A 69,920-nucleotide genomic window follows, 5' to 3' on the forward strand; every position below is an offset into this window, starting at 1 on the left:
ATAAATTGTCTCATAAACAGCACACTGTGGCTAGCCATTAACCCACAAGGCTTGAATCTGATTCCCAGAATCTTAATTCCCAGCTGTAGGTGATTGGAGATGTCCTCTTTCCTATATATAGCAGGTGTGGGCAGTGCAAATGCTCTTCTCTATTTCACTGTCTCATTGCTGGATTTACTGACGGAAGTGTTTAGAATAGCAGTGATTCTCCTGATGAAACTCCAGTCCTGTTTCTTTGGACAGAACACTAACATAACACCACCTACAATCCAGTAAGAGCTTTCAATGGACAGCAAGAAACAACATGGCCGTCCAATATGTAAGTCACTTACAGTAAACCAATATGTGTGTGTGTGTGTATGGTTATTTAATGTATGTCAAGATGTAATTAACAGGCAGAGGTCTCTGCAATCTTGAAAACTAACCTATTGTTTCATCTGTTGTTGTTGTTGTAGCACTGCACCATATTTAACCCAAAGTAATTTCAGACATTTTTTAACATTTGCATAAATACTCATTCTTCTTATATAGCATCGCCCCTAATGGCAGCAAGGCATGTGCATTTCATATTTTGGCACCAATTTATTTTTTATCTGCCTTTTTATGTTTCCACATCTCTATCATTACACAATGTATAAATCTGAAATATTGTATAATCCTTTTGTAGATGTTTAAAATTGTAAAATGTAATAATGTGGTATTGTCAAGCAAGTTATGAACTATTTAACATTTTACAATGTAATATATAGTTTTTAATAACAACAATCATATGATATTGGAAATCGTTGCATCTCTCTGTTTGTATGCATCATTAGGGTGCAGTGCACTCTTAAAACACACAGATCAAATGATTGCCTTGAGCCATCATACTTTTACTAATTAACACCTAAAGGCAGAGATGCAGTTAATTGAGTATTAACTGCCTTTTAAATCTTCTGTGATAGACTACAGTATGCACTGTAAAATTTTCTGATTGGCTGCCAGCAACCTCCTGATCTTATCTCATATTTCTAAGCATTTATTTACCAGGATGTGGCATGGCCCTATAAAGGCACTCTCTTTTTCAGGGTCTGTATACCCCTTCCCTTCTGTCTCTCTCTCCACACATCTTTAATGCCTCTAAAGCTAGTAAAGCAAGAAGATTGCTTTCGGACGTTACATTTTCCGTCCTTCTTTTGAGGTGCTGCGGTATTTGGAATATTGAACAACTATCTTATTCTACCTTTTCTTCACTTGGAATTTTGCATTTAGTAATGAAAACAAATAAACTTGACAACCAAGAAAGAAATGAAATTGAATTACTTAAATGACTTAATTTCTGGTAAGTGAAAAGAAATGGTTCCAATAAACAGTGTCCTACTGTAAGTATAAGCATGTGAATGATGCAGTTCAGAACTGAATGATATATACCTGCATATTCTCTGCACTGGAGGAATGAAGCCTTTTTAAAGCAGACTACACCTTCAAGAATCAAAACATAGGAAGCTTCTCACAGAACAAACTGAACATTACCCAGTGAGGTTATCCGTGGTCTAGATGCTGCCATCATGAGACCGGATGACATTAACCCCCGGACTGGAATGGTGGTGGCTTTTTGCAGCATCTTCTTGGTTTTTGGGTTTATGTTTACAGTCTCCGGAATGAAGGGTGAGATGTTGGGAGATATTCCCTTATTCGCCATTGGGTTAGCGCTATTCTTGCCCGGAACTGGCGCAATCATTTTGGCTAGAAAGACTGACGGTTGTACAAATTGCCTGTGTTGCTCGCAGTGTTGTCGCGGGAAAAAGGAAAAGAATAAGGAAGGTTTGGAGTTGCTGGAAGTCCCTTGGGGCCTGGAGTCTGGGAAAGGGGGTTATGATGACTTAGACAAAGATAGGCATCTGAGATCAGGGGAGGATTCTGTGTCCACAACAACCACTGTTGGGGAATCCCGGAGTCTGATCCGAAGGGTAGACCAAGAAGAGGTGATACGTTACCTTGAGGCTTGCTATTCTTCCAGTGTCTTCACCAGGGTCCAGGATGTCACCTCTTACAATGTCCTAGATCGCATGTGGGCCCCCAGAGACAGCATTGCCTACACTGCAGCTCATAACAGTGTGGTATATCTGCCTAGAGACAGCATTGTGGGCTACACACACAGGGACAGCACTCCCTATGGAGGGTACTGCTGCTACATCAACCCAGGGGATTTCAGCTGGAGCCATGAAACTGTTGTCTGACTGCATTTTGAGGGATTATGGTCCTCTCTATGGTTTGAATTGCATGAAACTCTTTGATACAAGTTTAAACAATGGGAAGTAATTGATGCTTGGTGTTGATGAGTAAGAATGGTTTATGTCTGTTTCATAATGCAGTTATGTGTTATTAGTTGCAGCTTCATTTAAGAAAACATGTTTTAGTGTCACTGAGCTGAAGTACAAACAACATCCTCTGTTAAACTGTGTCTGTGAAACCTCCTCTGGGATTTTTTTTTTTTTTTTCTATTTAGTTGTGAACAGGCAAATCATGATAATATTGAAAACCTAGATACTTCTTACTGTATAAAAAGTAGGGGTGTGCTGATTCTCATACTCATAATTGCATTTAAGAAGTATTTATCAACAGACATTAAATACATCCATTCATTAATGTGTTGATTTCAAAACAGCTACAAAAGGTTTAACAGTAAAACAGTAGATGCAATACATTCTGATGCTTTCATAATGGCAATCTTAGAAGCATTAGCTATTGAAATCTATCACTGACTGAGGCATTTAAATAAAGACAGCTAAACTTTCTGGTACTTTGATTTTTTCATTCCATCATTTTAGGGTAGCACCTTTTCATTCTTACCTAAAGTTGTTTTTAATATAGATGCATATTTGAGCATATACCTCAGACTAACAGGGCATTTACTACCTGGGCTTATTAAGAGAAAGTCACTTTATGATTTCTAAGCAGGTACCTGCACAGTAACACAAATCTCACTCCTCCTGATACTAAAGTGCAACCATGACAGAATGAATAAGAAGTTGATATGGTTACTTGTCTTCAAAATAAAGATTGTTTCTTTTCTGAAAAAAAATCATGCAAATGATAAGTAAAAAGCTGTATTATTTACTGTATCAAAAGAAAATAAGTGAACACGTGTCGATTTTCTAACCCATGCGTAAGAGGAATCGATTCTTAAAGGCAATCTGGACAGGGACTCCAGAATCGACCCTCCTAGTTGCTGCTGAGAGACCTACATTTACAAAACACACCTGATCTTGAACCAAGACTATATTACAGCCTATACATTAAATGTATGGGTTGCAGTTTTCTTTGTTTGCGTTTACTGGGTCACATACAGTGAAAACGTACATATAAAAAGAAAGCTAGTAATACGATTAGACCAATCTTTCCCAGAGAAGAGACACTGACAAAGACTTCTTGGAAAAACATTTGTCTTGGCAGGCAATTGTGTAAGTCTTGCTGAGGCTCCTTTACAAGAAAAACAATCAACGCTTTCAACTTGTTCAACATAGTTCTCTAGTGACTGTGATCATCAATATCAATCCAAGTACTGCACACTGTGGCACTGTTTGTGCACTTAGATTGGGTTTGCATTCAGAGTCTTATCACACACCTGCTGTGATATTGTTAGGTTCAAGCCTAATGCTACATATTTTACTGAACTAACACATACACACAAGTAAAACCAATGAACTGAACTAACACACACTTGTAAAACAACTACATTTAATTAATAAGGGTCAGATAAAAAAAAAAAAAACACACACACATTTGATGTTAAAAATATTGCTTTTCTTCTTTTATTTCTATAATTTTTCACAATCAAATAAAACTCAATTTTACATAAATATTAAACAAGGCTAAAAAGAAACCCAAATCTACATACAGACTAATTAAAATAAACTTCCACAAGAGATATTTATAATGTAGTTAAACTTGCCATTTCCTGTGTTATATTTAGTAAAAATGTAGTGATGATGTAAAATCAAGTACCTAAAGGTATTTATTTATTTATTTTTTAAATTTCATTTTTTTTTAAGTCTGTTGCCCTTTTTTTTTTTTTACAGTACAGAAATTTAAAAAAAGCTGCTGACAGGTCATACTATGTAAACACATAAACTTAATGTGTATGCCTTAATCCGAGTCTGTATTGTGGTTATAGCATTACCATATCTGTTTCCTTTCTAAACTGCAGCTCACCCACACATCAGATATAATGACATTCTGACTCAATAACTCATGGTAAACGGTATTAAAACGCTAAAGGGTGCTAAAAGTACATACAGAGGCCTCCACTGTCCCCAACAGAACATACTAATTTAACAAAACCCTTGTTTCAAATGTAATGGGATGCATTGTAATGAAGCGTAAAAATAAATTACAATATTCATCAAAGCTTCACAGATTTCAAATAAAAAAATACAATTATACTAAACTGCCATTGGGGTCTATTTTAATGATCGAAACAATGGGGAACTAAACACCTCCACCCTAAAATTTCGAAACCAAATTTTTTGCAGCTCTTATATCATTGTATATTTATTGTATGTTGTAAAGCTGTTAAGTGTGTTAATAAATCACCCCTGGCAGAAAACACCATCAGGGTTAGTAGAGATTAATACCATCCACCACTGTTTAGATAATTAAAATAGACCACATTGCCTTTTTACAGAAAATACATACAACAAGTATACTTTATTGCAGGAGCAACATCATATGTAGTGCTTCTGATTTTCAGTGTTTTACCCTGACTTTTCTACTCTCCTTTAAGAATTAAATTGATACTTGTTAAACCATTTGTGCACCTCAAGCACAACTGTGAAACGAGTTCATAGTAAGATTGATTTTTTTTTTCTTTCTGTGAAACAAATAAATTGGCTTTTAAATTAGCCAAGCCTTTATTTTTGATTAGCAAGCAGAACACATAAACGAGATCGCAACATGTTAATAAGCGACTAATCATTATTAAAGCTATAATGAAAAATAAAGCATTTGACTGTATTTACATTAATAAATTAATCGATAATAAAATGATTTAAAAGCCTATTTAGTTGTTTCATAAAAAATAACCCTTAAATTAAATACATTTTACTATTAGCATGTTTCTTAGTTGTGACTGAGATACACAAAAGGCTTAACAGGTATCAACTGGATTTTTAAAGGAAAGTAGAAAAGTTGTCGGCAAACACTGAAAATCAGAAGCCTTAATTATAAGTTACTTACTACATGTTGGGAACACAATGAACCATACACCAGATATATGTTGCACTCACTTGTATACATGTATATAAACCAGTTATTATTTTCTTTTTAAATAGACAGCATGAAAAAAAGGACCTTATAAATAACGTTTGATGCTGGGGTGCCAGTTAAAACAAGATGTAAATCTGAATGTGCTTAATGTACCTACATTTTTAAATAAATAAAATAAATAGGCCTGTGCATTTCTGGGTCACTCATTATTAAATAAAAACAATACTTACAGGTACAGGAATGACTTATTTCTGCATATATAAAGTTGCGTTTGTACCATTACTGTATTGAACAGTAATGATACATATTCTAACGTCTAACATTAGACATATGCAAGCCTTGTGGGAAACAGTTTTCAGCATGTCACTTTTCTCTCACAAATGCTTCAAAGTAAAGGCTGGTGTCTAGAGACAAAAAAATATGATCTAATGTAATATTGTATTGCAATGTGCACTGTAGACCATTATAGCAGTACATGTTTTCTTGATTTGTATCTTGATTGCCAAGTTTCTATTGTGATTTTTTTTTTTAAAGCATAGCAAAGGTTAGATAATCCTTGTTTTCCTCCATGTAAATGGTAAAAGTAGGCATCCATCTAAGCCACTAACACAGATACATTGGGTTTGAGGTAACCTTAAGCTGGGTTCCTTTGAAGGTCGTCATTGAGAACCCCTGGAATTGCAGTGTAATTGCCCTCCTCACTTTCTAGGACAGCTGAAGTTTGGTGTGGAATTTCCTTATTTACAGGCACTGGTTGCTTCCCCTCCAGCCAGTAGGTAATCATGTCCCCCTTTCCCTACAGAGGAAGAACCACACGCGAGCCAATGACTTTTAAGAAGATGTGTAACTATACATGAAGGGTGCAATTCTGGTGACACCTATCCATTTAAACTTCTGCACATTTTATTAAATATTATATATTTAATTTATTAAAGAGTTAATTTTTTGTGGGAATAATAGTGAATTCACCTAGAGCTCCCAGTTGTCCATTGTTTGTAATAGTAGATGACTAGCAAGGTTTAAAAAGTATTCGAAATTTGACACTTTTCAGAGTTTGACATTTGCTTTTTCATAATTTTCTGCATGTTCTATCTACTGTAAATGGTATTAATGTATGAAGAAAAAAAAACATTAGGGACCATATTTACTGAGCATTACAGCATGTTAAATGATTATGGTCACTGATGTCCCCCTTATCACACTTACACATGCTTTGATCAAGGTAACAGTGTTCTACGTTTAGAGCAACTGGCTTTTATTTTTAACAATATTTAGTTGAAACGTTGCAGACCAGGTGGACATATCTTACAGATTTTCTATCAATATATTATTTTTTATTTTTTTTATTGTGGCAAAACAATAGCATTATCAGGCATATTTTTGCAATAGGAAGCATTTTCTTTACATCCAACACAAAGCATAATCTGCAAGCCCAACACAAAGCATGATCTGCAAGCGCACTGTCAAGGTATATGTGAATTTGGCAGTGTGAGGTGATAAGAGAAATCATCAGTATGCTAAGGTAAGGTTAGGGTCAGTGTTCTCTCCCACTCACTGTGATGGAGAAAGTTACCAATTAGCACCAGTGTGTAGAAGCAGGATGTTAAACCTTAAACTGCAGAAAAAAAACACGTTGACTCTCAAATATTTATACTGTGAGGGAGATATTTAACACAGATAAAATAATTTCTAAAATCAGATTTATATAAAATCATCATACATGTGGAAATCTTTTAACTTTAATTAACATGTGGTTGCAGAGCAATTGTGGAGTGCGGATAGAGCCCATGGCTGTCACAGGTATATTCTGGAACAAGATGAGATGAGATTCACAGATGGGTTTACCGTGCTGATGGAAATGTGGCCTACATTTTTTCTACATTTTAGTCCTGGAGGCTTCTTTATTTGCAGCTTTACTTACAGTTACCTATAACTGTTATCTTTGCAATGCACTGCTCAGATTTTCAGTGTTTGAAAGTATACCTCACTTTTTGTGCACAATATTTGAAATTAAATATTTTCCTTACCTTTACTTGCAGTGTTCCTCGACAAGTTAACACATATCCTTTAATCTCCTCCAGGAGATAGTAAGAACCTGAACTGCATTGAATTTTCAGGGCTATGAAACATTAAAATGACATTTGTTTATCAGACGGTTAGACCAAAAAGTACTTTGATGATTCAGCTTGTTTCAGAGAAGTTTATTTTTAGTAATACACTGGCAAAAGATTCCACTAGAAGTCATTCTCAATGTATTCTGTTTTCACCAGTGCAGATTTCAAAGACATTTCACAAGACGTATGTAAAGACATGCAGCCCAGAATAAACAAGCTTGCCACATCTCTCTAAAAGGAATCCTATGTTGTATTTAATGGAAGTGCTCAGACTTTATGCTAAATCTTACTAGTGTATAATGTTTTCAGAAGAGAGAATTGAGACCATGTTGTCGGGTGCATCTTGAATGGATGACCGCACACATTAACTGTTATACTTTCTTGTACCTTCCATCTGCTAGTTGAACAATATTCTAGCTTTTGGAGAGAGTAACCACTTAAAATGAAACATCATTATATACAAAAATAATCTACAGATTCTACAGTTTATAGGTTGCTTTTGAAATGGACATGGATTTTGGTATTGTTATGTAACACTATTGTTATGTAATTTTTAAATATACATCTGTTTGTCCAATTCCTTAAAATAATGAGTTGTTATTATGTTATTAGATTTATGATTTTATATTTATATATATATATATATATATATATATATATATATATATATATATATATATATATATATATATAGGGCTGTTACCTTCACTTGTCGATTCCATTCTTGAGGCTGTGTTTACTGTATCCCCAAACAAACAGTATCGGGGCATTTTTGTCCCAACCACCCCTGCTACAACTGAACCTGCAAAATATCATTATTGTTTATAAAATGACTGAAAGATAAAGACCGTTTTCTAGAGAATGGTCCCACTTAAAGTTACCTACAATTCCAATATGCTGTTTTGTTTTTGTTTTTTTCTTCAAATAGGTTGCCTATAATTGTTGTTTGCTTTTTCAGACACAGTTTAGGGGAACATTACTGTAAATTGGTACCTAACAGTTCATTCTGTTGTGATACTAAATTCTTAAACATTGTACAGTGCTAGTGGAAATATTTATTTCAAGAAGAAAATCAGATGGTTTTCAGAGATTACCTGAATGAATACCTGCTCGAATCTGCAGCTGGTTGCTTGGTTTGTGAGGAATTCTGAAAGTCCTACAGACAGCTACAAGATCCAGAGCCATGCTGGCTATTTCACTGGCATGGAGGATGCCATTTTCCTTAGGCACTCCCGATACCACCATATCTGAAATACAAGGTTTCTTTTTAAAAAGAAAGCCGCTTCAAATGTCACTTCAGTGTAAGGATTTCCCTTACAATGTATGAAGTTTGCAATCATTCTGAGTGTTTCTGTTGTTCCAGTACTGAGTTATTAATGATTTTCATCTGTCTTTACCTGGTTCTCAGCCTGATTTTAGCTTAACCAGAGAATCCTGACTGTTTGGCACTGACGTTGTGAACTTTCAACTCTTATTTCCCACCTACAGTATTCTACATATTTGTGTAGAAAGTGGGGACAGGACAGCAGAGTTGAAAGGTTACATTGTCACATGACTGTAATGAGGAAGCCTTTTAAAAAAGAAGTGCTGTAAATTCTAGAACAGTCTCAAAACTTCACTCATCAAAATAGACTTTAAAGTAACAAAATAAGAATAATAGGCCACAAACATTGAGCATTTATCATTCACTCCCTGATTCCAACTGAAACAACTTGTTTGTGAGTTATACAACATTGACTTGTTGCCACAAAAAAAACTTTCAAAAGAGAATTCCTCGTTTGAAAGTGGGAAAATTCAATCAACCTATCAAATTATGAGTTAAGGATGGGTGCGGTCACAAACTTCAATTTTTGATCCCGCTTGTTTGTTTTTACATTCTGTTTTTTTTTCTTCTACAATTGAGGGATGTAACATGCTTTTGTATTTTTAAAAATATTTATTTTACCCTGCATTTGTTTGCTAATTAAATAGTCAGGCTAACTTGAATCTTATTAATGTAACTTAATTAACATTTGAATAAAACTAACTGTGACTTTCTTATTTACTATACTCATTCACACTGTTTCTCATTAAAAAGTAATTGCTGCAGAATTGGACAAGTTCTTGCAGAAAATGTATTCAACTGTTGTTGAGAAATTGACTTGAAAAATAAAGTGTGTGCTCCACTTATTCCCCAAAGACCATCAAAATCACCTCTTTTACTGCTGCAAAAAGCATGCACATGTGCTAGCAGTGGATAAACCTTGACGACAGTGCCGAGAAACGCATTGCAATCGAACACTGGGACCTGTGGACTGTTCCATCTTCAGATGTGGAGTCGGTATATTGGTATCATAGGAACTGCTACTCACAATTTACCAACAATTGAGGGCTGCAAAACATTGTGCTGAACCTGAACAATCATGTAAGACTCTGAGTACGACAGGCACACCTGAGGAGGCATCTGACAGCCCACCCCATGTCAAGTGGCTTTTGTGATCCGCCAGCTCTGCATTGATAACTCATAGTGCTGCACCAGCCAAAGTGAAACATGTCCTCCCAGCCACATGCATCATATGCAAGAACCCTGACATTGATAATGCCATTTATACATATCTTTCTGCAGAAATTAATTTTTGCTTTGAAATGATGGCCTACTGTGCCTGTTGTCCCAATTGTAATCATTTCCTTGTTTTGTAGAAAGCCAATGAAAGTATCCTCATTCAAATACGAGGACAGGACTGTGTGGCTGTTGATGTGAAATATCATAAGACCTGCTATAGAAACTATACCAGATTCATGCATCGTAAAAAAGATTAGGAACCATAAGTATTTTTGCTTATCTTATCTATGCCACATGTATTACAAGCCTCCATGAACTTCACTGGTAAAATACATTAACAAATTACATCTTTCCATGAAAGCTATTAAATTGTAGGCTAGTTGCTATTACCATGTTTTGTTTCTTGCACCTCTGCAGCAACTATAACTGGCTTTGAAAAAAACTTAACATATTCTGTAAGAGTGGAGTTGAATCAAAGATCATCAAGGAGCATCAGGTGTTCTGTTTGACCAAGCCACAGGATATGTTTCTTCATCTGGCAAACACACATGCAAGAAGCGATACATCAACATATAGGTGAACTTGCATAATTCATCAATCAATATGAAGTTGACTGTTTGTCCACTTGTAACGCCTTCTCAAATTGATGTAAAAATATATATAGTTTTAAAAAGGTATAAAAATGATATCTATTATCTTTTTTTTTCCGGGACATAAAAACTAAACGACTTCAAATCAAAATACCCCCAACTGTGGCTTCATCGCCCTGGAAATGAGCAGTCAGTAAATTTAACTCCTGGTCCTTTGATGGAGAAAATCAGTTTTTCAAATTCAGAAACTGAAACAGAAAGTGAATACACAGAGAGTGAGATCATGGGCACAACTGTGAAAGCTATTCCAGGAACATCTCTCCATGCACTCTGCACTGCATCTATGATGTTGCGGAAGGAACTATCTTTGAATGTTGACATTCACAGATCTTGGCCACCAACTGCATCAGATTTGGATATCAAAGCTGCAGAGTCTGTTGTGCCTTTTGCTCTGTACAATATGTTGGCTTGAACTGTTGGTGTATCGGATGAGTCTACTCTGGAGAGCTATGTGGAAGTCCCTGAGAAAGTTAATCTCAAACTTCTGTCTCTGCTACAGGATGTAGTGTGCTCGGGGTCGAAAGAGGTCAAGGCAACACCAAAGGCTCTGTGTCTCAGTCTGACAGTTAGACATTTAACCGGTTTGTAACAGGGAGAGATCTGTGCTGACTCTGCTGTCGTGTTCACGGGCTGCAGGAAGAGGGCGGCAGTCGTCCAACAACCGCCTGTGAGTCATGGCAGTGACACGGGCAGGTGGGAAAGTGGGTGTGTGGACTTTCCCCCTCTCTGAATGGCTGAGAGGCGTGTCTTGGGAGATTGTTTGCCCTATAAATTAACGCTCTGTTGTTTCCTCAGATCTGCCCTTTTAAACGTGTAGAGTGCGCAGAAACGCTGGTCCACGACCGAACGGAATGGAACGGAGGTTCAGAGCGAGACAATGAGGGAGGGGAACCCTTGGGCAGATCCCTGAATAAGGATAGCTGAGCAGGCTAGGTAGCCGGCAACGTAGGACGGTGATCCGGGTCGCACGGGCAGCGACGACCGGGATATTGCTGCAAGTGCAGCACCTTTTCTTTGTAGTTTTATTTTTCCTGTTTCTTTGTGCCTTCGATTTTTGTAGTATTGTTTTGAAGCACCTGCAAGCGCACCTGAACTGTTTACCCTTGCTTGGTATTCCCATGGTTCTGTTTACCATAGCTGGTAAGCAGACCACGGACCAACAGCGCCCTCTGCGGGCTAAAGAAACCCAACGCGCCCCTGAAATAAAACTGGGCACCTGTGTGGTGTTTTCAATTACACCTGTCTGTCTCCTGGTCAGTGAATTACCCACACCCCTTCCACACAGTTCAACTCGTGTACTTGGATTGCTCAATAGACTTTGCCACTGTGCATCCCATTCAACCATACTTGCCTTTGAAACAGCTTTGGCACAGCTATAAATTAATCAAGCACAGGTCTATATTCCAGGTGGGTTCCAGCAGAGAAAGCACACCATCCTTGTGTGAGATAATACTGAATTCAATGAGAAGAGACTTGGGGTCGATGCTTTCCCTTCTACTCTATTCAAAGACATGTGCCATGACAGTGACTTGGCAGAGATCATCACAGAATATGAACAGTATGTTTGTCAATTGTGCGCTGTGAGCAAAACGTTTGCTTTCTGGAGCTCATATACAGACATGGTGGCATTGCTACTTTGTTTCATCCGTGCAACATGGGAGTCAAACTGGAATTTATCCATCCGGTCCATCCGGTCAATGTTGCCCTGGTATTTTGCATACGATAGAATGCATTATGTACGGTACTTGCCAGCATACTGGGTGGAAATGGCGCATTTGGGAGATACACATGCTGCTGCTTACAATCACGTTTTGAGCTCAGGGGAATGGAACGGCTGTTCCATTTTGACACACCCCTTAACTCTTCATACATTGGGACCAGAAGGCTGCCATATATAGCCTGTCAAACATGGACCAGATCACGATATTGCAGCCTAATTAACCCATGTTCGTTAGTTAAAACTCTGTAATTAGTTGACTGTTATTCCTAAAAAATCATGATTACAAACCAGGTTCAAAGTTCTATTCGACTGACAAGTTTTCCGTATGAGCTGAGAATGTGAAAACCGGCCTACATGCTAAAAACATGCTATTTTTGAACCATCACCTATGTTCTAAGCGCACTGGGGAAAAAATGTGCACAATTCACATGTGGCAACAAGTCGTTTTGGAATCAGTAACTGTTTAGCTATAAATTATCACATTTTCAGGTAGTACCTCGATGAGGGTCAAGAAAATCTTTTTCTGACATCTTATCCCAAGTGGCACTATGGCCTATAAGAACTGAATGGCATTTGCTGGTAGCTTCTACTATGCAACACTAAACTGTAGTACTAGGCTGCAATAGCATACACTTGGAACATTATCTTAGGAACTGAAACAGCACATATATGAAACCAGACCATACCTGCTATAACAATGGCCTATATATCAATGTTCTAAAAACACCATATATATATAATATATATATATACTATATATATATATATCTATATATTATTATGATATATATATATGCATCCAAGGCACAAAAACGTATTCAACCAATATGTCACATATAAGAAAAAGTATACTTACATGCATCTCCAATGGTCTCAACTTTGTAGACATCATAGTTGTCTATAATGTCATCAAAGGTTGTGTACAGCTTATTTAGGAATTCTACAACTTGATATGGTGTGCTAGTGCTTGACAACTGTGTGAAACCAACAATATCACTGTCAAAGGGGGGGAAAAAAATGTTAAAACTTCAGAAAAAATAAAATATATTCATTATTGTAAAACGATACTGAAAAATAATGACACTACGCTATATTAATGCTTGATTAATAATCCAAAAGCATTTTCATAAGATGGAGGAGTGGTGGTCCAGGTTTCAATACATTCTCAAAGCTTAACTGAATTATTAAAATAATGTTAAAATATAACATTTTGATTGGAGCATTTAAATGCATTTAACCTGACTAGTCTGTTCTTCAATATGTAGACTTGAAAATTTCAAAATTCAATTCACATTTACCAATGCAAGATATCATTTTTAAATAATCAGTGACAGCCTAGCAATAGTATAGAGCACCATAGTATAAGCATCACATCGACTGCAGGCTTTTCTCTCAACTGTTTTCTCCAGTTCAACGTACCTGAAAAATACCGTTGCACTTACATAGCTTTGGGCTTGCGATGGTTTCCCTTGTCTTAGATCATCAGCTACCTGTTTGGGGAGCATACCTGTCGACACACAATTGTGTGTCAAATTCTTTTGCAACTAAAGAAACCTTCTTTGGTTTTGAACGCTGCTTCTACAGTTCCAGTTCAGCAGCTACAAGATGAGTTTATGTTTATGGTTTATGGCAGTAGTTTCTTAAAAGACAATCCTCTTTTGGAGATGGTTGAAGACAACTAAAAACAGAATATACTACATGTTCCACCGTATAATTAGTTTTTGTTAAATAAATACATACATAAAACTTGTTTCGTATTTGCAGATTCATTGTGCCAAGTTAATGGTTGCTCATATTGAAATATAACCCTTACGTGAGCTCTAGAACTCAAGTGCTGGGTCTAAATATCATGACTGGTGTTCTTTGGAAACTTCTTGTCTTTCTGAAAGGAGAATCCACCCATCAAACTTATACATTACCAGTTTGACCAGTTAAATACGTCTCTCTGCCCACAAACCCCTGCCACTTCTTTGATTGGTCCTCCTTATCTCTGCCTCCACCCTGCAGCATGCCTTGTCGAGGGGGAAGGTGGCCTCAAATGCCACTTGTCCTGCCCGCTGGCCGAGCCATTCTTAATCACTGTATCGCATTCATCTCAGCTCGGCCAGCATAGGAGCAGCTATTGAGCACCAATGGATAAGGCCGTGGGCGAACTTGTAATGTGAATGTATTATGTATCTGTCGGTTATCATGTTCATGTCGGGCATAACTGTTTGCCAATTGTTCATGTGCCATCAGGCATATCTTTCACAACCAAAAAACTGTTATTTTTACTACTAAGTGGATGTCTTCTTTCTGAATATTTTGGTCTATTGGCACAAACAACATATAACACCTACAATATGACAGTAATTTAGCAACTCACTGTATAACAGACGATCAGTTTTCTGTTTCTCATGCATCAAGTCCTGTGTTCTTTCAGCTACCAGCACCTCCAGGTGTTTACTGTATTTTTCCATCTACAAAAAAAAACCATTAAAATAACAACCGGATGTAGACAGAAAGGCCTAGCGAATGTGTGTTTCTGGGGGGTGCAGGGCTGAAAGCAGTAATCTATAATGAGATGCGTTTGGGTTCGATGCTGGCACACATGCTTATTTTCTCTTCTTATTCAAGGAAATGCTTTATCATCGTGTAGCATTTGGAAAAGTACAGCAAAACCCCAGCAGACCCATTTTGATCCAGTTATAACTTAATAAGAAAAAGATAAAATTAAGATAAAATTAAGATATGTTATTTTAAACAATTAGTACTACAGTCATTTATCCATATCTATTACGGTAATTATGGTCTTTGAACTCCCTGTAATGTTTATAAGTAACATATTAGTTTATCTAAGCTCCTTCCTGTGTTGTATATATATATATTTCAAAACAATCATATTGACATGCACATAATAGGTATATTATGGGCCAACTTAAAGCATTCATCAACTTTCACTCAGTAGCATTTACCAGAGTGATTAGTCTTATGAGCATCATGGTTTATTATACTCCTTCCTGCAACTACGCAGATGCTCTGATTGACATTATTGGCTATTGTGGGAATCAAAACCAGGCAGGGTTGTTACAGGAGGGAGCATGGTCTGGATACACAGTGAGGATCATGTGATTTATTACCCAGGATGTGTGAACAGTAAAAACAATTGTGTAGAAAAATATATTTACAGCACAGGATGCAGTAATGGTAAAGTAATGTGTTTCTTGTAAACACTATTCTGTGACCCTTTAACCCATGACCTACCAAGTTCATCATCATGTCCACAGGGCTGACTTTGCTTGGGTTGATTTTGTACAAGAACTTCTTTATTTGATCAAAGGTAGGCCGGTGGGCTTGGTTATGTGCGCGACACCTCCTGATTAGCTGGTGAAGCAAGCAGAAGAAAACACATGTATATATTTTTTACTATTTTAAACTACATGCTATGCAAGAAGGAGAACATGTTCAGGCTTTTGAGATTAAGCTTATTCAATTTGAACTAAAACAAAAAAAAAAAATCAATTACTCTATTCATTGCATCAGATTCTATAACACATGCACTGTGGTGAAGATAGCTTTTGTAGTATAATATCTGCAACAGCCTAAAAGCATATTGAACGGTAATGACAGCCCCACCTCCCATGTTTTCTGTGAGTTTTATAAAGTGCACTGTATACATGCCTTACTAATAAAACATTAATAGTGATGTTTTTTTGTTTTTTTCAATACAAACTTTCATACACTTTTCAATATACTGATATACTGATGTTTCAGTATATGGCATATCATAACAGTGACACAGGATCTTACCTCCACATACTCTGAGGGGCAGGGGCAGGTGTTCTCTGCCTTGCCGGTAATTAATTCAGGCAAAGGTGGGCACCAAGCACATTCCAGTGAATTGTCCTCTGCCTGAAATATACCAAAGCAAGCTGTTTAGTCAAGTGGCCACATTTATTTAAAGTTATAACACCTTTAAAAAACTAACAAACAAACTAGTGCTTACCGGAACTGGGTCACTTCTAGTTGCTATTTCCAGCAATATTATTGAATAGCTACAATAAAACACATGTCATTATTAATTTAATAATGTAGATGAGGATTAAACAAAAACATTATTATTACTTGAAAATGAATCAACCTTATCTGGTTAAACAGTAAAACAATATTAAGCAAAACAATAGTACTGCCTGGATTGTTGTAATGAAGAGGGAGGGCTAACTCGTAATTAGAAAAGGCAGTATTTACAAAATAAACATTTATAGTGGTTTGCAGTTCCTATTTCGGCCTGTAAAACTAAACAGAATATTCTGAGCCATTATGCGCATAGAAACACTGCATATAAGGGCCTTGTGTATTTACCTGAACACATCAGCCACGAGCGTGGGCTCAAATTCTGGAGACTGGGCTTCAGGTGGCATGTAAACCTGCAGCAGCCTCAGTTGGTATGTGCTAATGACTTCATTTGAGTCTTCTTTTCGGTATGTTGGCAGGCTGTAATCTGGCGTGTGAGAAATGAAAGGGTTTGTTATTTGTGTTCATGTACAAAACAAAATATGTCACTTGTGCCACCTCAGTGAAATCCTTTATATACCCTGCCCAAATACTGAGAGACCAAAAAAACCTAAAATAACATATACTGCATTTGAGGAAAGAGCCATGGGTGTAAATTTTGGATCACTGCCAGCTTTCAAGACTGGACAAGAATGTTTTCCTGTAAATGCTTTAACATCATACTGGAGTAATAATCAAATTGCTCATGTAATACATTTACATGGTGGGGACAATTTGCCTGCAAAGGAGAAATATAGACCAAGGTGTTTCCATATTTGGAACAATACATAATTTGTAATCTATTTAATTTGGCAGCTTTTTAGCTACCAAAATGAAAGCTTAAGAAGAACATTAAGTAATATGACCAATATATACATGCCTGAGAGTTTGCAGACCCAACGGTCATCAATAACACAGTTCATTGACTTTAATCGTCCATGACAAATCTTCTGTTGATGAAGGTAAGCCATTCCTCTTGCAATGTCAGTAGCAAAAGAAAATCTGAAATAGAATATAGTCATTTTATGAAGTGTAAAAAATAAACCAGAGAGGTAAATGTTGATGAGATTAGGTCTAGGGCCATTAATGTTTGCAAAATTGGGACAGATAACAGCACTGGAAATATAGTATACTAGTACTGTTAATGTTTCTCAATAGATGATGGTTTTTAGCTCTTGTTTCTTTACCTATGCATGGATGGAAAGAAAGACACAGAGAAGAGATGCAATGATCTCCTACCTGAAGCCCCAGTTGAGAGGAATTTCTTCATTTAGTAGAACATCATTAAGGCTCCCCTTCGGGCAGTACTCAGTTACTATGGCTACATTTGGCACCTCTATGCAGCCACCGAAAAACTTGCACAGGTTTGGATGATCAAGAATCCTTTTAAATATAGAATGGCGTAAATTAACATACGGTACTATCAGAAAATAACCCTGGATAATATTTAAACAGAGGCTATTCTGCATATTTGTCACAATTTCAAAGGGAAAATATATACCAGGGGCATCCAAAGGTTGTTGCTTTATTGCAGCTAACATGACATGATTTATTTGTATAGGAATTTATTCACGTTCTGTAGAAAAGCAGTTTAAAAAGTGACTATACATGCCCTTGAAGACGCAGATGTTCCTGGAGCACCTCCCACCAGATGAATCAGCAACCAGCGAGAAATCTAGACTGTGACACTGTAACTGCTCAACCTTTCAGCTCTCATCCAGTATTATAATATGACTCTTTATCATAAATGTAATAATCATTTTTATATAGCACCTTTCAAAGTGGACCACCACCACAAAGCAGTTTACAAGATACAAGACTACGGTGTGTGAACTATGCATCAGCTGCGGAGTCACTTACAACAATGTCTCACCCGAAAGACAGAGCATAAGGAGGTTAAATGACTTGCTCAGGGTCATAGTGAGACAGTGGCCGAGCTAGGATTTGAACCGGGGACCTCCTGGTTATAAGCCCAGGTCTTTAACCACTGGAACACACACCCTCCTCTAATACTGCCTTCACATAAAGGTTATATATTACAAAACAAGCAAATAAAAATAACAATTCTAACAATTATATCAATTATAATATATCATTTCTGTTTTAAAAATTCCCCACATACCTAACTTGCTTTACTTCCTGCCGGATGGTTTTTGTAAGAGAAAAAGTTTTCTTCTTTATTTTCTTAATAGCTACTGTGCGTGCATCACTGTAATAGACAATTATTCTCTGGTTAAGATACCGGCATGTAAAAATGAGCAGTTACTGTACACCTTTAAGAGCTACAATAATGCTGGATCATCCCACACAGGGTCAGCAGTAACATATCAAATAATTAATCTCAGTTGTGCAGAGGTTTGCATCCTCACAATTCTGTGAACCCTTGTTACCTAACCACAGTAACATGCGGTGCTAACAATTATTATAATCAGCAGGGACCACCTGTTCTTTTGTACATGGTTAAATAGCATTTGTTCTATGAGGCAGTGTAAACAATGTATGCTGTAAAACCATTTCATACAGTGTATCACTCCTGCCCAAGCAAACCACCATGTTTGCATTTTTCGGAATAAATAATTTTCAGATCATAAAATATCATGGTGAAGTCTTTTTTGACCAAAAATAATAACAAACTACCCCCACCTGAACAAAACCAAAAATAAAAACCAACAATTTTCAAGCCCTAATTATTAGATACTGAGTTCTATTGAATCATATTTGGAATACATGAAACTGGATCCTTCGTGCAGGTTTTAAATTTGTTTTATTGCTCTCAACTATGACTACTACTAATACTACTACTTCCATGACTACTACTACTCCTACTACTCCTAATAATAATAATAATAATAATAATAATAATAATAATATATTTTACTGGTCAAACAGCTTACACAAACAGGGAGAATGCACTACATTTTTTAGACAAAATAAAAAGATGATCACATACTATATCCCGGTTTGGGTGAAGTGCTGTTTTCGGGATGTGTTCAGAGCTCCTGTGCAGGAGCTGAGAGCTGTAACACAGCTGGCATTGGAGTCGCTGTTTCCGACTGGGACACTTATGATGCTTCCCATGGTGTTCCGAGCAATGTGAGCTGTCAGAATGTTAAAATTGTTTTATTTTTACACTGACTGATATTGATTTTGAAACTCTTGTACTAATGTAAATAAATCACTATTGCACAACATGAAGTAATGAAATTTAGGATTGGTAGGTGGACAGACCACAACACTTTCCCAATTAATAAGTACTCCGTTAATATAAAGTAGTTGCCTGCCTTTTCGTGTAAATTGACATTCTGAACCTACCTCCTCCCTGTCTTCCCAGTATTTGTTACATATCTTCATGTTCTGTGTGCTACTGCAGGTACTCTTGTACCTGCAGATCTTGTACTTCTGTGGTCTCATGCTGCATGCAACATTTATTTGCAGTGCAGTAGAAACCAGGAAAACTGAATAAGAAAACCAGCACAGAGATTTTTCTTTCTTTCCTAAAACCTATGACAAAATCAACTTCTCTGGTGTCAAGTCCCAAATCAGTATTTTACTACAACTATGTGAGGATCCAATGCTTTAGAATGGGCCATGATAGACAACAGGGAGAGCTGTGAAAATCTCCAGGCTGTACTACAATGTAATTTTCCTGTAGGATTCTGGGAGAAGAAGCTGCGGCTCTTACTCGTGCCAGTGAACTAGCCCTTAAATGTATTATTGTCCATTTTTGGTAGATGCTTTAATTACAATTAAACTGCTTGAAGATAACATTTTAATAAGCATCCACAATAAACAGGATTACATTTGTCATAACTGGCACCTACACCTAAACACCCCAGGTACAAAATAGGTTTTGTACAGCACACAGTATTTCTATTGCCTTGTAAATGGGTGCCTCAAGCCTTTCATTAGACATCTTGAATATCCTGATAAACTTAATTTACACAGCACAATCATAATTATACCTTTCCTAAAAATATATAACATACTTATAAAAATACGTATCAATATGCAGTGTTACAGATCTATATATAAAAAATACAAATTCCAGAAACATTATTGAACATTAAGAATTAAAATACTTACAGACCTTGTTTTATCTGACTGAAGTCAATTATCCAGCTCTCATCCCAAAACATCTTTTGTTTTTGATATTGAAACCACTGGAAAACACAAAGCAAATGGAAGGATGTAAGCTTAGTCAATGTTATTATCATTTTGTCTCAGAGTTTTTTATATACAGTTCTGACTTTATTACCAACATACATTTTAACTTTTGGGTTTTAATAATACATTGATTGTTGCAAAATATGTTAAACATGTCACAATATGGTAACTATTTTGTTTTATAAATCAGCAGTCAATTGGTCAACGTGTTCTAACCATGTAATTAACAAAAGACTGCCAAATTAATTAACATATAAGAATCCCAGAAATAAAAAGGGAAATTTTATGAGATGTTTTACCAGTCAAAAGTTTTCTTGGCAGTGGAGAAAAGGGGAACTAGTATTTTTTTTTTATTTTCTTCCCTGTTAAAAAAAACAAAACAAATAAAACAAAAAAAAGCAACCTACCACTACTGTAAGGACAAAGCCAGCGAAGACAAAGCTAATTGGGAGGCATATTGCAACCTTGATTGCTGCAGTCATTGGACATTCACCACAATCAGCAGGGCATGTAGAACACATCTCCTCTGCATCACAAACTCCGTCTCCACACACTGATGGTGAAGGAAGAACAAGTTATTATAGGAATTCTGTAAAATGTGCATTTACAATACACATAATACGAAAAGCCAGGTTCAAAATTAGCTCACTGTAGGTTGCTTGTTTTTCCTAGTCAACATAATAGCGTTTAATTTAAATACAATATTAAAAATAAGACCCCATTGTGTACCTTGTCAATTTCTGAAATATGCAACGAGTTTTGTAATCCAATCCAGATGATTGTTAAAAGGGTCAGTAATAAGGTGCAGTGCTCCCTCGTTATAATGTGGTAGTTTGGAGCAATAATTAAGAGGCGGTACTATGTGCATTGTAATAAGAATTCAAGTGAAATTGCTTTATGTGCAAAATGAGAGCCATGACAACAGCACCTTAGAACCAGTTTCACGCGATCAAGGGTTGGCAGGGCTGCGTCGCTGGCAAGGCTGTTACTACCAAGAAGCGAGAGCCAGAGACACAACTTGCAAATTTGAAGCGATTTTGCACACTTTAATAATAAAATGATAAACAAAACAAAACAAATAGGCACAATGGCCAAAACAAACAGTTTAAACACAGATAATATATACTTTTAAAATACAGCGGTTTTAGACCTAGCCAACGCTTTCACACAATAAACACGGGTTCACTAACTCCCCTAAACCCCAACAATATTTCTTTATATATATATATATATATATATATATATATATATATATATATATATATATATATATATATATATATCACTATTCACCAACATTACATTAACTGTGTAATTACAGTGGAGACTGTCACCTATGATTTCATACTAACACCGGTGTAAAGGCCACAAAACCACGTATTTTTGCAGGGAGGAAATTTACCTCCTCCCTACCACCCAATAACACACACACACACACACACACACACACACACACAGACACACAGACACACACACACACACACACACACACACACACACACACACACACATACACCAGTGCACCAGCAGGGCCTTCACCCTGCCACACTCCCACAGAGAGCACTGTTATGGTAAAATATGTAAATATTCATCAAATAAATTCAATTAAATTATTGTCTCGATAAAATGTATATTCTTTACAAAAGACTGAATTTGATTGTATTGATCAAATAAACATTTGTATCAAATGAACTAGCTGGGAATGCTTGTGCAACTGATGACTGATTGAAGATTATTTGTGGCAAGAAAAAAATGTGAAATGCAAAAAAATTGCAAAAAAGTGAACGTTATGCCCACTCGTCTGAAAGAAAACTGAAAGAATTCTCTCCTCCCTCCTATACATCTAATTTACAATGGACTGGCTTAAAATATTTTTGACTTCTTGGTTCAAGTTATGTTGAACAGGTTTTATAAGCATGTGTTTGTGATTAATGCAGAGTATTTAGATTAAAAAGAGCCTTTACCTATAGCAGGTAAGACTGTGGTCTTGACCTCAAGAGCAACCTGCATCTTCCCTACCCTGATATGAGCAATCAGGGAAGTCACCCCCACGTGAACCAGGACCACCTGGCAAGACAGGAAAAAGGAACTTGGTGAGATAGCAGCCGCTAATACAGTTTTGATAACTTACGCCAGTTGTTGGCAAAGCTACCCAAAAGATCGCTTCTGATAGCTGTTATGTACATGTACTTATAAAACTGTTTTTAGTTATTTTGTTTAATGTTTATAATAGGTATACTACAATAAAACAATGGTGTAAATACTACCCAAATATTACCTATTAGATTATGGAAGTACTCCACATATATTTTAAGCCTTAATGCTTTCTCTTTTGACTTTTTTTTTTTAGTACAAACTGATAATCAAATGTAACTCAACCTTTAATTTATGTATTTATTTGTTTATTTATTTATTAGTTTTTTGTAAAATGACTGTTTATAAGTAGTTTCTACAAATAATAATTTGGAAACTTGATTTATTGACAATGGTGAAGTTTACATGCACAAGTCCTGATAATTTTCCTCACAACCTGTTTGCCGTACTTTTCAGGAAATGTGTTGCTATGCAGTTTTGATTTAGAAAAAAAAATCGGCCGTGCCAATGCAGATTACTCAATTCATAGTCATAGGGGAGGGGATATTTAAATGTCCCTGTCTGCTTACTAAGTAGGAAATGAACGACTCTAAATATCGTGAAGAGAGCTTCGTGTGTTGCCATGAAGATAAAAAAGCTTTAACATGGGCTCCCAAGTGGCGCATCCAGTAAAAGCACATCACCCTATAGCCTGGAGATCACAAGTTCAAATCCAGGCTATATCACTGCAAACCATGACCTGAAATTCCCTAGGTGTGGCACTCAATTGGGCAGGGTGTCCTCAGCTCACCATGCACCAGTGTCCCTTGTGGTCTGGTCAGGCACCTGTAAGCTGCCCAGGGCTGTATATCCTCCAATGTTGCACCTCTGAGGTGGCTGCATGGCTAGTCTGCAGTGTGTACAGAAGCAGTCAGCTGATGGCACACACTTCAGAGGACAACATGTGTTCATCTTTGCCACTCCCAAGTCAGGGCAGGAATGGTAGCAGTGAGCTGAGCCTAAAAATAATTGAACACGACTAAATTGGGGAGAAAATAATAATTGGTGACAACTAAATTTATAAAAGAGAAATTAATTAATGTGTTATCACACACATTCTGAAATACACCCCTCATTAGCTACTTGTTTGTCTGGTTACCTTTCCAACACACACACACTATTTAGAATTTATATTTGTGTGTATGTGTTTGTGGAACATCTAAAAGTTACATTTCATTAACACTAGAACCTCCTTTTACAATAAATGTTTTTATTTTGAATATAACCTACAATATTCAGTTTTTTTATAAATATACAAGCCTGTTGATACCTCTACTAGACCTGGCAGCTTTCAAATTCCTTTGTTTTGTACAAGGTAGGAGAGCTTTCATCTTGAAGCTAGCCACGGTGCTTCAGCAGAAACATTTCGATCACTAAACTACAAAGCTGCAGCCAGGCTGCAGCAGCTCAACCTGGATTTTGTGCTGCGAGTGACACACATGCAAGATAAATCATGTTACTTTTGTTTTAGATAAAAAACTACTTTCGTTTTTACAGCTTTGTATGTGCATATACCTGTTTACACACTACTTTCTTTTGAAATGTTGTTTAAAATGTACTGGCAGTTGTAGGTATGAGTATATCTGAGGCGGTTCTAGTTTTGAAGTAGTCCATAAATGTACAGTGTGTGTGTGTGTGTGTGTGTGTGTGTGTGTGTGTGTGTGTGTGTGTGTGTGTGTGTGTGTGTGTGTGTGTGTGTGTGTGTGTTTTGTGGGGGGGTGTTTATGTTTTGTACAGCCTTTCTGCTAGAGATTATGTGATATTAATTCAGAAAAACAGGATGACACTGCTGAAACCTTGCCAGCCACAAGCACAATTCCTGTTCCAGTTTCGATGGGTTTTTACAGCTATTTTTATCCTGAGAAAGCGATTGAACCTACCCTTAAAGTTGCACTGCCAAAAGGACGTCCTTTTCCTGTTTAACGATGTACTTACGTGACAACATGACACAGTCATGACTGTAGAGTTGATTTTCAATGCATGTAAACCAAGCCAATGATAACATATATGCACCGAACCCAAAGTTCAAGTCCACATGCCCTTTATACACTGGTGTTATTATAGACCCTATCATATAAATCTCTCTTTATAAAATCTGTGGGCTTAGTGGCCACTGCATATGTATTATCAATATGTGAGGTTGATTTGATCAACCTATACCCCATCAGGATAAATCACAGCTGTATTTCTAGATCATTTTAAAACGCTGGAGAATCACCCTGTATTGCATCAAATCACCTGTCCCGGTGGATTGCCTGTTGCTGTAAAATGGTAAAATCAACCTTTGAATGGCATCATAGCAGTATCTCCTTGAAATAAATGTATGTCCTAGACACACAAAAGCAGCATGGGAAAGATTATGTTTCCAATCCAGACTTTTCAGCTTGGAAACAAGCAAAATTAGAATCTAACAAGTGATAGCAACCTAGCGACCACACAGTCATGCACACACATTTGTGTTTTAAAGAAAAACAGCCTGATCCAATCGATCTATTTTGCTTGCCAAAATATTTTTGGAAAGAAGTCAAAGTTAAATCACTGAGGTAAAACGTTATTTACCATAGACGTCCGGACGAACTGTCCTTCCTTCATCAATACATGAATAACAACAGAATGGGAAAAAAAAACACAATAGATATGATATACAAAGTCAGAACTCTAAAAATCAGTTGATTTCAGGAACAATAGACATGAGAGCCAATCAATTTCAATATTAGAAGAATTTAGACTTTTATCCAACAATGTTATCAATATAGAAAGCTCAAAAATATACAAAAAATATTAATATAAAAAATGTCTGATAGCACAAGTTATAAGTACAGCAAACTGGTCAATGTTGAGGGCTCTGAAACGATTAATCTAGTTGAGGAATATATCAACCTCTGTTGTTCAATGCATTAAGAGATATTGTTTTGTAACGGTCTCCAACTTTAAGAGCTTTGGTGTTTGTACACTAATCTTTTGGAAATTGATCAAATATTTTTAGAAATGTAATTTGGCCCTTAATTTAGCTACATTTTTCTTTTCAATATGCAACTTTTGTTTTTGTTCTTTTATAATAACACCTATTTTTTCACCATCGTGTTGTTATCCACGTGATGTTGTTAATAAATATATAGACAGCTCATATATACAGCTATAAATAAAATACAAAGTGTTTTAAATGATTTTACTGTCATTAGTAATAATACCATTGCATAATATATTGAAGTACTAATGTCATTTATTAGATAATAAGAGAATATGTGAAAAATATTGTATATAAAATCCCAGGGTGGGTATTAACTATTTGGACGTGCCTACATATGGGTAAAACACACGCACTGTTTGTGTGCTTGTACAGCGGTTGAGAACCTCCACTGACAAGTGATGAATCTAAATCACTGTAGTAAATACAGTGCTATCTACAAGACCCTTAAAAAGATTCTCAAGTAGAATCTTTTTTGGGACGCTCATTCCGTCCTTTTCTTTCCCCCCAGAGCACCTATTGACAGAATCATAGAATACAACTGTGTTCCACCATCAAATGTTCTTATGTCAATCATGTGGTCAGTATCATTATGGCTTGAGGTTACAGCCATGTGTCTGTGAAAGGGTAAATTTTTAAAAAAATAACACTGGAAACAGAACTTAAGTAAGAAAATCTAAGCTACAGCTGTGTACCAAATATTAAGACAGTCCCATAAAGAAAATTAATATACAATAAATATATTTTAGAAATATATGTTAAAACACATATTGAAATATAAAAAATGGCCGCAAAAATAAATTGAAATACATTGTAAAAATTCATAATTCTATATATTTAAATATATTGTAGACATACATTTACATATATTTTAAAATATATGCCTACATATAGTATGAAATATAATGGAACATATTTAAAAGTATTCTACAATATATTTTGAAATATGTTGTAAATACGATAAAACAACAAGAGATATGCCATAAACATTGTCAAAATATATTTGGAGTTCTGCCATCTACAAAATCCTGTATTCTTGTAGGAACGTACACCAATATATTTGGAATGTTTTCAGAAATGTATGAGAATATATTTAAAAAGATATTGTACTATACAGCATATATCTAGGAATGAGATGACAATATATTATATGTATTGCTTTGACATATACTGCAATATATTATACAGCATATATATATATATATATATATATATATATATATATATATATATATATATATATATATATACACACACACACACACACACACACACACACACACACACACACACATATATATATATATATTATAGATAATATATACATATATATAATAATATATATATATATATTATACCATATGTTTTCCATATGGGGTAGCTCAAAATGTACTGTCTATATGAATCTGTCATATAGCAGACATATTAGGTCAGAAGTCAATGTCATGGTGAACAACACACTAAGCATGTAGTGTTCCTACAACCTTAAAAATGTTGAAGTTACTATCTCAAATCAGTAGTTTCTATAACACTGAAAAAGTTAAGTTGCCAGCTTATACGGCAAGCACTTTATACAGAGATGCTTAATTAAACATGTTAAATAAGTACAAAATGAGAGTGAATTCTACTAGTGTACCTTTGCAGTCCAATTCCTTTGAGTCATTTTTCCAGCTGTAGAGAGGGTGTGGGTAAATATCCGACCATCATCTGGGATCCAGGGCCCACATATTCCACCTTTATTCTTCATAGAAACAACAAAGAAGTTGACAATTAGAATTACACATTCACTCTTAAACTGAGTACCACAAAAAAATGTAGTCAATGATTTCGAAGTTCATAGCTAATATTTTTTCATACCATTAGGCCTTCCGACAAAACTTTTGTTGTCCATCAGTCATCCCTCAGATGGGCACATTTATTCCATTAATACAATGTGGAGTCAATGCTAATATATTGTTTTACTTATTTATGACATGGTGAAAGAAAAACTTAACATTAAAATTATTACATTGGATTGGATGGAAAAAAATACTAAATCCACAACATACAGAGGTTAACTCGCCTAGAGAGAAACATGTTTCAGTTATCACTAATATATTCTTCTTGTTGCTTTAGATCGCTTTGCATAACATTTTCTGTATCTAAAACCAAATGCCTCTTACCATGAACCCCAGTGGACAGGAATGTATGTTTGCATGGTGAACGCAGCAGTTCTGTTCATTTGCGTCTTTCCAATTTGGAGGACAATCTTGCTCTTCACAGAACTTTTTTGCAGCGGCTGCATTACTGGCAACAAAAAGATAGACTCAACCTTTCAATCAGACTCAGTCATTTCTTACCAAATTCATAACTCAAAGAAGGTTGTGTTTTTGTGAAAATAAACAAAGCATCCTGTGTGTTATGCAACCCCCCCCCCCCCCCCCCCCCCCACACACACACACACACACACACACACACACACATCTTCACGGCCATTCAGTACCTGTGGGAGAAGATACCATTTCCTACCGCCCACTGATAGAACTCATCAGATGCGGTTATTGCATAGGTGACGTTGAATTCCTCTCCACTCACAATTTTCTCTGGTGGTCTGTTTACCCAAGCCATCTCCAGACCTCAAACAGAAAACATCACTGTTCCTTAGAATACACCATTAATTATATCATGACATATAGATAGCTGCTGGCAAACAGCTTCAACAGCCACTGAATTATTACTTATAGTCTAATTGGTCACCTATTCATCCTACAAGTGCACCGTTATGCCCAATTAGATTAAACTATCATGGCACATTCTTGCAGTTGATAGTGAGGTATAATTTCCATTACCAGGTTTGTGAGTAGGACAAAGTTCCCTGTGAAACAGCATTGGGCTCATAAGTGCATTGTCATCTAAAGTATATGCCAGTGTGATGGCTTTCATTATTTAAAATGATAACAACATTGGAAGCATTGGTTATATTGGAATGAAAATGCTTTATTTGTAACTTCTCCAAAGGAAACTACCTAAACAAATTCAGACTGGTGCTAAGAAAGCAGACAGTTAAAACATGTACAGCCAGACACCTTTTTCTATAACTTCAAAGCAAAAACTGAAAATAAGCATAGCTGATTGTATTAGGAGTTTGCCAATAACCTAGCAAAATAAGCATTAAATAACAGAGGAGGTATTGATACAAGCAATGTGCCTGTTTTGTACTGGAACCCAAAGAAAGTATTAGGTATTGATGTTCAAAATTAATACAAGCAAATTAAAAATCAACCAGTACAGTACTGTACTATACAGTACATAGTAACAATAAAACGATAAGAATGCATGAAAGCACATATTGCAGTGTTCTATAGGAAGGCTGTTTTCAGAGCAATTTCATACAAATTATACATTTATTACACTGAACAATTTCTCACAATATAAATCGACCGAGAAACTCGACATTATATATATATTATATATCATATATATATATAATATTATATATAAATATATAGATATATATATTATATATATATCTATAATATATATAATATATATATCCTTATATCTTATATAATAAATATATAATATAATATAATATATTATATATATATAATATTGGTAACACCAGAATATAAAATTGGTCATTTATATTTGTTCTTGATTTTATTTTGTACAATAAAATTATACTTTGTTGTTTATAACAGAATACTTTGTGGTAACCATGCACATAAACAATGTATACATACATTGTTTGATTTACTAAAATATAATTTATGTTAAGATATAATATTTAATAAACAATATTCAATGGATTTCCCTAACGACCAATTCACATTATTTATCATTCACTATTTAACATGTATCTTAAATGTATAGGGCTATACAATTATAACAATAATCCATTAATTATGTTTTATTTTATTTTGTTATTATTAATATTACTTCTGGTTTTAATGTTATTGTGAGAAGACAAAGGAATACAAGATTAAAGGTGCTTACCTCCACAGTCTATCATGTTAAATTCATCTGGTTTTTCTAATGGCCAGCAGTCATACTCGCTATTATCTAAATCATGCCATCCAATAGCAGCTCTTAGCAAAAGGATCTGACAAAAGATAGAGAAAAAAAGAGTTTTAAAACGCTTTCAACAATTCAATGCACTTAAATAATAGGTAATTTACAGACAGAATGCTCTTGCATATTTGAAGTAAAATACACATTATTTATAATGACAATAAAACAATATATATAACCATAAAAACAATATTTAAAAAAGCTTCTACTATTGTTTTATTCTTAATCTATTTTTCTACTGTACATACAACCATTCCATAACTAGAACAACTGAGATAGAAGTGGTGTATTTTTGCATGCACTTACCAGCAGAAACAGTCCATCACACTTCAACAGTACCATATTTTAACTTGCCGTTGAGAGTAAAATTCCGACGTTTGCTTTATTTTTAGTGTTGTTGTTTTTCCTTTCTTTTCAGAGAGTATGTTTACTCGGTGGTCGCATGGAAGCATCAAGTTCTGATTGACCAAATGTTAAAGCGCGCGCCACCTCAGGAACTAAAATGATCTGTTACCATACAGTACAGTGACGGGAAAGCAACTGTTAATCCATCTGCACGGCTTCTTATGATTTCGTTAGCGAACATAGCGATATGTGTAAAGGTACAGTAATAGAAACTGAGCATGGGTTGTAAATGTAAAGATTAGGAAAAGCACTGAAGCTACTTTTGACTAAGAAGGAAAGGAGAAATAAGACATAAGACTCCTGTTTTCTTTGCCTTTTGATGCATCATGTACAGTACTGAGGGACACAATAATAATAATAATAATAATAATAATAATAATAATAATAATAATAATAATAATAATTTAACCCTGTCACGCATAGAGGTCACTATAGTGGACAGCTATTTTAAAGTGATTATCTCCTATAGAAACTCTGTTTTGACATCACTAATGCATGGTATCCTCATCATTGGACGTCTACCGAAATTAAAACGCCTTAAAACTGCCATCTCGTGGCATTTGATAGGTACTACAGAAAACATAAAGGTGACAGTACAACGGCAGAAAAAAGTTCAGCAGCACCAAGCGCCTCAGGGATTTCTGTAAAATCCTTTTACACAAAAAGAGCAGAGCAGGTAAAACAAATATATTCAAAGAAAGTAATGTTTAGGCAATAATCTGCTATATGTTTTGTTCAAATACTCACTTAATTTTTTTCACAGTTTATGTTAGACCATATGTCCACTTAATTGGACGACATGCAATATTAAGATTAATATGGCACATTAGGCTTCTGTTGTTCTATAGGCCTGTGCTATATATGTTTTGTAATATACGAGCTATATATTGCGGTGTTGTCCACATATAGGCTCATTTGGATCATTTGATCTTCTCTCAACTGATTTTTTTTCTTTTTTTTAATTGAAAATTTTCTGAATAATTCCTATTATTAGCAGCAGCAGCTGTGTGGTGGTAGTAGCAGTTTTACAGTGACAGTGATGATGGTGAATGGCAGACAGACACGCAGGGAGAGGGAGCCGGGAGCCCGAGTAGCAGTAGTGAAAGTGACAGTGTCCAGGGCACCTCCTGACATCAGGTTCAGTGTGGGCAATCACTGGCCAAAGCTAACTGATGCAAAAAAATGCTAGCAGGTGCCATGGAAAATTAAATACATCTGCATGCAGTGTCGTGAGTCATTGTGTCCTGGGTGTTATTAGATATATATATATATATATATATATATATATATATATATATATATATCTTAATATATTATATATATATATATATATATATATAAGTATATATATAACTGTTATAGGACAATAATAATAGACGCATCCTCCTTGAGCTTGAGGTGTAGTTTCCAATCTGTCCTGGGCTATTATATTGTGTGAATATAACAACAATGTAACACTAATATGCTTCCCCACTATCAGACTGAGGAATCCTTTCAGAAGCAATTTGTGCTGTAATAAGTAGAAATAGAAAATAATTCTCTAACCCTTACACTCCAAGCAATTCTCACCTGTTTTACACTATTTGCATTCCCCCTGTAAAAAAATCATAGTTTATATGTCCTGGAAGCATGATTGTTGTATAAAATTTAAAATGTTTTCTTTCATATTATTAAGTTATCTGGAATAAAAATACTTCAGAGACTATTACAGACGAGAAAATGTATAAAGAATATAAAAACATTGGGTTATAAACTATGACAACATATATAACAAAGGTTCCTGACAGTTTAAAGTGAAAGTCCAATATGTTGGAGACAATGAGGTCCAGTGGTTAAAGGCCAGGGCTGTAATCAGGAGGTCACCGGTTCAAATCCCACTTCTGCCATTGACTGACTCACTGTGTGACCCTCAACAAGTCACTTACCCTCCTTGTGCTCCATATGTGGATTAAATGTTAAATCAATGTCCTATTGTAAGTGACTCTGCATATAATGCCCAGTTCACAGCCTACCTATGTAAACCACTTTGTGGTGGTGGTCCACTATGCTTGCCTGTGCCCAAATTACTTTGAGGACCACTGTTTTAGATCATTAAAAACTATGGCAGTCACTATTCCTTCCCATATAACAACCCTATGGACACGTCATACTTTTATTGCGAATTCAATACGTCTAAAACACAAACGTGGAAGCTGATGATCCATTGTTCCTAAATGCGGTGCAACGAGCATGTTAAGAAATAGCTTAACCTGCCAATGAATTGCCACGTGTTACCACTTATTATATACTGTCATCGTGAAGGCGTGGATTTCCATTTCTTGTTGAAGTCTATCAAAAGAGGAAGAGCGGGTGGGTTTGCTGTGTATGTGTACTTGCAATTCAATTATTCACAATTCACTGTGTCACAACGGCTCCGGAGCCTTTCTGTAAGTGGGTGTGCCAAAGTCGGAGGGGGGTTTGATATGAAGTATTTCTATGGATAAATGAATCCAATTCAACAACTATGTCGAATATTCAAGCAGGTTATATATGTTATACTCTACTGGTTATTTAAACTTTGCAACAACAATACTACTACACTACTACGACGACTACTACCAATGAGCTTGTTATCTGAATGTTGGGTAGTGAGTGGAATCCCACAAAAATCGTTTAATTTACTTCAAAATAAATTAAATGTTTGTTTTGTAAAACAAACAAAAAATAAAGAATATATTGCTAAAGAATATTAAACAGCTGTCTACAAAGTATTTGATTAGCCTTATAGCCTTTGGATCTATTATTATTATTATTATTATTATTATTATTATTATTATTATTATTATTATACAGTTATTTACTGCTTCTACACAAATTACATGAAATGGTAACAAATGTTTCAACAGCTCTATAGTGTTACAAGATGTTACAAGAGCAACATTCGATTCCACACATAAACTCGGCTTCTCTGCGATCATTTTACTTTTCTTGTTAAAAGCTTCAGTGTTGCTCTTTAGAAGCTGTCGGCACAGCTAGAGAAACGTTAAGATTATTGTCTAGCAACACAGTTCCGGTGTCGTCTTAATTTGTGGATTTATTTGATGTCTCTGTGTGACTGTGTTTTCGAATAACGACGAGAATCAAGGTATTAAAAACACACACACACACATATATATATATATATATATATATATATATATATATATATATATATATATATATATATATATATATATATATATATATATATATCTATTCTTTTAATTCTCGCTGCAGTTTAAAAAGTGCGTAGGCAGCAAGTAGCCAGTAGTCTCCAGCGTGTTTCAGATAGGTTAAAGTGTATTAGTAGATCGGCCAATACGAGTTAAGTAAGCAAATCCGTCTTTAGAGCTGGCTGCTGACTTTACCAGCGCAAAAATAAATTGGCCAATACGCTGCTTTTGCAGGAGAAAAGAGGAACTAGTTTGAAGTCAACACATTCCATAGGCGTCACCAGGAACAGTTGAATTAGTCATTGGGTAAGCCTTATATACTTGTTAAAAACCTAAGCAGTAAAGTTACACATACAAACCTAACAAAAGTTTAACTCAAAATATAAAGCTTAAACGAGTATATGTATTGTACATTTCTGATGAGTGTGTACATTCTAAGATGGCTGCATTATTAAACAAAAGCTCCAGGAAAGGAAAGTGTTGGTTCTGAACTAGTGTTTTCTGTGCCGCTGCCATAGCAAATTTTATGGCGTAATACTTACACAAAGTTACGTTTGCTTTTTTATGGGCATTTATTCGTATTGTTATTATATATGTTTTTATATTTATCCGTGTTTTTTGTATCATATTTACCACAAGTTGTAATATATAGGGGAGACCGGGGCTGGTTGTCACACTTTTTACTCTCTATTGTTTTTCTCAATCTGGTGTCATGGTGCCAGGTTCAGTTCCTCGTTATATTGAAGAATAACTATTCACCTACACATTGATGTTTTTTTTATTATTTCAGCATAACTTTATTCCAAATATGATATTTAGACGGTCACCTGTGACAACCTGCCCCACACACACACATTGATGTTTTTTTTTATTATTTCAGCATAACTTTATTCCAAATATGATATTTAGACGGTCACCTGTGACAACCTGCCCCATACAAGGGTTGGTTGTCACAACGTATGTTCTTGCTTTTACAGTAGACAATAATGCAACGTTTATAGTTGTTTTTTTTTTTTTTTTTTTTTTTTTTTGTGTGTTTGTTTGTTTGTTTGTTTTTTTTTAAATAACATAAAGTTTCTACTGTGTACAATGACAGAAAAAAAGAAAAAAGTAGTTTTTTTTACTTTTTATGTGAACAAAAAAATACAGACCTATATATATATTATATATATATATATAATATAATATATATATATATATATATAGATATATATCTAAGCTATATATCGAATTGATTCCTAACTAATAGTGGAATTGTATTTAATAGTATATGGCTGGTTTAAGTTCAGTCATGAATACCTTTCTTTTGAAAAGAAAGACAAAGTAGAACAGCTTAAATTCACAGCTGGAACGCAAACCTTTCAAATTTTTACACATATTTGGGAGTAGTCATGTTTATGTTTGTAGTCTTGCTATGTTTATATATGGATTATAGTCAGGGAGTTGTCATGGTTACACATACATTGCAGACAAAATTATTTGACACCCTTAACTAAACAGATTATTCCAGACTTTTTTTTTTCTTTTTTTTTTTTAATTGTTGTTAAATGTGGTTAACATTAAGATCGCATGTAAGCCTTTTTTGTTTAGATGACTCTGTAGAGTTGCACTTCTATGCCAGATGTTTCTTTCAGTCCTTGGCTGTTTATGGTGGATTGTTGCGAGCTGCTGGAACAATTCTACATGCTGTAGTTGTAATTTTCCCGGGACATCCACTTCTTTCCATGGTTTCAGTTGAATTAGTCTTCAGCTACTTCTAGATTATTGTGGATTTTCGCATTACATTTTTTTTTCACCCACAACACTCTTTATCGATTCCCTCTGCTGTAGTAGTTCCTGTAACAAGTAGTTTTCTTAAATCCAGATCCTGCTCCTTTGTTTTGACCATGCTGTGCTAAGTGCACAAACTGTTTTGCTTTAGTTGGTGTGCGTGTTTTACAGCTAATGGTTTTTATAATATTGCTAAATTGATAAGTAGTGGTTTCTAATTGATGAAGTCTTTTAACTAGCTCAATTAAGACTAACCTTAAAGTACACAGATTTTAATTGAAAAGGTGCCAATATGTTTGTGATCCACAAATATTGACAATAAAACAAGTTCTTATCATCTTTCATTTGTGATGCAATATTTCAATTGTAAAGGGGCTATCCAGGTCCTTCGTGTGTAAGCAGTGGGGGGTGGGGGGGGTGGGGGGGGTGGGGGAGTGACACTTGTAGGTCAGTTTTGGTAAAGACCTTTGAGTGGGGTGTTAGTAGGTTTAACAGAACTTTAAAATGCCTTCCCATAAAAAAGAAAGACTTTTAAAAGGCTGCCTGTCTACAAATGACATGACTAATTTACAGTGATATGTATTATAGGTAAATCATATGGGCATTTCATACTCTTAACTTTTTAATAGTATGTAATTGTCTACTTACTATCAATTAATAGGAGTGGAAATCAAATTTCAAATTGAAGTATTACATATACTGTCTGAAACATGTACGTGTAGAATGTGTTGTTCATTCAGAATCTACTGTACCACCCCAACAGGTATTTCTGGTTCACAATAACTACATTAAACAAGGTGGGAGTTATAACTGGCGTCCAATTCAATTCAGACTCAAGTCAGACTCAATTAAAAATGAAAGATTAGAAAAAATTAAGTGCCGAAGCATCTTCAATGTTTCTCCAAATCAACAGGTCTTAATACAGAATCAAGGTCTGCTGAAAAAAAAAAAAAAAATCTCGAAAATTAGTAATTTGTGCTCGTATCAAATATAAACACTGAAGATAATGAGCCCTATTACCAGTGCCCTACTGTACATATGTAAATAGCTGTAAATTAGTGTTGCTTGATAGGCCTTACCAAATTTTAGTGTTGGTATAATGTACTAAGCTAGAATGCTTAGTATAAAATAAAATAAAAATAATAAACATATACAGTAAAAAAACAAAACAATAAATCTGTTACACTTTCACTTAGCATACTTATCCATGTTTAACGCTGAAAATGGAGCATGTATACGTCTCCATGCTTGTGAGGTCATATGGTCGTAGATCTTCGCACTGGCCACACCTCCTGCATTTCACCATCAGCTCCAGTCCAATCCTGGGAAAGAAGTAAGAGGTCCATCTACAAAACAAGAAAAAAAGCTGATCTTGCATTTGCTTTTGATCATAACATAACTTACCTGGATCTCCACCCATGCAGAATGTGAGGCTGTTTGCAGTGGTAAACAGTCCACAGTCACTACATCCCTGCTGCTGCTGTACATGTGGCCATACGATCCGAACTGTCTTTCCACTGTACTGCAGCAGTGATACGACCTGGAAACGGAAATCACAGTTATTATAAATTCCCAAAGAGTCAAATACATTTAAAGTACCTTCCTGGCAGCCTATGTTACTTATTGTGGCCCAGTAATTGCCAGACACATTAAGAATCTGTACAAATCCCTGAGCCGATGAGCTGAAGGAAGTCCGCTGTGTCAGGCTGTTGACAGCATACAAACTTCCCACCTGTGGATAATGTCTATGCAGTAGAGCCCGATCCATCACCTCATCAACCAGCCATGTGGGTTGCAATGTTACAATGTTCTGGATGCTTCTAAGGTTCCTCATCAGTAACGGTGGTGCTGGCTGTCCCCGCTGAACCCCCATCAGCACAGTGTCATCCGTCTGACAAGTCACCTGTGTGGAATCATAAGATTTATTTATGGATTACAAGTTAAATATTGCAGAACTTTCAAGTGCATATTATATTAATATAAACTGTGAAAACATATGGTTTCTAATGTCTGCAACATTATGTCACCATGAACTATCCAATTACCTGGCTACATTGTTTGTTTGTTGTTGCTTAATGTTCAAATCAAATGAGTATTCAGTTGATTATGAATATTTTTTTGTATCTTAGGGTTACGTGGCAAGTGTCTACTTTCAGTCCATGTGACACCACCTCTTCCTGATTGGATGACATGCCCATCAGACACTTGTTCTCTGGGTTGTTAGTTGTCTCCACAGACTGACTGGACACCTTCAGATGGGCGTTGTCTCTTGCTGTAAGCAAACATTAGAGAAATTCTATAATGTTGCAGCCAGCAGGGGCTACATTATTTTGCTTGTTTTCTTTTTGATGGTGTGGGGCAGCAGGCACTCAGCTCATGTCACTACTTTTGACAATGTTTACAATAATTGCCAGGTTGTAGCGTGGTAACATACAGATTCTAATGGCTTGACACTCACGTAGGGGGTCTGTATTTTTAGCTCCTTATCGTCTAGGTTCTCCAGCTTCACAAGATTGTTGTTCATGACTTCAGTTACCCTTTATTGAGAAATTATATTTTTACTACATACATATGTTGCTAGTTTAATTAAGAAACAGTATATATTTGCACCCTGCTAAAATTCCATCTCAAATGTTTAAAAAAAATAGAATCAAGGTATTAAAAAAAAAAAAAAAAAAAACCATATACAGTGGCTCTCAAAAGTTCACCCCCCCTTGGACTTTTCCACATTTTATTTTGTTACAACATGGAATCAGAATGGATTTAATTAGGAGTTTTTGCCACTGATCAACACAAACAAAGTCCATAATGTCAAAGTGAAAAATAAAATCACAAATTGTTCTAAATTAATTACAAATACTAGCAACTGCATATATAACTGCAGGTGACGCAGTTCTGGTGACCGCGGGCCAAGGCCAAGCAGTGCCGGCCACCCCTGGTGAAGCAGTTCTGACGACCCCTGGCGAAGCAGCGCGGGCGACCCCAGGTGAAGCAGTTCTGACGACCCCTGGCGAAGCAGTGCCGGCGACCCCTGGCGAAGCAGTGCCGGCGACCCCAGGTGAAGCAGTTCTGACGACCCCTGGCGAAGCAGCACTGGCGACCCCTGGCGAAGCAGCACTGGCGACCCCGGGTGAAGCAGTTCTGACGACCCCTGGTGAAGCAGCGCCGGCGACCCCTGGCGAAGCAGCACCAACAACCCCTGGCGAAGCAGCACCGTCGACCCCTGGCGAAGCAGCACCGGCGACCCCAGGTGAAGCAGTTCTGGAGACCCCGGGTGAAGCAGTTCTGACAACTCCAGGCCAAGCAGTGCCAGCGACCACAGGCCAAGCAAACTCAGTAGCCCTGGGAGGTACAGACAAGGTAGGAGCTTTCCTTCAGGAGGCAACGACTGGAGCGGAGCCACGGGAGGCGACGGCTCTAGACCCCTTAGCCACGGTGGTTCCAGACCCCCAGGCAAGACAGCTCTGGGTCATCCTGTAATATAAAAAGGAGAGACAGCAGTAGCTCTGGACCCTCCGATAACGACAACTGTGGGCTCTCCGACAGCGACAACTCTGGACCCTTGGTAGGTGATGGTAGGAGAGGAGGCCCCGGCCAGTAAGGTGGCAGCTGAAGGAATCAGGAACAGGCCTGGTGCCAGGGTCTTAGTTGGTAGTAGGAGGGGAGCCCCCAGCCAATAAGGCGGCAGTGGAAGCTCCACTTCTCCCCATGGTGGTGGAAGTGGGAGCTGTAGGCAGTCCTCCCATGATGGTGGAGGCGGTAGCGGTAACGGTAGGTAGTCCTCCCATGGTGGCGGAGGTGGGAGCCACAGGTAATCTTCCTCTGTTGGTGGAGGAGGGAACTGCTCCCTCTTGGGCTGTGGACGCTCATGCTACCCCCGTCCCCCCCCCCCCCCCCCCCCCCCCCCCCCCCCCATCTGAGCGCTGAACGCTTATGCTCCCCCCCATCTGGGTGCTGGTTGCTCGGTCTCCTCCTGCTTGGGCGCTAATTCCTCCTCTTCGTACTGCGTGGGGCATATGACCAGTGTGTGCCCATATGCCCCACAGCCGGGGCACAATTATGCAGCGAGGTTCCTTAAAAAGGTCTCCCAGCCGTCATACCCAACCTTCTCCTGCTGTTGCTGTGATTGCTGTTGTTGCTGCTGCTCTAGCCTTGTTCTCCTAACCTTCCTCTCCTGGGCCGGTTTCTCATCCTCTTCTTGGAAAGGGCAGATAGCCACTCTGCAGATAGGCCACCGAGGAGGTCCTCCAGCTCATTGTGGCAGTCTCCCCAGACCCAGCTTTCTATGTTTTTTTTGGTTTGTTTTTTTTGTCTTTTTAACAAAAAACATTTTAGAAAAAAAAAACGCACTTAGTCCAAATTTATAAAGGGGAAAAACCGACCACAAAAAGCCACGTAATGTGCGTGTTCAGTACGGTTGCGATCATCTTCAAAGTAACGACCTATTTTATAAGACTAATTAGGTAAAGCAGGCAATTCTGCAATCAACCAATTTAAATACACCTCACCGCAATTAGCGGTGGAGAATTACACACCTCTCGCAATAAATAGCATGTTTGGGTCAACCCTGGAGGTGTAGGCTACACATTCCAAAAGAAAATGAATGGTACACAAATACCTCAGCCTGGTACTAGCCACGGTGTTGAGGATGCTCTGAAGCGAAAACTGAAATTTATCAATATGGAATTGGAGATTGTGGTACAAGCAATACTTGTAACACATGAAGACAAGCTTGAAATACAGTACCTATAGTAAGTATTCACCACCCCCCCCCTTGGACATTTTCTCCTCCCTCGCCAGCTTCCAGGACCGGAACTCCTCCTTCTGCAGCTCTCGTGAACGGACCCTCCTTGGCCTCTCTGGCGTTCGGGCGGGATGTCTCGGCTCCTTCGCAGTGCCTTTAAGGACAGCGGCTCCATCCCTCTCCTTCAGCAGCCCCTCAGGGTTACCTGCGGTTTGCCCTTGTACCCCCAAAAAAATTTCAGGGGTTTCCCCCCCCCTGTCTCTCTCTATCCATCTAGCCTTGCTTCGGCAGGATGCAGCGGAATCCACCCGACACCATATGTGACAGGGTCTTCCTCGAGTCACGCATGTGGGTAGCCGCTGTTCAAGCATACAGAGAGACATAGGTGGTGTTGAAACGCCGGCACAGGCGTGCAGGATTTATTAACAAAAACAGAAACCGAAAGTAAAATAAAGGCGGTCATGTGACGTTACCAGCGATGGTAACGCACAGAGGATAAATACAGCAAACTGGTCAAAAAGTGCAAAATAAAACACAATACCCCAAACTATAACTCAAAAGGTGCTGTGAAAACGACAGGCCTTGCAGCAGCCCCGATCACAGCGATCGCCATGCTTTTATACTGACGCTCTGCTGAGACACGCCCACCTGCCTGCTGGAACAGCTGATTGCTTTCAGCTGCTGCTCCACGCAGACGGGTAATCGTCCCCAGCGGAGCGCCACAGCAGCTAAACAATTAAATCAATATTAACAATTAACACAAAAACATACAATAAACTACATATTTCATTGTGCAAGGCTTACAATGAGCCACAGGAAGGTATACGGCACCACCCAGAATCTGCTTGAGCAGGCCGTCCTCCCAAACTGAGCAGCCAGGTAAGGTGGTCATTGGTCAGAGAAGCCACCAAGAGGCCAATAACAACTCTGAAAGACCTACAGCGTTCCATGGCTGAGATGGGAGAAACTGTCCATGTGTCATCAATAGATGAGGTACTCCACAAATCTGGTCTGTATGGAAGACTGGCAAGAAGGAAACCATTTCTGAAAAAGTCCATGTAAAATCCTGCTTGGAATTTGCAAAAAGGAATGTGGGATACCCTGAAAAGATGTGGCAAAAGATTCTGTGGTCCGATGAAACAAAATGGAACTGTTTGGCTAAATGCAAAGCGTTGTCTGGTGCAAGCCCAACACAGCATATCACCCAGGTAACACCATCCCTACTGTGAAGCATGGTGGTGGCAGCAACCTGCTATGGGTATGCTTTTCATCGGCAGGGACTGGGAAGCTTGTCGTTGTAGAGGGCAAAATGGATGGAGCTAAATACAGGCAAATCCTTGAGGAAAACCTGCTTCAGTCTGCACAAGATCTAAGACTGGGATGGAGATTCACCTTTCAACAGGGCAATGACCCCAAGCACTTGAATCCGATTGAGAATCTGTGGCAAGACTTGAAGATTTCTGTCCACCAATGATCCCCATCCAACTTGACAGAGCTTGAACAATCACGGTCTTCAGTTTAACTATGACTTATATCTTCTTAAAGTCTTATGCAGTTATAACTCTCCTATATCTTGTGTGTCTGTATTTCTTACGCTACGCATGATTTTAAAGCATGTCTTTATACTATGTATGGTCGAAAAACTGTACTTGCTCTATCAACAAACTAACTGTGTCATCTGTCCCTATGTCTTTTCCTTTTACTGTTTTCTTTCCAACTCGAATTTAACAATACTGCCTGAACCATTATTGTTAAATACCAAAATACCATATTACAAAAAATACATTCTGTAGGCATTACTAAAATAACGGTGGAGGATGAGCCCTCATTGTATTACATGCATATGAGACTTTCTTTTGTGTGCCTTTTGTGCAATTTTCTCTCTACCAAAACTGTCCCTGAAGTTGCATGCCTCTTTTTACTAGCAATCAAGATAGTTCTTACCTTTTTTTAAGTATTGATTTTCAGTTAAGTGCAGCTTCCGCTCTGAGTTCATTCAGCAACAAGTCATTCAGCGACAGGTTGATATGCTAGGATGTTAGTCGAAGTCTTTATGAAGTCTTTTTATCAAAAGTGCACAGTGCCCTGCCAGGAAACACACATGGAATCCTTATTTATTTTGTTTTTAAAAATGCTCAGAAAATAGCTGAGAAACCAGCACTTTTTTTATATATAGAACAGTTTAAATAAGACAAAGATATATACACACCAGTTCAGAAAATACATTTCTTTATGTACTTAATTTTTAATCATTGCCGTTACTCAAATTGACATCATTCAAAAAAGCAGTTGGGTATTCCATGTTAATTGTTTTTTTCAGGTATAACACACAATTGCAAATATGGTGAATGCAAAGACCTGGACCTTGCGCAAGCACTTTGATGGTTTCCCTAAATTCAGCGATTTCGAAATGAAAGAAGAACAACTTCCAGAAACAAAAGATGGAGGTACTGAATCCTGATCATCTCTGACTGTGTGCCTTCTTGCTGGTTTGCTTCATGTGAATTTAGGCTTTGTTAGCATACAATTTATTAATTTGGTTACTGAAAAATAACTAGTGTCGACTGAGGTTGGTCTTTTTGTTTGGGTAATAAGAGTATATCTCAGAAACCAGTAATCGAATACCCTGTTTCAAAAACCTGTCCCGTTACCTGTTGAAGGGTAGTACATCTGTGAATATGTTTAAAATATAACATGTTGAATCTTTTTATAATTTTGCAGAGGTCCTGTTTGAGGCTGTTTTTCTCAGTGTGGATCCATACATGAGGTAAGAATCTTGAAAGAAACATATAGGAGTTAAAAGTGCTTCCCTTTCAATTCAAAGACAAGCACCAACCATACTTATTAGATATGCCTGCCTATTGATGGGTAGTCACTTGATAAGCGGCCATTTCTGCGTGCCTTGGCCCCGATGATTCTGTATTTCTTGGCAGCCCGGTTACTTAAGGGTGCTCAGCAATTACGCCCTCTAAGGAGGGTCATTCTCCCCGACCAAGGATGTCACCCCAGGAAGGGGCCTATTGGCAGCTCTGACATAAGGAGCTCATTAAATACCTACCAATAGGCAGGCATATCCCATAAGTATGGGGTTGGTGGTCGTCTTCTCTTTCAGGGAACCAGGGTTATGGTAAGTAACGTTCCCCTGTTCATTCAGTGATGGTTGATGTGTCCTGTCCAGCATGATATTAATAACTCCTTGCAAGTTAACCTATATTTTTACATAATTTATATGAAATTCTGATTAAACTTTCTTTAGCATTTAGGATCTGGTGATATATGGAGACACCCATCCAAACATCTTTACATTAAACTTACATTTTACATATAAATACTGTTACACTGGTGACTTACGAATTTTGTATTTGTACACAATGAGATAATTTTTTTTTTTTAATGCATTAACATGACATCTGGAGTGGGATAACAGATGTAAACTTAAGGAGTATGTTATTAACATACCGCCCGCCCCGAACAGCGACAGATAGATTCGTAAACAAAGCTTTATCCCAATTGGAAAAGCAGTTAGATCGAAATGCAGATGTAAGTGTGGCAAAATAGTACATGTAGCTACCTGTACATGTGGCTACTCAATGTTGGAGTTCAGAAGTGTCCCATGCTGAGCTTTATGGCAATAAATTGCTTTCTTTGGAAAATAATCAAATTGGATGTTTTGTTTTTCAGGCTGTACAGCACAATATATATGAAGGAAGGCGACGTGATGATTGGAGCTCAAGTTGCTAAGTAAACATGGAACCCTTTCTTTGGAGTAGTAGATCAGTATGGGTACAGCTAACACTATATATATGGAAAATGTTTATTTATGCTTTTTTATTTTGGTCGATTGCTTTGCAGCTACTCATTAAATGAAGCTTGAGATTTAAGTATATTCTGAATGATGGGTGATATGATATCAAATAACCAGCTACTCTTTCTTACTGTTACTACTTGCTAAATAGAAAGGGGAATTCAACCTCTTTTTCTACTTTGGCTATATTCACAGTCGCAGAATAACATGAGGAAAAAATGATCGCAGTAGACACTCATTCAGAAGTTGAATCACAAGGGTTGCTCTTGCACATTTTCCTTCCATAAGTGAATACATTTTGGGAACTGTATAGTGTTGGCTGCACCCCTTTTGATTTAAGGGCAAAGCGAGAAATAAAGAATTTTACACTATAACCTAAACCTCATGAAGACAACATTATTTTAGAATTGAAATGACTAAAGGCACAAGGGAAACAAATGGAACATTTTAAAATCTTTAAAATACAAAGTAAAGCAGTGTAAAAGTTACAAGCAGTGTTTTGTTTTCTAAAAGATATTTTGTTTCCTACACATTTCACATATTCCTCATATGTGTTTTACATTTAAAATTGCAATTTGAGCTGTAGGGCGTAAATTGCTTCAACGTGAAAGTTAGGTGTGAAAATAAAACTTTCTTTAAACTTGTATTGTACCACATATTAATGTTATTATTCTGTGATCTTCATAGTTTTGATTTTTGACAACTGCCTGGCCCAGGATTTTTCTGTGTCCAGCAACTGCTTCATTATCAATATACAGTAACATTTGATACTTGTTGTAAGCGCCCTTATAAAGGTTTCCTCTAGTAAAAGCATAGCGAAATGTGTGGTAAGGTAACACACGTTATAGAAAACAAACAAAAAAAAACATGATAATACTGTAGTAAATTGTATGGGAAAATGTGCCTAAATACCGCGTAAAAACAACATGGATATTGTGTAGTGGAGTGTAATGGAGAGGAATAATTGCTTATTGTACTGTAACATTACATTTTTATTCCAGGGTTGTTGAAAGTAAAAACCCCAGTTTCCCTGTTGGTTGCTATGTGGTTGCCAGTACAGGTTGGAGAACTCACTCAATCTCTGATGGAAAGGGTCTGCAGCGTCTTCTCGCAGACTGGCCAGAAAACATCCCCAAGTCATTGGGGCTTGGAACCATTGGAATGCCAGGGTAAAGTACACTAAATTGCCACACAAAATTAGTGGGCAATGTCAGTTGCCATGCCTGAGTCGAGTAATAACTTTCTATACCTGCCCCCTGCTTCAGCAGAGCCTTATGCTTTTTTACAGCAGGGATCACGTTGGTCTCTGAACCCAGAGATCAGTCACTACCATCTTGATTATGTTAACATATCTTATCAGCAGAACCAAACAATAGTAAATGATGTGGCAACTGATTGACTCCATTTAATACAATATCAAAAATAACTAGTATTGAACAAGGAATGAGCACATGGTTTAACAAGCTGTTACTCAGCTATATTTGTAGCCACTAGAGGGACATTTATATCTATTTTATAGCATCACTCGGTTTTAAAAGAAAAAAAGAAAAAGAAAAATAAACATGCAAGATGTGTCGGTGCTGCCAGGGAGGTATAAGCAGGGTTAGAAACTCACGCTTGCCCGAGACAAATTACATTTGACGAGGCCTAGTTGATGTCTGTCTCAGTAGTCCCGTGGGCGAGTATTTAAAACAAATGTACACATATACTCTCACGATCACAGTCTTACCTAAAAAAATGCAAAAAAAATAACATTTCTAATGTGGTGTAGCAGTGGTGAATAAGCATTCACAATGCTTACAAAACAGTCACCCGGAAATGAAATTTCTCTTTCAACCCCACTTAATGACGTTTAACGTTTGTGTTCTCCCTCTGCATGGGATGCAAAGTTTATTGGACGTTTGATTTTACTGAAACATGTTGCATCTTTGAAGTAAAGTAATTAAATTAAAAAAAAAATAAATAAAAAAACTATGTAGAGATGTATACCGGGGTTGTGTCCCTCCACTACAAAAGAAAAAACAAACTGAAGATGTCATTAGCAAAGGGGACCGGTTGTACTAATGAGGTAAAATTTTAAAAAATAGGCCATGTTTTACTAAACATCTTTAAAACTAATAAATAAAAGATTACCACAATGAACATTATCATTATATGTTGTTTAAAACATAATAACTCAATATATTCATAATAAAGTGTTTCCAGAAAGAGATTTTATTCTTGTACCTAGTCCCATTAAATCTGCATTATGCCATACTCAATCTAGCGTTCAGAGATAAAGGACATCATTTACAAAAGGGCAAACAATTAGAAGTATCACAATCAGAACTATCATTGCAGCGTTTAAAAAGTAAAACATTCACTGGCAGCTCCAGCAAACCAGAAGGCGATCTTTCATATATTCAAATCCATTTATACAAAGTCCCCCAGCTTTCTTGAAAAGATCTGCGTTTCCCTTGTTTTTCTTTTGTTTGTTTTATGCTCACATTAGTCTCCAACCAAGTAGATTCAGCGTCCGTCAGTTCTGGCAGACTTTACTGTACTTGCTGAAGCGGTTTTCTCCCACTGCTAATAAAAAAATGCAGCCACCTAGCTAACAATTTCATCTTGAGGGCTACAGTGAAACATACTGTATTTAAATACTGAAGACCATGTGTGTACGCGAGTACATTAATTATTGTAGGCAGTCATTTAATCACTCACAGGCTGTAACCTCCAACTCCACAAACCAGCCAGCATTTTTGTAAATAACAACAATAAAATAAATACTTTATTTGTGTCGTCGGTGTCAATTGCAGACGGAGCTTCGTGGTCGACAAGGCGACACAGCTGAGAATGGTTTCCTCTGTCATCCAGTCTGGTGTTGTCTGTGTCAGTTTCTCAGCGCACAGTGTATTAGACGCTCAGTAGTCGCTCAGTAACTAGGTGCAAACAGGTCATTCATTTAATCAGGATTGTAAATAAACTGACAGTCTGGATAAACAAAAAAAAAACATAAATGGTCGCAGAGCTGAATGACAGATTTGTCACAGTTAAAGTTGAACAGAGAGTGGAAGATATTGTGACTTTTTTATTTTTTATTAAATAGCAGGATCATAAAACATGGACATAAGTCCATGTCAAATAATATCTATAACAAGAGGACACATCAAGTGTAATAGGAGACAACAGTCTCTCCCCTCAAGTATAACATTCTTGAATTAATAATAATATAAATATTATGTTGATGAATGTTATAAAGTTTATAGTGGTGCCAGTTATCCTCTAGACAGCTCAATCAGTGTTCTCTCTGGTTCATAAATACTGATATGCCAGATGTGACGATAGGTAAATGTGTCGGTTTGTCTAGCTATATTTTATTTGCTGTCTCTTTTAAATAAATAAATAAATAAATAATAAAATAATAATAATAATTACGTGACGTTGGGATTGCAGGACAGGGATATAAAGCTAGCACTGTTGCATGACGGGAGGATATGAGCTGAGCAAGAGAGAGAGATTGAGAAAGCAGTTTTGAAAATACGGCGGCACGTTATTGAAGACAACAGGTTTAGCTGTGCTTTGTTTATTTTTTCAAGCATAGCTGTTGGATGTTTTATAGAATACAGTGAAGGAAGAAATAACTAATTATTCGCGTGAGCTGTGTTGCAGTGGGAGCTGTGGCTGGAGTGCGTGTGGAACCTGTGGAGACGTAAGAACATAAGAACATAAGAAAGTTTACAAACGAGAGGAGGCCATTCGGCCCATCTTGCTCGTTTGGTTGTTAGTAGCTTATTGATCCCAAAATCTCATCAAGCAGTTTCTTGAAGGATCCCAGGGTGTCAGCTTCAACAACATTACTGGGGAGTTGATTCCAGACCCTCACAATTCTCTGTGTAAAAAAGTGTCTCCTATTTTCTGTTCTGAATGCCCCTTTTTCTAAACTCCATTTGTGACCCCTGGTCCTTGTTTCTTTTTTCAGGCTGAAAAAGTCCCTTGGGTCGACACTGTCAATACCTTTTAGAATTTTGAATGCTTGAATTAGGTCGCCACGTAGTCTTCTTTGTTCAAGACTGAACAGATTCAATTCTTTTAGCCTGTCTGCATATGACATGCCTTTTAAGCCCGGAATAATTCTGGTCGCTCTTCTTTGCACTCTTTCTAGAGCAGCAATATCTTTTTTATAGCGAGGTGACCAGAACTGAACACAATATTCAAGATGAGGTCTTACTAGTGCATTGTACAGTTTTAACATTACTTCCCTTGATTTAAATTCAACACTTTTCACAATGTATCCGAGCATCTTGTTAGCCTTTTTTATAGCTTCCCCACATTGTCTAGATGAAGACATTTCTGAGTCAACAAAAACTCCTAGGTCTTTTTCATAGATTCCTTCTCCAATTTCAATATCTCCCATATGATATTTATAATGTACATTTTTATTTCCTGCGTGCAGTACCTTACACTTTTCTCTATTAAATGTCATTTGCCATGTGTCTGCCCAGTTCTGAATCTTGTCTAGATCATTTTGAATGACCTTTGCTGCTGCAACAGTGTTTGCCACTCCTCCTACTTTTGTGTCGTCTGCAAATTTAACAAGTTTGCTTACTATACCAGAATCTAAATCATTAATGTAGATTAGGAATAGCAGAGGACCTAATACTGATCCCTGTGGTACACCGCTGGTTACCACACTCCATTCTGAGGTTTTTCCTCTAATCAGTACTTTCTGTTTTCTACATGTTAACCACTCCCTAATCCATGTACATGTGTTTCCTTGAATCCCAACTGCGTTCAGTTTGAGAATTAATCTTTTGTGCGGGACTTTGTCAAAAGCTTTCTGGAAATCTAAATAAACCATGTCATATGCTTTGCAATTATCCATTATCGATGTTGCATCCTCAAAAAAATCAAGCAAGTTAGTTAGGCACGATCTCCCTTTCCTAAAACCATGTTGACTGTCTCCCAGGACCCTGTTACCATATAGGTAATTTTCCATTTTGGATCTTATTATTTATTTCCATAAGTTTGCATATAATAGAAGTCAGGCTTACTGGTCTGTAGTTACCTGGTTCAGTTTTGTTTCCCTTTTTGTGGATCGGTATTACGTTTGCAGTTTTCCAGTCTGTCGGTACCACCCCTGTGTCAAGAGACTGCTGCATGATCTTGGTTAGCGGTTTGTAAATTACTTCTTTCATTTCTTTGAGTACTACTGGGAGGATCTCATCCGGCCCAGGGGATTTGTTTATTTTAAGAGCTCCTAGTCCCTTTAACACTTCTGCCTCAGTTATGCTAAAGTTATTTAAAACTGGATAGGAACTGGATGACATGTGGGGCATGTTGTCAGTATCTTCCTTTGTAAAAACTTGTGAAAAGTAATCATTTAACATATTTGCTATTTTTTTTTCTTCCTCTACGATTTTGCCATTTGTATCTCTTAAACATTTAATCTCCTCTTTGAATGTTCTCTTGCTGTTGTAATATTGGAAAAACATTTTGGAATTGGTTTTAGCTCCCTTAGCAATGTTCATTTCTATTTCTCTCTTGGCCTTTCTAACTTCCTTTTTGACTTGCGTTTGCAGTTCTGTGTACTCTTTCTGCGTACTTTCTTTTTGGTCCTTTTTTAATGCTCTGTAAAGTGCCTTTTTTCGCTGAATATTTTTTTTTTAATTGATCTGTTAAACCATTTTGGCAATTTAGTTTTACATTTAGATTTGTCTACTTTAGGGATATAATTGTTTTGCGCCTCTAGTACTACATTTTTGAAGAACAACCATCCTTCTTCTGTGGGTGTTTTCTCTATTTTACTCCAATCTACTTCTGTTAGTCTCTGTTTCATACCTTCATAGTTTGCTTTTCTAAAATTGTAAACCTTAGCTTTAGTCATTACTTTTGGGGATTTAAAAAACACTTCAAATGAGACCATGTTGTGGTCTGAGTTTGCCAGTGGTTCTCTGACCTCTGTTTTAGTTATTCTATCTTCGTTATTTGAAAAGACTAAATCAAGGCATGCCTCCCCTCTAGTGGGTGCCTTCACAAATTGTGTTAGGAAGCAGTCATTTGTCATTTCCACCATTTCTATTTCATCCTTCGTGCTACCCACCGGGTTTTCCCATTTTATTTGGGGGAAGTTGAAATCCCCCATTAGTATGGCTTCTCCTTTGCTACACACATTTCTAATGTCATTGTATAACAGATTATTGTGCTCACCGTCTGAATCTGGCGGTCTATAGCATGCTCCTATTATTATGCCTTTTGAATTTTTGTCTGTTATTCTGACCCATATTGATTCGGTTTTATTTTCTTTGTCCAGGTTTAACACCTGGGCTTCAAGACTGTTTCTTATGTATAGCGCTACCCCTCCTCCTCTTCTGTCCTGCCTGTCTTTCCTATACAGTGTATACCCACAAATATTATATTCGTCCCCATCACTCTCAGATAACCACGTTTCTGTAACACCTATCACATCATAGTTACCTGTTAGTGCAGTAGCTTCAAGTTCTAGAATTTTTGTTTCTGATACTTCTAGCATTTAGATAAATACATTTAATGGTTGTCTTACCTGAGTTGTTGTTCTTGTTTTGATGCGGTCTCCCTTCTGTTTTTTTGTTGATTTCTCCCCCCTTCCTTTCTAGTTTAAATGCTTCTGAACCTGCTCGAGGATCTTTTCTCCAAGTAGACTGGTTCCCTTGTTATTTAAATGCAGTCCATCCCGTCTATACAGATAGTCCTCGTTGTAGAATGTGGTCCAATGATCAAGATAGGTGAAGCCTTCCCGTGTGCACCACGTCTTCAGCCATTCGTTTTGATTAATTATTTCCAGCTGTCCATATGGTCCTTTGCAAGGTGCGGGTAGTATACCAGAAAATACCACAGTTTTGGTTTTCTCTTTTAATTTCCTTCCTAGCTCTCTGAATTTGTTTTGCAGGGATTTTGGTCTGTCTCTTCCAATGTTGTTTGTACCGATGTGGACGACTACTACCGGGTCGTCTCCTGTTCGTTCTAGGAGCCTGTCCACGTTCTCAGTGATGTGCTTGACCGAGGCTCCCGGAAGGCAGCACACTGTTGTAGTAAGGGGGTCCAAACTGCGAATTGAACTTGCTGTGTTTCTCAATATGGAGTCCCCAACAATCATGACCTCCCTTCTTTTTGCTGTCTGGTCACCACTGTCAATAGGGTCCTGGATGTTGTTCCTTTCATTCTCTTGTTGTTGGTTCTGCTCATCAAAATTCTGAAGTGACTCAAATCTGTTGGTTGTTTTGATTTCTGGTGGTTGTGTTTGACGAAGTTTCTTTTTTTCCCTGCTTCTGCCTACCTGAACCCAGCTGTTCTGACCTTCTATCTCCCTGGTGGCTTTCAGTCTGTTAGGGGTGATGCAGACTTCCATGAATTGTGGGTGTGCCAGTTCCTCAAGATCCTGTTGCTGTCTCACTTCTTCCAGCTCCATTTCTAGCATACTTACTAGTTTATGCAAATCCTGGATCGCGCGGCACTTTACGCACACTTGGTTTAGCTCCGCTGGGTTTTCTCGGATTTCCCACATCAAGCAGGTGTCACAGATTACTGGCTTGAAGACCATGTTTAGGTTTTTTTTTTTTTGAAGTTTAGTTTCTTCTGCAACCGTCAACCTGCTTTCAAAGTGCTTCGAAACTGCTCTGTACTTTTTCACGCCTGTACTTCTCCCACTCGCTGTCGCTGGGAAGACTGCCTCGTTTAACTGCGTTGTTCTGCTGTGCTGTTGGCTCCTCCCCTCGCCCGTGTCTCAAAACGGCGCTGAATTTGAATCAGCTGCTCCAAGTTTCAGCTTGTTTGTTATCAGAAAAACACACGCGGCTGTTTGACTTTGACTGCCGATTCGGTGTTTTCTGATTGCCGCAATCTACATCTGCTTTAAACTGCTCTAAACTTTTCTACTATTAGTGTTTCCTAATCGGGACAATTGTTTTTTCATTGAACTATCTTAACTTTCATGCTGATTTGATTATGTTGGAAAAGGAAAACATACTACCAGCTTAATTGCTTTAAAGCTAAAGGAAATTTACTGTGACTCGGTTTTACGCCCAGATCTCTCCTGCTGCTTTGGATAAACGTGCTGGAACTCTTGCGCAACATTTAATGAATATATTCTGTGCTGGGTTACATGTTATGAAAGTGTAATTTGTTTAATTTATTGCAATGCATTGCAACCTTAGTAGTTATGCTATATAGTTTTATTATTTATATTTGCATAGCATAGGTAAGCCATTGACTTTAGTTTTATTGAATATTGCAAGTTAAGAATAGTGTTGGGTAAGACAACAATTAGAAACAATATAGCATAATGAGTGGTCTTAAATCATGATGATTGATCACTTGAGAGATTTTGAAATTGAAATGTTGCTTGTGCTTTTAATTTGGTGGTTTGAGACAATCATTAGATTTGTTTTGTTTAATTGATGGTTAATTAATCTATCATGCTCACTGTTTTAAGAAACGTTATGTGCAATATGTTAGCTACTTATGTGTAATATAACGAGCTTAAGTGTGTAAAAACATATTCATATGTAATTGGTGCAATATATAATAATGTGCAATATAATTTGTTGGGCTCAGTTTAGTTAATTACTAGTGTGATTGGTAGATTGAGGTAACTGACTAGTATTTTCATTTGTTAGATCCCTGTGTCAGTAACTAAGAGGCCTGCTTGTTTCTTTGAGTGTAATAAAACTTGAGGACTGTGGTTCATTAGTGCGTCGTCTTTAACTGTTTTTTCCCTCCTCTGTCCTGTTTATATATCTTAATAATTACAGAGTTATTATTCCGTGGGCATATATAGGGTGTAGTGGTGTCGCATATAGAAAAGTGAATTACTATATCCTAGTAGCGGTTTGGTGACAATTAAAAATGGTAGATTATGCATTTGCCTGGCACCCCAGATAGCCAACCGTTACACAGAATGTGTTAAACTAGGAGATCCTACACCATTTACCTCATACTGCTGAAATGAGGTGGGTCAAACTTTTCTAATTTGGCCACAATTGGATTGAGATCTTGTCAGTAGTTAAACCAAGGGTGATGTGTCATTGAATTTGTTTCTTTTAGTATTTATTTTACTGTATCTGTCCCTATTCAAGATATTTTAGGTAAAACGGTATCTTAAATGCTATTCAGGTATACCAACTCAAATGATCAGCACATTTTAAGACCTTATGTTACTAACGTTGTCCATTGCCTGTTGATGGTGGCAACTCACTTTGAGGCATTTTAAAGTGAGCCTTTTCAATACCTTGTAGGTAATAGTAACCCTAACAGTAATACAATGATTTTCTAGTAGTACACCATGTCGAATGATATTTTCTTTTCTTTCGGTAGGTTAACGGCTTACTACGGCCTCATGGAAGTGTGCCAGATGAAAGATGGAGACGTTGTGTTGGTCAATGCAGCCGCTGGAGCTGTTGGTTCAGTGGTTGGGCAGATTGCTAAAATAAAAGTAAGTGCTTCTTATCTTTTTATTAGGCACCCACTGTCCATGGTCAGTTAAACAGACTACACAAAGGGGGTTATGAATATAAATAGACAGTGTTTCCAGGTCGTCCTGGTAATTCACTGTGACACATTTTTATGTCTGATTCATTATAAATCTGGTGTAAATATACTCTTATTTTTGGAGATAGTAGTTTATTGGCATGTTTAAATTAACTTTGCCTACTTCTGATATCAGCAGAGCTGACGATAGAGATAGTACAGTCCCAGTATAGACTATAAATACAGTTCGCAGATGAATGGAAAGAGTTTAAATAATTAAATAAATGAATGTTATTACAGCATATATTTGCAATACCATTTTATTCATGAATTAGCTGTTGGTTGTCGACAAAGTACTACTACTGTCGCAATGCTGAAACTAAAATGACAATAGACCCAATTTATAATTGAGAAAAAAAGCTTCCAATAACCACCTCGGAAAACCGGATAGTACGTTTTATGCATAACCTCCAATGTCTCGGAGACTGCAGTGTTAGTTGCATAAGGTTACAAATTGCAGGGTGATATCTTGTATGGTCTCAGCATGACGAAATCTCATTACATTGATTGCTTCTACATAGCGAAGTGTACTTTTTGTTTTTTTGTTTTATTTTAATTTTTTAATAGATTGCACAGTTTTAAATATCTTCTTGCTGACATACGTCTGTAGGAATATAGTGCCAGTAGAATTGCATCACAAGAGTTAATTTTGTATAATCTGTTTATTTTAGGGCTTAAAAGTAGTTGGCTGTGCTGGATCTGACGCAAAGGTTGCTTATTTAAAACAAATTGGATTTGATGAGGCCTTCAATTATAAAACCATCAGCTCTTTGGAAGAAGCACTGAAGAAGTGTTCGGCAGAAGGATATGACTGCTATTTTGATAATGTAAGTCAAATTCTCATTTGGAGCAAATATACAATATTGCAAGCAGAGCAAAATTTCGTTTATGTAAAAAAGAGGTATTTGAAATTTAACAAAGTGCTCCTAATTTAAGTTGCTGCCCTCATGGTAAACATGCTTGGTTGTTGCCATAGTGACATGCTGTCGTCATGATAGGAAGTAGGTAAACTCAACTGTTCTAACTGCATTATTTCTTGCTACAGCTCTTTAATAAGGTTCACTTAACCCTTTGCGGTCCTGTGTCGCACCAGGTCAGGCATTACAATTTTCCCTTTCCAGTCCGAATCAAATCAAAAAGATGTAAAGCACAGGTCTCTAGTCGTTTTTTCTCCGGAAAAAGCAGAGAAAACCTTTCAATGACTGAGTGAGACCAATAGGAGCCGAATAAAAGGGTGTATCTGATAGCCCCATGCACCACAGAGATGACACGGACACAAACAAAGGAGATAGCTGCTTCAGCATCCAGCGCTCAAAGAATATCACAGACATTTGCAGAGCTTGATGTTACAGTAATAAAATAATGACTTGGATCACATTATTGATGAGTTTGGTGATAAAACAAGTGATCAGTAGAGGATTTATCAGTATGCACGTCTATAAAGAGGTATGTGAAAAATACAGCGAGATGCAGTACTGATGTCCTTTTGCCATGCACTACCTTTTAAACCTGTTTTACTGTGGGGGGGGGGGGGGGGGGGGGGGGGGGGGGAATTTAAATAGTGTATGTAAAATAAACAGCACGTGTGAAAATAAATTGGACCTGACGCGCCTGACAAGCGCTGAATAAATTGACTGCAAAGGGTTAATTGTACTTCAGCTGGTTGTAGGCAATAAATTATTTTCTACACTAGAAGTGGGAAGAAATAAGTAATGCTTTTTGGCAGTAATAAAGAAAAACACTCATATTGCATACTTCAAAAATGTAAATACAAGTACATTAGACCTTAGTGATCTAAATAAAAATTATAAATAGAGAGCTCATAGAATGCTATTATGTGGTGTTTATAACATGTTTAATGGTGTGACTTTCTGACGAGCCCTGCATGTACTATTAAAGCATTCTGCAATTTTGATCAGTTATCTTTCCTAGACCTGTATGCTGGCCTCCCATGTTTGAAAGAGTTAACTGTGTCAAACAGCTCTTAATGAATAAAGTGTCATATGGATGTATGTGGTAACAAATGCCTTGCTCTTAGGTTGGAGGACAATTTTCTAGCGTTGCTTTAGAGCAGATGCGAGCGTTCGGAAGGATTGCTGTGTGTGGAGGCATCTCCTTGTACAACGATACTACAAAGCAGATGGGTACAATTTTGCATTCTATATGTTAAATAACAATAATAAAAAGCTTTATATGGATCCAGAAATAGACTGGGTGAACGTGCTATACTAAGACATTACAAAACATGTAAGGATGTTTTTAAATGTTTACTTTGAGAAATAAATAACTGATTGTAATTATTTTAAATATATTCAAAGAAGTCTGAACACAGTCTGTTATAAAATGTCATGTTTCTTATACTGATAACGCATTGATTTTAGACTTACGACATGGAATAATAAACAGACAAAAGTCTTATTCCTCCAATCATGTGTGACATCTCGGTGCTGTGGGTGGGCAAATGGTTTTATATATTTTTTAGTAGAAACAAGTAACAAGTTCATCAATTTAAAAACAGTAAAGTTAAGAGGATGTCACATTTTACAAAAAGGTATCGTTTAAGTGTGTTATGTTTTGTTTTGATGTTTGAACGTTACTATTAATTGTGGTGTTCTAAGCAAGGGATGGCATCTGTGCACAGGATAAAATGTACTGGAATTTTGTCAAATACTTCAATATGATTGGTTGATTTCTGATGTGTGTGTGTGGGACAAAAAAGGTAGAGCGTGGTCATCATTTTGTTGAGCAGCAGCAGTGTGAACAGGAGCTTTGTGTGTCTTTGTGTGCAGCTTGTTTGACATTAAGGCAATAAAAAACAATTAGATTAAGCATGTTCTCTGGTTCAAGCCACCTTTTCTGTTTCGTGGTTTCAGCTATTAAATCCCTGTGCTTGTCGTGCTGTAGATTTAATAGAAAATGCTTCTAAAAATGCACTGTTTGCCACAAATTATTTCAAATGTATTCTAGGAAGCAAAAGTCACTGATGGGAGCCTGTGCCCCCCACTTTTAAAATTCTGCTGGTGCCCGTGGTCTTGACACATCATAATTGTATTGGGATGCAAAACATAACCAACTCCTTAAGAGCATAGCATTACAGTACAATATTTACTCTAAAAAAATGGACATTAATGATTCTTATTTCCCATTTCTGTCCAGGTCCTTATGTTCAGACCCTTATGATCTTCAAGCAACTCAGAATGGAGGGATTCCTTGTGAGCAGATGGAAACACAAGGATGAGGAAACTCTAAAGCAACTAATGGCATGGGTGAAGGAGGTAAACCTGAATGTAATATTTGATTAGATATGATTTGGGTACCTGTCTGAAAGGTGTACTTGCTAGCAATTTCTTATCTTTCATAAACTTTCCCAGTGAGTCACCACCACTACAAAATTAACTGGGTTTATTTTTTTTTTAACTTAAATGGTATGTTGAATGACCTTGAACTTCCTTTCTAGGCTGTCATGTTCACAGCTTATCACGTCACTGTAAAAGTTATTTAAAAATAATACCAAGGGTGCTCAGAAAAAGTTTCCCCATTTACATCAGCTCAAAAACTAGGTCTGCGAGTATCTAACAACCACATGCTCTTGTTACAACCCTGTGACACTCTTACTTTGTCTACTAATGCACACCTCTCTATAGCAATGCCTTTTATGTTTCAAATTAATTGCTGTAATTTTTTTTCTCATCTTTGTCTCTTTGTAAAACATCCTTAATATGATATACCATGTACATGAAAGAAAAAACTATATTCTGTATGGAATTAAGCTCTTACTTATTGGTGTATGCCATGACTTCTCCTCAATGTAATGAAGGCATTTCAATACAAAAGTACAGTCATGAGTCAAGGACAATCACATGGAATAAATGATTTATGTTTGTTTTTTGTTTAATTTACAGGGTAAGCTGAAGTACAAAGAGCATATCACAAAGGGCTTTGAAAATATGCCTGCAGCCTTTATGGGACTGCTGAAGGGAGAAAACACTGGCAAAGCTGTTGTTGCAGTTTAAGAAGTGCAGTATAATTCACAAACATTTCTTTTTTTATAGCTCTGACGAATATTTTGTGAAGTTTACATGCTCTTCTTTGCACCCTTCTAGTGCAGCAATGTCCTTTTTGTAGCGATGTGACCAGAACTGAACACAATATTCTAGATTAGGTCTTACTAATGCATTGTAAAGTTTTAACATTACTTCCCTTGAATAAATTCAACACTTTTCACTATATATCTGAGCATTTTGTTGGTGTTTTTTATAGCTTCCCCACATTGTCTAAATGAAGACATTTCTGAGTCAACATAAACTCCTAGGTCTTTTTCATAGATTCCTTCTTCAATTTCAGTATCTCCCTTATGGTATTTATAATAGACATTTTTAATGCCTGGGTGCAGTACCTTACATTTTTCTCTATTAAATGTCATTTGTCATGTGTCTGCCCAGTTCTGAATGCTGTCTACATCATTTTGAATGACTTTTGCTGCTGCAATGGTGTTTGCCACTCCTCCTATTTTTGTGCCATCTGAAATTTAACAAGTTTGCTTACTGTACCAGATTCTAAGTCATTAATGTAGATTAGGAAGAGCAGAGGGCCCAATACTGATCCCTGTGATACTCAGCTGGTTATCTTGCTCCATTTTGAGGCTTGTCCTCTAATCAGTACTTTCTGTTTTCCACTCCCTAATTCATATGTATGCATTTCCTTGAATCCCTACTGCGTTCAGTTTGAGAATTAATCTTTTAATACAACTAGCCCCAAAATGGAATATTTTAACATATATACAATCATATCATAAGGTGATACACACATTAGTGGGAGGAAAAAAAATAGATCCTGCCAACTCCATCCATCTCCCAATATTTGTAAGATGATTATTTGAAGGAAGCTGTGTGATGCAGTGGTTAAAGAGGTCCCTGGTTCAAATCCCAGCTCAGCCACTGACTCACTGTGACCCTGAGCAAGTCACTTAACCTCCTTGTGCTCCGTCTTTCGGGTGAGACATTGGTGTAAGTGACTCTGTAGCTGATGCACAGTTCACTCACTAGTCTCTGTAAGTCACCTTGGATAAAGGCATCTGCTAAATAAACGAATAATAATAATTATTTGTTCATCACAGATTTTCACAATTATTCAACAGAAACCCCCCTGTGGTGCGCTGTGGTGGCACAGAATTGGTTCCAAAAAAACGAATCAAAACAATAGTATACTGTTTTTCTAATTTAACATTTTATATTTTATCACTCAAAATCTGTTTCCTAAAAAAAGCATAATATTTACTTTTTAAGAAAATATAACCCAATTACAAATCTGGTTCAAGGCATCAGCAAACTTTAGCTCTTTTTTTATAAAAAGACCTAGGGCAGATTTGGATGAAACCCGAATGTGCTTTATGTTTGCGCGGGACTGCCCATGCTCTTCCTATTGATTTGAAGGGAGTTTGAACTGACATGGCACAATTCTGTTAGCACCAATGAAGAAAAAGTGGGAGGTAAATGCTGCTAGCAAATCAAGAGCAGCAGACATTCCCTTTTAAGCATACAATTGCGCTAGCAGTTGCATTAGCTATGATCTTGAAGAAAAAGTTACTCTTTTTGCCATATTACCATTTGTTAATGGAGTAATTAAATATTTACATTCATTGAATTGTTTTTTTGTGAATGTGATTACAGTGTTTTGTAGATTCATAAACTTTTTTTTTTTTTTAAGTACTTAAGTACTCTCTTAGTCGAAAGCATTTTGATTTGAATATTCACTTATTTTGTTGTCTGGTTTCTGAATGTCCACTTAGGTTTTTGAAACCAAACTGTTAATGACCTGAAATAAATTGCTTCACACAGGTATGAATTATGGGATTTATAATATTTAAGAAATCAATTATATTTTGTAAGACACCTATAAAAGTTAATGAAGCCGGTACCCTATCATACTGCAGAGCCATGTCTGTATTAGTCTATACCAAATTAGTCCAGTCAATCATATACACTTATTTGGAGAAATATTTATATTTACTAGGGTCTATAAAAAGCATGCTGACATGTTAGTTATAAATGAGTTGCATAATTTTGTATTGTTCATATATCTTAATAAATTCAGTTACATAAGTTTTAATCCAGTACATCATTTGAAAGGCTGAAGCCTTTAGATTTTACTTATGTGGTTATTATTTGTATATGATCGCTTTAAAAAGTAACAAAACTAAACTAAATTAAAAAAAAAAAAAAAAAAAACAGTATGAACAATACAAATGAAATAGACTTTGATAATGGTTTGAAGACAGAAATGTCTGACACTCTTCCAGTGCCCTCATCACCATCTTTTTGGAGGTGAGACAGTGATTGGCAGTGAAGGTGTATCAATCAATCAATCTTTATTTTATACAGTGCCTTTCATAGTGGACCACCATCACAAAGCGCTTTACAAGATGCAGTAACAAGAAGAAAAGTATGGTGATTCTGACACCAGTGGACATCACAATAAAGATTAATAAAACTGGCATTGTGTTTAGAGATACAAATACGGCTATGGACAAAACTTTTGCATCACGCTATTGAATTAAAACATTTTGCTCCATAAATTTGAATGAAACCTGCTGAATGTCACGTTGAAACATTGAATTACATCGCACTTTGTAGTTTTCCATATATTTAACGGAAAACTGACAAAATATATTTCTAGGCAATAACAAACTTTTGGCCATAGCTGTAGAATGATAAACCAAATAATTAGTAACACCGCAATGCATCAGCAGGTGGCAGCAGCACATATTGCATCTGTACAATCTGATAAGACAACAAGGACAGCACAGTAAAGAAATGTGCATTTTAAAGGACAACATCTTTTTTGAACTTCCTTTGTAAAACTTGAATACACTTGGATTAAAAAAAAAAAGCTAATTTATTTTACTTCCATGACATATCCTTAAACTTACTTGCCACTAATTAAGGACAACTGTGGTTGTTCCTTACACATTGATGGAAGTGCCTTCATGCATTATATTTTTATTGGACATTAATTACAATTTGATTTCCCTTTTCTGCCTAGTTTCTTAAGACCAGACCAATTTGATCTTAAAGAAACTCAGGATGGAGGGATTGGTTATGTTCAAGTATAAACAGAGAAATGAGGAATCTCTCAAGCAACTAATGGCCTGGGTGAAGGAGGTAAACTGAATATGTCCTAACAAGTACACCTTTATCTCTATTTCTAGAGATAAAGGTATACTTGCTAGCACATTCTTGTCTTTCTTTCATAAGCATTTCATGCAATTAGCCACCGCAATTTACTTTTAAAAGATAGCAGATATAACATACATCCTTGGCTTCCTTACTGCCTTTTTGAAGTTTATTATTATTATTATTATGTGTGATTTTTATTTATACAGCATTCTATTTATACCAACATATGGCTGTAAAAGTTTAATGTTTAGCAAACTAAAAATCCTACAATTAGTTATTACTTTATGCTGAAAATAAAATAAATCTATGTTGTCAAGGAGCTATATTAGGTATATTTTCTTTCTACCAAAGAGCAGATTTGCTACTGGTATTGCTCAGAAAAACGCTCATAAGCCTCCTTCACACTGGCGCTCCTACCCAGGTCCCGACCCAGTGTTCTGGCTACCCGAGTCACAATCCTATGTAGTGTGAAGCCACCTACCTGGGTCATACCCGGGTCAACCTCAGGATGTGGGTCGACATATATAAGAATTTTTCATTTTTTTTTTTAAATAGTTCTGGTAGATTTTGCAGACTCCACTTATCTCCATACTGAACAGATTACCACACTCCAATATTTGTGATATGATTATTCAATATAAGAGACGATTATAGATTTTCAAATATACACTTCCAGAAAATTACAGAAAAGAGAAATCCACATGACTAAGAGGAGTGCTGATGCAACTGTGGTGACTCATTCTAATGCAGTATACTTTAGTGGAAGCAGGTTGTTTATGATATTTACAGTTATCCTAAATTGCTCCCTTGGCAGGAAGCTTCTGGACTCAATCCAAATTCATGATGTCAGACTTTTTTCACACTGCACTATGTAGAATACTACCATCTTCATTATCAGATATATAAAGTGAGTAACTTACTGCATTGGTTGCACTGATTCCAAAAAACAAAAACAAGCACAATTAAAAACAATAGAATACTGTTCTCATTTTTCTCCAACTAATTTTTTTATGTTGCATCACTCAGAATTAATGGTTTTCTAAAAGTGTGCTTGGATGTTTACCAGTAAGCAATGCTCACCATACTCACTGTTCCCTTTTATTAAAATATAAACTAATTACAAAGTAGGTTCAAAGCAAAAGAGAACTTGAGCTGCGGTTTAACAAACAAACTAGACTCAACACCCACATTTCTAGTGTAGCCATGGTAGCTGCTAAAAGCATGACTCATAGTATGCCTTAGACCCACTTGGGATAAGATGTCTAAAAAAAGATTTTCTTGACACCCCATCAATTTACTTGTTGCACATTTTTTTCAAACATGGGTGATGGGGCAAAAAAAAAAAATGTGTTTTTAGCATGTGGGCTGGTTTCAAGCTTATATCAGCTTATACTGGGCCTATAGACTTGACACTTGCTAGTCCTAGAGAACTATGAACCTAGTTTGTGATCTTGTTTTTTCATGAATCACATTCAACTAATAACAGAGTTATAATTAACTGAAATTGGATAATTAGGCTGCAATATCATGATCTGGTCCATATTGGACAAGTTATATATGGCAGATTAAGCATCACGTGTCACCTCCTAGATAGTATTTTAATAAATTCTGAGCTGTATACAATCCTGGATTTTCTGATCCCAATATATGAAGAGTTATGGGGTGTGTCAAAATGGTACAGACACCTGTGGAATCTTGATATAGGGTTATATACTTCTCAATATATATATATTATATAATATATATATATATATATATATACTATATATATATATATATATACTATATATATATATTTATAACTCCAAATGGTGGTGATCGACGACAAACCAGGACTACAAAGTATTCAGCGAGAATATGATAACCAACTCTTGAAGTCAGATGGAGGCCAGAAATCTGTGAGGCGCATCCAGCTAACAAAGAAGGTGGGACTACACTCAGGGTTTACATCTCCTCAGGTGACATTCATGAGCTGGGTGTGTCTAGGGCCAGGGTCAGGGCGTTCTCGAGACAGGAAAGATGGTTTACAACATAAGTGATCTAAAGCAACTTTCCATGAATGATTAAATTAATTCTAAACTGCATACATGGCATGTCAGTACTAATTGTACAGAACATCATGAGGAGATCCATGAAGGTCAACAATTTGTATTGTATGATCTGAATTATATATACAGTACATCATATCAAATTATATTACTTGAATACAATAATAAACAGTAATAAACGAGACACATCAAAATGTATCACAGTTAAGATGATGGTCTAACACAACCTAGTCTTCATCTAAATCACTTTTGTTTATATCTTTCTCAAGGAATTGTTCAGGCAATGTGGCGCATACATTTTGGCAATCTGCAACCAAAAATTTCAGAGCACGACAAGTCTGCAGAACGACAAGAATACCATTTAATGTCAGCATTTTTTCTTATAACCACAATACACATATTTCAGCAGGACTTCAGGAACTGGATCTTTTGTCATCCATTGTACAGCAAGTCCACTTTCAGTCAAAATCTGACCATGGCTTATTGGCCTGGGTGCATTGATCATTGGCTGGAGCGTATGGCAGTAGATAGCCACTTGATAATTTATCCCACTTTCTGTGCAGCAATAGAGAATCTGATGTCAGAGAGCAGCTTTGTTCACAGGATGACTATAGACAGAATGCCTTGTAACATTCCTCGTTCACATCACTACCTTTTTGTCCATAAAGTTGACAGATAAATTCTTCCAGTGAAGCAGCAAGTGAGTTGGACAGACCAAAGTCTTGATCGAGCTAGATAAACATATCTTGATACTGATCACTTCCAGCAAATAAACTGAATGGTTTCTTCTTCCCTTTTCCATGACAAGCACTCGTTGAATCACAACCAGTGAACACATGTAAACCAATCAGTGCTCGACAAACTTTATCCCAGATACTGCTGGAAATCTTCTGGAGATCAAGAATCCACGTGTTTTGCTTGACACAGGTATGGAAGTAAAGATGACAGGGAATATGGTCCACGACAGATAATAGTATTACAGCAACATCAGTGTCAGGGCTATTGATCACAACGTTAGAAAACTGAGCAGCTGCGTGTTTGCTATGAAGAGCTAATCTGGTGTCAGCTTCCTCATGATCACAACCAAGCTCTGGAACTTCTGGTACAAAAACTGTTCCATCCTTGACTTGAATTTGGTGACAGATTTTACCATAGTCTATGAAGAGCATTGTATCTGCCTAGGTGGATGGGCTGATCCAACATCTGGAAACAAAGCAAAACTCAATCACAGCCTCCTTGTTTTGTCCATTCATGAGGAAATTTGTCCACTGTTTTGAGAACATAAGAACATAAGAAAGTTTACAAACAAGAGGAGGCTATTTGGATACTTTTAAATACCCTGTGTATAACAGATGTTGTTTATCAGCCATGAATTGAACTATTTTAAGAATAACACCAGCTAGGTTTTGTAGGATAGGTCATGACATGATATTGTGTCATTTTTAGGTTTGTGTAATTACACATGAGAACATAAGAAAGGTTACAAATGAGAGGAGGCCATTCGGCCCATCTTGCTCATTTGGTTGTTAGTAGCTTGTTGATCCGAGAATCTCATCAAGCAGCTTCTTGAAGGATCCCAGGGTGTCAGCTTCAAAAACATTACTGGGGAGTTGGTTCCAGATTCGGCAGATACATTTGATCTATTCCATATATCTGCTGAAGCTGGGATCCTGCTGAAGACCTCTGAATATGTTCAGCATATCTTATGTCGATGACGGGTATCAATCACAGACAACATTGACATGATGATAATGTTGTTCTCTGGCCTGATTAAGAATCTGCTGCCAGATAAAGACAGCTCTCCAAGTGTATTTGACAGTTTTTGTGGGAGGGTATGGATTAAACCCTTTGCATCCAATATCAATGCCGGATTTGCTGGGATGCTATTAACCATACGATCAATGCATTGTTCTTCAGTGTGGTGAAGATGTGTTGCTTTGATTGTTTTAGCCAGAGATCCACTGGCCTGAGTGAATGAGAAAGAACTTTTCTCAAATCAATATTCCTTCTTCGGCCAACAATCAGCAGTAGTGCAAACAATCATCTGAAGAGCGACTTCCTTCCCCATCGCTGTTGTTTTCAATTTCAGTTGTTCAGAAAATGTTTCATCTTAGGAATGGAATCATGGAAGCCAACTTTTGTTCGTTTGGATGCGATCACTTGTGAACTCAATCAGTGCACTTTCGCCTCGATCAAGGGTATCCAGCAGGTCTCTACTGACAGATGCCATAACAACTCCAGAGCTAATGCTTAATAGTTCAGAATTAGCACTACTGAATGGATTGACCATCTCATCAATACATTCAATGATACTTTTCACAGCTCTCTCATCTCGATTCTGGACTGTTTGGTCAAGGTCCTTCCGTGATCTTTCAGCATCAACAAGGCTAGTCATCTTCTCACACTCACATGCAATGGCAGCTCGCTCACTCTGTGACAAGATCCATCTGCACTACGGTTCAGGGTTATACCGGTGATGCCTCCTGCCATTTTACAATCTCAATTGCAGATCTGCTCTAAGACCTGATCGCAGGCTGTCACCAAGAATCCGTAACAAGTTTGCTGCTGAAAGATCCATTCTCCTGAGTTCAAAATGTGACTGTAACCAGCAGCATGCCGGAAACTTCACCTTTTCCACCCAGTATGCTGGCAAGTACCATGCATAATGCATTCTATCGTACACCAAATACTAAGGCAACATTGACCGGATGGACGAAATGTGTAAATTCCAGTTTGACTCCCTTGTTGCACGGATGAAACAAAGTAGCAATGCCACCATGTCAATATATGAGCTCCAGAAAGCAAATGTTTTGCTCACGGCGCACAACTGACGAGCATACTGTTCATATACTGTGATGATCTCTGTCAAGTCGTTGTCATGGCACAAGTCTTTGAATAGAGCAGAAGGGAAAGCATTGACCATATACTTGAGAAATTCTCCCTGCTGATATCTGACAGTGACTCAGTGAATGCTCTGCAGTTCCTGAAACATCAACTTGTGAGCATGCATTGCCCTATTGTCATGTTTGCCTTTAAGATCAGGGCTCACTGATTTAATTTTTAATTGAATTTTCCCACTTGCAAACAAGGAGCACACACTTTATTTTTCAAGTTGATTTCTCAACAACACCCTGCTCACTGGGCACCTCCACCTTGACTGTTATTTAGTAGTAAAAGAAAAAGTGAATTTTCTCCAAAGAACTTGTTCAATTCAGCGGCAATGACTTTTTAATGAGAAACAGTGTGAACGAATATAATAAATAAGAAAAAAGTCAGTTAATTTAATTCAAATGTTAATTAAGTTACATTAATAAAATTCAATGTAGCCTGACTATCCAGTTTTATTAGCAAACAAATGTAGTGTGCTGCAAAGATTTTTGTGGGGACTAGTTATTGCCTCAAATAACGCACTCAGTGACCACACCCAACTTTAATTTTATCACACATTTGCTAAATGTTCTCAAGAAAGAACACATCCCTCCTAGCGCATAATTTTAGTAAAATTCTGCTGCTTAAGAACATAAGAAAGGTTACAAATGGGAGGTCATTCAGACTGTCTTACTTGTTTGGTTGTTAGTAGCTTATTGATTATCTCATCAAGCAGCTTCTTGATGTCCCCAGAATGTCAGCTTCAACAACATTACTGGAGAGTTACTCTCATGCTACGCCTCTGATTTGCATCTTCCACTGGCTACCTATCTCTGCTCGCATTCAATTCAAGACCCTTGTTCTTGCTTACTTCTCTTTTCAACACACTGCCCCTCCTTCGAATCCCTTTTTCAAGACCTTCATTCTTGTCTACCAACCTCTTCATGACACTACTTGCACCTACCTCCAATCCCTCATGTCTCCCTACACCCCCTCTCTCCCTCTCCGCTCCTCCTCTATTAGCCTACTAGTCATGCCTTTCCCTCCACTCTCCCGTGCCTGCTCCTTCTCATATTTGTACTTCATTGTAATTCTATAAAAGATTACTGCAGTAATCTTTATAAGGAATTACAGTAAAGTACAAATAAAATCAGCAAGACAACACAGAGAGCTATTGTCCTTAAAAGTTTAAAATAAATAAATAATATGTATAATTCTATAGACAGCAGTGTATATGGTACTGTATAAGCAGAAAATGAAAAGAACTGATTGACATTTTGTTTTACATTCCCTTTCTGTGTACATTGCTTTCATAGGATGCTCTCCAGCCATTTCAATTACAAAATGTACATGCAGAATAATACATTTACTGGTTTCAGCCTCTCCTTGAGAGGTTTTGTTCGATTTGAAAACAAAACTTTATTTTTAGACCTCTATTTGAATTGTATATGCTTTCCACAAGTACATTGTTTCTATGGAAATACATTTATTATGCCAACCTTTTTATCTCAGATCCACCCCCCACCCCCATCCCCATCCCAAAATGGCCTTTTTCTTTTTCCCCCCATGTAATGGCAGAGATAAAAGGCATGATCAGACAAGAGCCTGTTTGAATAGCACCTGCTGAGAAGAACTCACTAATAGGAAAGATGTGCTGTATGGAATAAACAGATATACGTCTGTTGTTGTTGTTGTCAAGCACACAGGATACAGTGGGATTTGTAGGCCTAATTGTTAATAATGAAAACGGTTATCCTTACTAAACAGTTACAAGGCTTTTTTTTTTTTACTAAGACTTTACCCAGATATGTGGGATTTGAAAAGTTTTTGCGGAAGCAGTTTATTAGAAATATATAGTGCAAGGTACATAGAGGACCCTTCAGGGTTTCCAACTGAGTGATGCACAAAACTTTGCCAGCTGGTTTCAGCTAAGTGTACCAGCCTGCTGAGTCCTTTATGCATTTGGGGGAGCCTCTATCTGCCAATACACGATTCAGGTAATTAGACTGATTGGACAGGGTTCCCTGCAGCGTAGGTATTGTGTATTTAATTCTTTTCAAATTGTGTTGTTTTGGGAGGGGCAGCAATAATACAAAAGTGAGTAATCAGCAATGATGTCAATAAGTGACGCACTGGGACTGCAGGCATGGTACTTCATAGGGATAATTATTACTGCCCCTCTTCTGTTTATTTTTTGTTGTTGTATCTTATAGTTCAAGTTGGAACATGCAGATGAAAAGCTTTGGCTGCTTTCGGGTACCTAATCACTTCATGGATTATTTTGTCTATATCTTGGCTTATAGGTTTTTTTTTTTTTATTATTATTTTATCTATTTTTAAAATGATGCAAACATAGCGGGACTGCATTTACACAGGACAACGTTGCGCACTCTTGTTTCATGCTGTGTTATTGGGCTTTCATGCCCATGAATAATTTTATATGTGAACAGATTCCCTGATATGTCGCTTCCTGTTCCTTGTCAGTTTCCTTCACAAAAGGGCAAGACAGAAAGCAGAACAAATTCAAGACTGAACAAATTACTGTACATTGTAAACTCCTGGGCAAAAAGCATTGGGATCTGCAAACACTTAAACATTTTTTTTTAAAAAGTACAAACAAAAGCATAAAACACTTTCCATGCTGTTGTTCAGTTTTATAAGGCTTGGGGGCCGGGGGCCGAACCCTGGTGACCCCCTGGGGGCTGGGGGCTGGGGCTGGACCCTGGGGGGGGGGGGCGTCAAAGAAGTTTCTTCCGAAAATCCCCGGTGGGCCACATCTGTATAATAATAAAACTGCAAAAAAAAAACCTAGTGAACAGCTGACATCGTCTAGGCTTAATTTATGCAAAGATATCAACCAGATCATCAAAATCAGGTTTTTTTTCACCAATGATTTTTCAGTTGCCATTACATAAGCAGATTACTCAGAGAGGGTTGGTCATCAAACAACTACAATGTTATGCCCTAGATTTTGTCGCCTCTAATCAGAATAACAGATTCACCTACATTTTAGCAAACCGAGTATTAACAATTCAACGCAGTCTTAAATAAAATGAAAAAGAAAAAAACGTAAATGACCATTCAAGCAGAGCATGACTAGAAAATACTAAATACGGTCTTTAGCTTTAAAAGAGGTAATGTGTCAAAATAAAATCGTGTTCATTTAAACAGATAAATGTGACATTTCATTAGCATAAATGGTGTATGTATGTAATTGTACACCTGAAAAGGGGAGGATTGGAATAATCAAAATGTTGTGTTGTGTGCTTGCTGCAGGAGTGATTTTATCAACAATAAAATAAAAGTTTAGTCATTTATTTTACACAGAAAACTACATGCCTACTGTTTACATCAGTAAAATAGCAAGTATCCTTTTAGTTGCACCAGCTCGAAAAGAGAATAAAAGCTACTGGTGGTAGGAGTTTAGCTTTTCTTTCCTCTTTGACTCAGTAGCTTCTTGATTAGTTGAAATGACACTGGCTACTATGCTAGTTTATATCAGCTTAGTTGCTGTGACAAAATATATCTTACAAGCTAACAACTCTGACAAGTTCGCGAGATACATCATAAACACTTGAACATAATTACCAGTAAAGCATACCTTTCTCATTTGCTTTTTGTAACACACCTGTTATCATTAATTTTGAATTTCAACAAACACAAATTTTGAGATTGGGAGAGACTGCTGCTACTGCATTTTTTGGTTTTTTGAACTATCACCATGCAAAATAATGATATATACCGGAAATAAAAACGTAGGAGTACAAAAGAAGATAAAGCACAAGCATGTCTTGGTGAGGGTTGCATGGAAACTGTGAAAGCAATCAAATCAACAAACGAGCTGCTGCAGTTGTAAATTAGAAATGGGGGGACAGGACGTGTGGTCTTTTTTGTCTATTGTTGTTGTTGTTGTAATTTTAGGCCTGCATGCTGCTTACACACACACACACACACACACACACACACACACACACACACACACACACACACACACATTAAACCCCTCATGTTCTGCCTGGATCCCTGCATCCATCCCATGAGATTACACTCAACAGGGTGAAGGACAGCAGGTGCTCCTCCTACTACTATAAAGAGCCTCAGTTTTAATAAAGAAAACAATCCAGTCACACTTAGCCCAGTAGCGGTTAAAATAAAGGAAGAAAAATCGAGACACATTTCTTTTTTCCAGTTTAAGTGCATTTGTATTACCTTATACAATAATCCAGGGGGAAAAAATGGTCCTTGAAATCGAGGATAAGGTAAGAAAACATTAGTGTACAGCACTTCACTTTGGTTTTATAAAAACTAAGATAGGGCATTGCAGCCATATGCTAAATTAGAGTAATTGTTAATTACATCAGTCTTCTAGTCAAAACATGAACAGGATCTGTAGACATAAGCAATGCAGTGGATTATTGATATTTCATATTATTCCATTGTTTTTATGCCTACATCCTTTACTCATAATGAGCAGACAGTGACAAAGAACAGAACACAATAAAAACACACGACAAGAAGACAAATTAATTCTGAACAACGACGGTTATAAAAACGAATACAGTAAGACTGGTGAAACTTGTATCATTTTTAAGCTTGCATTGACCTTTTTGCTACATGTCATTAGTTATATATTTTGATAGTTGAGTGAGCAATTATGTACTTTGTGACAGCTAACAGGCTATGACTGTCGACCTCTTTCAAGTAAGGAATATCAGGATTTTATTATTGCTGTATTTAATTTTGTTAATCAT

General features: G+C 36.9%; 4 protein-coding genes across 7 annotated transcripts in view; 3 read left to right on the top strand and 1 right to left on the bottom strand.

Moving 5' to 3' along the window:
• The first annotated feature begins 1,451 nt into the window (after positions 1-1,451).
• On the top strand, positions 1,452-2,302 carry LOC121299023 (transmembrane protein 215-like). The gene has a single exon (XM_041226515.1). It carries the CDS (start codon positions 1,548-1,550, stop codon positions 2,217-2,219), a length of 672 nt encoding a protein of 223 aa, XP_041082449.1. The 5' UTR covers positions 1,452-1,547; the 3' UTR covers positions 2,220-2,302.
• Positions 2,303-5,881: 3,579 nt separating this feature from the next.
• LOC121323913 (atrial natriuretic peptide receptor 1-like) lies at positions 5,882-29,962 on the bottom strand. The gene is made up of 23 exons (XM_041265278.1): positions 29,927-29,962; positions 29,546-29,651; positions 28,053-28,185; positions 27,733-27,856; positions 27,207-27,311; positions 22,434-22,536; positions 20,877-21,022; positions 20,393-20,465; positions 19,256-19,403; positions 18,428-18,514; positions 17,545-17,688; positions 17,186-17,307; positions 16,615-16,753; positions 16,259-16,307; positions 16,063-16,164; positions 15,517-15,636; positions 14,639-14,732; positions 13,693-13,780; positions 13,130-13,269; positions 8,456-8,608; positions 8,065-8,163; positions 7,275-7,366; positions 5,882-6,043 (listed from the first exon to the last, which is right to left on the bottom strand). The coding sequence occupies exons 1-23, from the start codon at positions 29,960-29,962 to the stop codon at positions 5,882-5,884; spliced, it is 2,565 nt and encodes an 854-aa protein (XP_041121212.1).
• Positions 29,963-33,372: 3,410 nt separating this feature from the next.
• LOC121322108 (prostaglandin reductase 1-like) lies at positions 33,373-57,234 on the top strand. Of its 4 annotated transcripts, XM_041261638.1 has the most exons (11): positions 33,373-33,522; positions 37,116-37,260; positions 42,051-42,177; positions 42,452-42,497; positions 43,412-43,471; positions 44,537-44,704; positions 52,866-52,983; positions 53,750-53,905; positions 55,117-55,222; positions 56,235-56,353; positions 56,981-57,234. In XM_041261638.1, the coding sequence occupies exons 3-11, from the start codon at positions 42,072-42,074 to the stop codon at positions 57,089-57,091; spliced, it is 990 nt and encodes a 329-aa protein (XP_041117572.1). In that variant the 5' UTR covers positions 33,373-33,522; positions 37,116-37,260; positions 42,051-42,071; the 3' UTR covers positions 57,092-57,234. The 4 variants fall into 4 exon arrangements, with proteins under 4 accessions (XP_041117572.1, XP_041117578.1, XP_041117597.1 ...); XM_041261644.1 differs by lacking the exon at positions 37,116-37,260; XM_041261663.1 differs by lacking the exons at positions 33,373-33,522; positions 37,116-37,260 and adding an exon at positions 38,025-38,346.
• A 12,037-nt stretch (positions 57,235-69,271) lies between these two features.
• Positions 69,272-69,920, top strand: part of txn (thioredoxin) — a 6,079-nt gene continuing 5,430 nt past the window's right edge. The window contains exon 1 of the mRNA XM_041226639.1: positions 69,272-69,428. Within this exon, the coding sequence (XP_041082573.1) occupies positions 69,405-69,428 (24 nt within the window). The 5' untranslated portion in view covers positions 69,272-69,404. The remainder of the gene's footprint in view (positions 69,429-69,920) is intronic.

Source organism: Polyodon spathula, chromosome 1 (assembly GCF_017654505.1).
Source record: "Polyodon spathula isolate WHYD16114869_AA chromosome 1, ASM1765450v1, whole genome shotgun sequence".
Taxonomy (NCBI): domain Eukaryota; kingdom Metazoa; phylum Chordata; class Actinopteri; order Acipenseriformes; family Polyodontidae; genus Polyodon; species Polyodon spathula.

Coding starts and splice junctions, on each gene's coding strand:
- LOC121299023 (XM_041226515.1), top strand. CDS start 1,548: ATGAGACCGGATGACATTAACCCCCGGACTGGAATGGTGGTGGCTTTT.
- LOC121323913 (XM_041265278.1), bottom strand. CDS start 29,962: ATGGTACTGTTGAAGTGTGATGGACTGTTTCTGCTG. Junction 14,733..15,516: donor TGGACATGATGATGAACTTG/GTAGGTCATGGG, acceptor TTTTTTTTGTAG/ATGGAAAAATACAGTAAACA. Junction 6,044..7,274: donor GAGGAACACTGCAAGTAAAG/GTAAGGAAAATA, acceptor CTTCCTCTGTAG/GGAAAGGGGGACATGATTAC.
- LOC121322108 (XM_041261638.1), top strand. CDS start 42,072: ATGGTGAATGCAAAGACCTGGACCTTGCGCAAGCACTTTGATGGTTTC. Junction 43,472..44,536: donor ATTGGAGCTCAAGTTGCTAA/GTAAACATGGAA, acceptor TTTTTATTCCAG/GGTTGTTGAAAGTAAAAACC. Junction 55,223..56,234: donor CGATACTACAAAGCAGATGG/GTACAATTTTGC, acceptor ATTTCTGTCCAG/GTCCTTATGTTCAGACCCTT.